The sequence below is a fragment of the Mesoplodon bidens genome, assembly GCF_964165515.1.
Source record: "Mesoplodon bidens genome assembly, chromosome: 18".
Taxonomy (NCBI): domain Eukaryota; kingdom Metazoa; phylum Chordata; class Mammalia; order Artiodactyla; family Ziphiidae; genus Mesoplodon; species Mesoplodon bidens.
Genome location: NC_138175.1, coordinates 13,161,149 through 13,233,237, shown reverse-complemented (window position 1 = coordinate 13,233,237; position 72,089 = coordinate 13,161,149). Strand labels below are relative to the sequence as shown.

The 72,089-nt window shown below is 41.0% G+C and overlaps 2 protein-coding genes across 4 annotated transcripts in view; one reads left to right on the top strand and one right to left on the bottom strand.

Annotated features, from left to right (window-relative positions):
* LDHD (lactate dehydrogenase D) overlaps nucleotides 1-1,201 on the bottom strand; it is a 4,032-nt gene extending 2,831 nt beyond the window's left edge. For both annotated transcript variants that reach the window (XM_081215980.1, XM_081215981.1), the window contains exons 1-3: nucleotides 988-1,201; nucleotides 365-477; nucleotides 1-117 (exon numbers count right to left, since the gene is read on the bottom strand). The exon at nucleotides 1-117 is cut by the window's left edge and continues 25 nt beyond it. In XM_081215980.1, coding sequence (XP_081072106.1) covers nucleotides 1-117; nucleotides 365-477; nucleotides 988-1,059 — 302 coding nt within the window. In that variant the 5' untranslated portion in view covers nucleotides 1,060-1,201. The remainder of the gene's footprint in view (nucleotides 118-364; nucleotides 478-987) is intronic.
* Nucleotides 1,202-27,243: 26,042 nt separating this feature from the next.
* On the top strand, nucleotides 27,244-62,384 carry ZFP1 (ZFP1 zinc finger protein). 2 transcript variants are annotated; one of them, XR_014013766.1, is made up of 5 exons: nucleotides 27,244-27,381; nucleotides 33,912-33,970; nucleotides 60,524-60,650; nucleotides 60,828-61,036; nucleotides 62,276-62,364. XR_014013766.1 is itself a non-coding variant. In XM_081216449.1 (4 exons), exons 2-4 carry the CDS (start codon nucleotides 33,956-33,958, stop codon nucleotides 62,289-62,291), a joined length of 156 nt encoding a protein of 51 aa, XP_081072575.1. In that variant the 5' UTR covers nucleotides 27,244-27,381; nucleotides 33,912-33,955; the 3' UTR covers nucleotides 62,292-62,384. The 2 variants fall into 2 exon arrangements, 1 of the variants encoding a protein (XP_081072575.1); XM_081216449.1 differs by lacking the exon at nucleotides 60,828-61,036 and having other exon boundaries at nucleotides 62,278-62,384.
* Nucleotides 62,385-72,089: the final 9,705 nt, after the last annotated feature.

Genomic DNA, 72,089 nt, shown 5'->3' with positions numbered 1-72,089 from the left:
AGCCCGGTGCCCGAGCCGAATGGGATGATGGGCACGCCTTGGCCATAGCACAGGGCTGCCAGCCGGCTGACCTGCTCCACATTCTGGGGCCACACCACGGCGTCCGGAGGTTGGCACCTGGAACCAGACCCTCAGCAATGTAAGGGTGTGTGGTACCCTCTGGTCCTGCTCAAGTTTGAAGGTATTGCAGGGCCTGAGGCTGCACAGTGGGCGAGGGGCAGAGAACACCCTTCTGGAGGCATAGAGGAGAGGTGGAGAATACCAGAGCACCCAAAAAACAGATGGCGGGGGTTGATGGGCAGAAGATAACCCAGGACCCTCACTCCCAGCCAGGGGTTTTGATGCAGGGGGTGGCGGAGCCCACCTGTGCATTGACTCATCATGCCCGTGCTGCTCTCGGACCGCAGCAGCAGTAGTCACATGGGGGCTCCCCACAACTGCCTTCAGAGCCTCCACAAAGCCCTTGCTGAGTTTGCCCTGCAGGGGAGAAACACATTGGCAGGGTCACTCAAAGATACCTGGAGCCACCTGGCCAGTGGGAGGGGTGGGAGTGGGGGTTCCATTGCCTGTGAACAGAGGCACCCACATCCCTACCCCGCCTCGGCTGGGGGCTCGTAGGGCTCTTGGAGCCCTTCTGGGGATTTCTTCCCATTTTACAGATGAGGAAAAGAGGCCAGCAAGTCCAGGACAGGGCCTGGCCTAGAATCCAGCTCCTTGCCTCCCAGGCATTCTTTCAAAATGTGTGTGTATTCCGGGGCCTCAAAGGGGTGCCCTAGAGTCCACAAATCTTTCAGTTGACACCCCCCAGCCCCACTCATGGCAGCTGTGAGGACTTCGGCCCAACTCACTGAACACCCACATTTGACCTGGGGTGAGCCCAGCGAGCCTCTGCTCAAGGTCTCCTGGTGCTGGGGCAGCACAGAGTCTGGCCAGAACTCGGCATCGGGGGCCCCCCACCCTCTAAGGGGCTCCTCCCCTCCCACCTACCTGCGTCCCCCTGGAGCAGCAGCCCCTCCAGGGAAACATCCCCCAAGTTGCAGCCCGGAGCAGGCTGGCCATAGCTGGGCAACAGCCGGTGACCACCCCAGCCTATTGGTTGTGCTGGGGGCAGGGCTGCTTAAGGTGGCACGGCCTTAAGGTGGCCCTGCCAGCCCTCGCTGAGTCAGTACTTCTTAAAGGAGAGGTGAGGCTTACTGAGCGCAAAGGGAAACACAACAGCCGCCACTTCCTGGCTTAAGACTCTGCAGTGGCTTCTTGTGGTCTGAATACCCAGAGCTCCACCAAGGCTCAGGGGCTTGGAACACACCCTTGACCTTTCTCACCCTGCAAGTCCCAGCTCCGGTGTCACAGTTAGGGTAGGCCTTGATCGGGGCTATGAGGAGAAAAGCACAGGGAGGCTCTTGGGGGTTAGGATGGGGTAGGGCAGTAAGGCAAGCCAGGAAGACTTCCTGGAAGAGGAGTGCTAAGCATGAGCAGCAGTTTGCCGTATAAGCGAAGGAAAATACCGTCGCATCCCTTTGTCTCCACTCTCCCACTGGGCATATCCCAGGATCAAGGGGAGTGATGTGGCTGCTGCTCTTGAAAGTATTCCAAGCTCCGTTTTCCTCCCACAGCAACTTTGAAGAAGCGTGTTGCTAACACTACTGAGATAAAGCTATTTCTGGCTTTGTTTTTCTTCCCAGTCAAACCAGGAATACAAACTCCTATTTGGGTCTCTCTCCCCAACCACATTTGAATGAGCCCACATTTCCATTCTCAGTGTGTTGCTTAACTGGCTTATCTCAAAAAACATCTCTTTTACAGTTGGTTAGTTCAAATCAAGATCCAGGGAAGGTCCACACAATGCATTTGGTTAATGTGTCTCATAAGCCTCTTAATCGACCACAGTTTCCCTCTCCCCCATTCTTCCATGACATTTATTTGTTAAAGAAACAGGGTCACTTGTTCTGTAGAATTTTCTGCATTCTGTTTTTGGATGATTGCATCCTTGTGAGATTGTTTAATATATTTCTCCAGCCTCTGTACTTCTTGTAAACTGTTAGATCTAGATGTGGTACTGTCTAATACACTTGCTGAACTGATAGAAATGTTCTGTATCTGTGCTTTCCAATATGGTAGCTGTTAGCCACATGTAGCTGTTGGTACTAGAGGTATCTATGGATGGAGGAGAGATGCCAGGTAGAGTTTTGTGGCAAACCCTAAAAAGAAGAGACATGATAGAGATTCCTAAGGTTCTGGAGCAGAGTCATGACATCTGCAACAGAGACCTACACACTATACAAAAAACTGCCCCGGCCTACTATTGGGTCCTGGTTAAGAGGGTGAGTGTGACCACAAGATATCATTGAGTGATCATGTGACCAGAGCTGGCTGTCATGAGCTGTCTTCTATTAGACCCACCAAGTCATAAAGTCAGGCAGGTCCAAAACAAAAAGGGGGACAAGAAAATTGGGCACAAGCAGGCCCAGAGGGCAAAGTGAGCTGCATGAGTAGGTGGCCCAGACCCCCATGGCACCCACCATTGCTTGGCCAGTACCTTTCCCTCAGCTCACACCTACAGCCGTATGGGGGAACTCTTATGGCCAGCTGATGGAGGAGGAAAAAGTTCAAGCTTGATTCATGAATGGATTGGCTCAACATGAGGGTTTGAGCTGAAGATGTACTGTTGTACTACAGCCCCACTTGGGGGTAACCCTGAGATCCTCCCGACTGGCAGAGCTCCAGGTCATGCATCTAGTCGTCCCCTTTTGTAGAAAGAAAAGGGGTCCAATAGAAGAATATATATGGGCCCATGGGCAATGGTGAATGGCTTGGCTGGTTGGTCAGGAGCCTATGAGGAGATTGGAACATCAGGGTCAAGGAGGTTTGGAGAAGAGGCACATAGATGGATCTTGAGGACTAGGCACAAAGTGAGGTCTTTATAGCACATGTATCATGTGTTAACGCCCACCAGAGAGCATCTACCATGGAAGAGACTAAACCAAGTAAACAGTGTGATTCAGCCAGCAGTCATCGGCCAGCCTCTGTCAAAGACCCCCCCAGCACTGGCACAATGGCAGTAGGGGAGAGGCTAGTAACAGGTCCACCGGCATGGACACCCACTCACTAAGGCTGACCTAGCTACTGCCACTGCTGAGTGTCCACCCTACAGCGACACTGAATCTGCCACATGGCACCATTCCTCAGGAAGACCAGCCAGCCACTTGGTAACAAGTTGACCACATCAGACCCTTTCCACTCAGGAAAGGGAGCGATTTATCTTGACTGAAATCAACGCAGTACATATTATGCGTATGGGTTAGCCTCTCCTGCCTGCATGGCCTCAGCCAGCACCAGCATCTGAAGGCTCACACGGTATTTGACCCACCGACATGGTATATCACATACCATCCCCTCAGGCCAAGTGATCCACTTTTTAGCAAAGGTGGGTGCAGTAATGGGCAGACGACCATGGGATCCACTAATCCTAATGTCTACCTCCCCATCCTGAGGCTGCCGACCTGACAGAGCAATAGAAGGAATGGCCTTCGGAAGGAACAGCTAACATTCCAGCTCGAAGATGCATCAACTCAACCAGAGTGCCGAAAGAGGAAGATATTTTCATATGATTAACGGATAAAGGGTGAGTATCCAAATTATTTTTGCCTTTTTATTTCAAAATAGTTTTATTTATTTATTTTTGTTAAAAATATTTATTTATTTTATTTTATTTATTTGACTGCACCAGGTCTTAGTTGTGGCATGTGGGATCTTGAGTTGAGGCGAACTCTTAGTTGCGGCGTGTGAGATCTAGTTCCCTGACCAGGGGTCGAACCCAGGTCCCCTGCATTGGGAGCACAAAGTCTTAGTCACTGGACCACCAGGGAAGTCCCTCGAAATAATTTTAGACTTACAGAAAAGCTGCAAAAATAGTACAGAAAGTTTCTGTATACACTTCACTTAGTTTTCACTAATGTTTACATTATACATAACCACAGTACAATTATCAAAACTAAGAATTAGTAAAAAAATACTAATTGATACAATTAGAGGATTGGTACATTACTAAACTGAAAATTTGATTTCACCCATTCTTCCACTAATGTCTTCTGGTTTTCTGGGGTGTTAGTTGTCTTGTCTCCTTCATCTCCTACAATCTGTGACAGTTCCTCAGTCTCTCCTTGTTTTTCTGACCTTGACATTTTGAGGAGTATGGATCAGTTACTGTATTGAACATTCCTCAGTGTGGGTTGTCTGATGTTCTCTCATGAGTCGATGGAGGCCATGCATTTTTGGCAAGAATACTACAGAAGTGATGTTCCCTTCTCAATATATCATATCAGCAGTGTAAGGGGTCAATATGTCTTATTACTGATGGCAATAGCCTGGATCATTTAGTTTAGTTCATGTCTGTGGTGTTTCTGCACTGTGAAGTTACTATTTTTCTCTTTGTAATTAATAAATATACCAGGGTAGAAAGTTTAAGGCTGCAAATATCCTGTTTCACCTCACTTTCACTCATTATTTTTAGCATCCATTGGTGGATCTTGCCTGCCTTCATTGTTATCATGGCATTCTAACAGTGATTTTCTATGTCTCTTATTTCTTCGATATTATTTAGTTAGAATTGTTCTCTAAGGAAGAGCCATCCCTTCTGCTTCATTTATTTGTTTACTGAATCATTTGTACATTACCAATATAGAATCATGGATTTTTTTTATTCCATAGGTTATAATCTAATACAATCATTATTTATTTTGTTGTTCAGATTATCCCAGCTTTGGTCACTGGGGGCCTCTGTCATATAGGCTTGTCTGCCCTTTAGACTGACCCTTACCTTTTTATGAGCACTGTCTTACATTCTAGTACCATAAGATGCTCCAGGCTCATCTTGTCTTTTCCCTGCCCAGATCAGTAATCAACTGCTTTTCCAAGGAGTTCTGTTCCTTTTAGTCAGGAATAGTTTTTAGAAACCAAGATTTGGATGCTAGATGTTCTCTTAAAACCCAACAGGAGGAGTCAAGATGGTGGTGTGGGAAGATGTGGAGTTAGCGTCTCCCCACAACTAGGGTGCCTGCTGGCTGCTGATGGGGACTCTAATCCCCAAGGAGACAGGAGGAACCCCAGAGTAAACCGGTAGGACGTAGGGGGACCGAGAGGGGAAGAGAACTGGAGGTCAGACCAGATCGGCACCCCTGAGGCCAGAGAGATCAGGAGAGGCAGGTGGTAGGGACTCTGTGGGAGGCACGGGAGAGGAGCGGAGGGCGATTGCCCTGCTCACTGGGGCCCGGGAAGCCTGCTGATCTCCCAAGCCGGTCCCCTGCAATCCAAAGCCCCCTCCAGGCCGTGTGGGTCCTGGGGGCATAGGAGGGAGGCCAGGGAGATCAGGAAAGACATGCGGGAGAGGAGTGGAGGGCGATTGCCCCACCCACTGGGGCATGGGGAGCCTGCTGAGCTCCCAGGCCGATCCCCTGCCCTCCAAGGTCCCTCCAGGCTGCGTGGGTCCTTGGAAGCATAGGAGGGAGGCCGGGGGGATCAGGAGAGGCAGGCAGGAGGGGCCCTCTGGGAGGAGCAGGAGAGGAGTGGAGGACGATTGCCCTGTCCACTCGAGCCCAGGAAGCCTGCTGGGCTCCCTGGTGAGGTGCCCTGCCCTCTGAGACCATGGGTGGGGGGCACGCCTGGGCCCCTTCTGTTCCTGGAGCCTAAGCCCCACCGCCCACAGCCCCCAAGGTTTTCCAGCCCTGTAGGTCCTGAGCATTGGCCCCGCCCACCGCCCAAACCTCGCCCTTTCTTTGTTTCTGTGCATGGGCTTTCTCCAGTTGTGGCGAGCGGGGGCCACTCTTCATCGCGGTGCGCGGGCCTCTCACTATCGTGGCCTCTCTTGTTGCGGAGCACAAGCTCCAGATGCACAGGCTTAGTAGTTGTGGCTCACGGGCTCTAGAGCTCAGGCTCAGTAGTTGTGGCGCACGGGCCTAGTTGCTCCACGGCATGTGGGAGCTTCCCAGACCAGGGCTCGAACCCGTGTCCCCTGCATTGGCAGGCAGACTCTCAACCACTGCGCCACCAGGGAAGCCCTAAACCTCGCCCTTTCTTAGGCCCCACTCTCCACAGCCAAGGCCTTTCCCCCCTCCTTTTTTTTTTCTTTTCCCTCCTCCTCCTCTTTTTTACTATCATGGTACTGACATACCTTGTGGTTGTTGATTCATCTATGTTTTTATTTTTACATTCTTTCTAACATATCTGTTAGTTTCCTAGTCGAATTTTATTTTTTACTTTGTTATTGTTCTCTCTTTTTTTCTTGGGGGGCCACCCCACGTGGCTTGTGGGATCTTGATTTGCCAACACGGAGTCGGGGGAAGCTCCTGTGGTGGGAGCTCTGAGTCCAAACCATTGCACTAACAGAGAGCCTCAGACCACTGGGAGTATTCACCGGAGTGAGGTCTCACAGAGTTCCTCATCTCAGCACCAAGACCCAGCTCTACCCAATAGCCTACAAACTCTAGTGTTGGAAGCCTCAGACCAAACAACCCGTAAAACAGGAACACAATCCCCCTCATAAAAAAAAAAAAATGGGACTGCAAAAAAATATTTCATAGATGAAGGAGCAAGATAAAAACCTAGAAGGCCAAATAAATGAAGAGGAAATAAGCAATCTACCTGAAAAAGAATTCAGAGTAATGATAGTAAAGATGATCCAGAATCTCGGAAATAGAATGGAAGCACGGATTGAGAAAATACAAGAAATGTTTAACAAAGATCTAGAAGAACTAAAGAACAAACAAACAGAGATGAACAACACAATAACTGAAATGAAAACTACACTGGAAGGAATCAATAACAGAATAACAAAGGTAGAAGAATGAATAAGTGAGCTGGAAGACAAAATGGTGGAAATAACTGCCGAGGAGCAGAATAAAGAAAAAAGAATGGAAGACAATCTCAGAGACCTCTGGGACAACACTAAACGCACCAACATTCGAATTATAGGGGTCCCAGAAGAAGAAGAGAACAAGAAAGGATCTGAGAAAATATTTGAAGAGATTATAGTGGAAAACTTCCCTTACTTGGGAAAGGAAATAGTCACCGAAGTCCAGGAAGCACAGAGAGTCCCATACAGGATAAACCCTAGGAAAAACACACCAAGACACATATATGTCAAACTAACAAAAATTAAATACAAAGAAAGATATTAAAAGCAGCAAGGGAAAAACAAAAAAATAACATACAAAGGAATCCCCATAATGTTATCAGCTGATTTTTCAGTGGAAGCTCTGCAGGCCAGAAGGGAGTGACAGGATATACTTAAAGTGCTGAAAGAGAAAAACCTACAACCAAGATTACTCTACCCAGCAAGGATCTCATTCAGATTCTATGGAGAAGTCAAAAGCTTTTCAGACAAACAAAAGCTAAGAGAATTCAGCACCACCAAACCAGCTTTACAACAAATGCTAAAGAAACTTCTCTAGGTGGGAAACAGAAGAGAAGAAAAAGACCCACAAAAACAAACCCAAAACAATTAAGAAAATGGTAATGGGAACATACATATCGATAATAACCTTGAATGTAAATGGATTAAATGCCCCAACCAAAACACACAGACTGGCTGAATACATACAAAAACAAGACTCATATATATGCTGTCTACAAGAGACCCACTTCAGACCTAGGGACACATACAGACTGAAAGTGAAGGGATGGAAAAAGATATTCCATGCAAATGGAAATCAAAAGAAAGCTGGAGTAGCAATTCTCATATCAGACAAAAGAGACTTTAAAATAAAGACTGTTGCAAGAGATAAGGAGGGACACTACATAATGATCAAAGGATCAGTCCAAGAAGAAGAGGTAACAATTATGTGTTTATGCACCCAACAGAGGATCACCTCAATACACAAAGCAAATGCTAACAACCATGAAAGGAGAAATCGACAGCAACACAATAATAGTAGGGGACTTTAACACCCCACTTACACCAATGGACAGATCATCCAAACAGAAAATAAGGAAACACAATCTTCAAATGACACAATAGACCAGATAGATCTAATTGATATTTATGGAACATTCCACCCAAAAGTGGCAGAATACACTTTCTTCTCAAGTGCACATGGAACATTCTCCAGGATAGATCACATCTTGTGTCACAAATCAAGCCTCGGAAAATTTAAGAAAATTAAAATTGTATCAAGCATCTTTTCTGACCACAACACTATGAGATTGGAAATCAATTACAGGAAAAAAAGCTAAAAAACACACATACATGGAGACTAAACAGTGCACTACTAAATAACCAAGAGATCACTGATGAAATCAAAGAAGAAAAAAAAAACATAGAAACAAATGACAATGAAAACACAATGACCCAAAACCTATGGGACACAGCAAAAGCAGTTCTAAGAGGGAAGTTCATAGCAATTCAATCTCACCTCAAGAAACAGGAGAAATCTCAAATAAATCTAACCCTGCACTTAAAACAACTAGAGAAAGATGAACAAAGAAACCCCAAAGTCAGTAAAAGGAAAGAAATCATAAAGATCAGAGCAGAAATAAATGAAATAGAAATGAAGAAATCAATAGCAAAGATCAATAAAACTAAAAGCTGGTTCTTTGAGAAGATAAACAAAATTGATAAACCCTTAGCCAAACTCATCTAGAAAAAAAGAGAGAGGACGCAAATCAATAAAATTAGAAATGAAAAAGTAGAAATCACAACTGACACTGCAGAAATACAAAGGATTATAAGAGACTACTACGAACAACCAAATGCCAATAAAATGGACAACCACAAAGAAATGGACAAATTCTTCTAAAGGTACAATTTTCCAAGACTGAACCAGGAAGAATTAGAAAATATAAACAGACCTATCACAAGTAATGAAATTGAAACCATAATTAAAAATTTTCCAACAAACAAAAGTCCAGGACCAGATGGCTTCACAGACGAATTCTATCAAACATTTAGAGAAGAGCTAACACCAATCCTTCTCAAACGCTTCCAAAATATTGCAAAGGGAGAAACACTCCCATATTCATTCTACAAAGCTACAATCACCCTGACACCAAAACCAGAAAAAGATATCACAAAAAAAGAAAATTATAGACCAATATCACTGATGAACAGAGATGCAAAATCCTGAACAAAATACTAGCAACAGAATCCAACAGCACATTAAAAGGATCATACACTGTGATCAAGTGGGATTTATCCCAGGGATGCAAGGATTCTTCAGTATATGCAAATCAATCAATGTGATACACCACATTAACAAATTAATGATAAAAACCATATGATCATCTCAATAGATGCAGAAAAAGCTTTTGACAAAATTCAATACCCATTTATGATAAAACCTCTCCAGAAAATGGGCATAGAGGGAACCTACCTCAACATAATAAAAGCCATATATGACAAACCCACAGCAAGCATCATACTCAATGGTGAAAAACTGAAAGCATTTCCACTAGGATTAGGAACAAGACAAGGATGTCCACTCTCGCCACTCTTATTCAACATAGTTTTGGAAGTCCTAGCCACAGCAGTCAGAGAAGAAAAGAAATAAAAGGAATACAAATTGGAAAAGAAGAAGTAAAACTGTCACTCTTTGCCGATGACATGATACTATACATAGAAAATCCTAAAGTTGCCACCAGAAAACTAGAACTAATCAGTGAATTTGATAAGGTTGCAGTATACAAAATTAATGCACAGAAATCTCTGGCATTCCTATACACCAACAACGAAAATCAGAAAGAGAAATTAAGGAAACACTCCCATTTACCATTGCAACAAAAAGAATAAAATACCTAGGAATAAACCTACCTAAGGAGGTGAAAGACTTGTATTCAGAAAACTATAAAACACTGAGGAAAGAAATCAAAGATGACATAAACAGATGGAGAAATATACCATGTTCTTGGATTGGAAGAATCAATATTATAAAAATGACTATACTACCCAAAGCAATCTACAGATTCAATGCAACCCCTATCAAACTACCAATGGCATTCTTCACAGAATTAGAACAAAAAATCTTACAATTCATATGGAAACACAAAGACCTGAATAGCCAAAACAATTTTGAGAAAGAAAAATGGAGTTTGAGGAATCAGGCTCCCTGACTTCCTTCAAACTATACCACAAAGCTACAGTAATCAAGAGAGTATGGTACTGGCAGAAAAACAGAAATATAGATCAATGGTACAGGATAGAATGCCCAGAGATAAACCCACGCACATATGGGCACCTAATTTATGACAAAGGAGGCAAGAACATACAGTGGAGAAAAGACAGCCTCTTCAATAAGTGGTGCTGGGAAAACTGGACAGCTACATGTAAAAGAATGAAATTAGAACACTACCTAACACCATACACAAAAATAAACTCCAAATGGATTAAAGACCTAAATGTAAGACCAGACACTATAAAACTTTTAGAGGAAAACATAGGAAAAACACTCTTTGACATAAACCACAGCAAGATCTTTTCTGACCCACCTCCTAGAGTAACAGAAATAAAAACACAAATAAAGAAGTGGGACTTAATTAAACTTAAAAGCTTTTGCACAGCAAAGGTAACTATAAACAAGACAAAAAGACAACCCTCAGAATGGGAGAAAATATTTGCAAATGAAACAACAGACAAAGGATTAATCTCCAAAATATACAAACAGCCCATGGAGCTCAATATCAAAAAAACAAACAATCCAGTTAAAAAATGGGCAGAAGACCCAAATAGACATTTCACCAAAGAAGACATACAGTTGGCCAAGAGGCACATGAAAAGATGCTCAACATTACTAATTATTAGAGAAATACAAATCAAAACTACAATGAGGTATAACCTCACACTGGGCAGAATGGCCATTATCAAAAAAGCTAGAAACAATAAATGCTGGAGAGGGTGTGGCGAAAAGGGAACCCTCCTACACTGTTGGTGGGAATGTAAATTGATACAACCACTATGGAAAATAGTATGGAGGTTCCTTAAAAAACTAAAAATTGAACTACCATATGACCCAGCAATCCCACTACTGGGCATATACCCTGAGAAAACCATAATTTAAAAAGAGACATGCACCACAATGTTCATTGCAGCACTATTTACATTAGCCAGGAAATGGAACCAACCTAAATGTCCATCGACAGATGAATGGATAAATAAGATGTGGCACATATATGCAATGGAATATTACTCAGCCATAAAAAGAAATGAAATTGAGTTATTTGTAGTGAGGTGAATGGACCTAGAGTCTGTCATTCCGAATGAAGTAAGTCAGAAAGAGAAAAACAAATACCGTATGCTAACGCATATATATGGAGTCTTAAAAAAAAAAAAAAAAGGTACCGATGAACCTAGTTGCAGGGCAGGAATAAAGAGGTAGACATAGAGAATGGACTTGATGACATGGGGTGGGAGGGTGAAGCTGGGGCCAAGTGAGAGTAGCATCGACATATATACACTACCAAATGTAAAATAATTGGCTGGTGAGAAGCAGCAGCATAGCACAGGGAGATCGGCTCAGTGCTTTGCGATGACCAAGAGGGGTGGGATAGGGAGGATGGGAGGGAGGCTCAAGAGAGAGGGGATATGGGGACATGCACATGCATATGGCTGATTCGCTTTGTTGTGCAACAGAAACTAACACGGTTTTGTGAAGCAATTATATACTCCAATAAAGATCTATTAAAAAAAAAAAAAACTCAACAATAAGAAAACAAACAACCTGATTTAAAAACGGGCAAAAGGTCTGGGCTTCCCTGGTGGCGCAGTGGTTGAGAGTCTGCCTGCCGATGCAGGGGACACGGGTTCGTGCCCCGGTCTGGGAAGATCCCACATGCCACGGAGTGGCTAGGCCCATGAGCCATGGCCGCTGAGCCTGCGCGTCCGGAGCCTGTGTTCCACAACGGGAGAGGCCACAACAGTGAGAGGCCCGCGTACCACAAAAAAATAAATAAATAAAAATAAAAACGGGCAAAAGGTCTGAACAGGCATTTCTCCAAAGAAGATATACTGTTAGCAAATAAGTATATGAAAAGGTGCTCAATATCATATGTCATCACAGAATTGCAAATTAAAACAAAACAGGATGACACTACACATCTATTAGGATGACTAAAATTTTAAAAACTGACATCGAATACTGATGAAGACACAGCAACAGGAATTCTCATTCATTGCTGGTGAGAATACAAAATGGTACAGTCACGTTGGAAGACAGTTTGGCAGTTTCTTACAAAGCTAAACATAATCCTACCATATGATCCAGCAATCACCTTTCTAGGTACTTACCCAATTGAGTTGAAAGCTTCTGTCCATACAAAGGCCTGTGCACAAATATTTATAGCACCTTTCATAATCTCCAAAAACTAAAATGTCAACAACCAAACAACCAAAATGTCCATCCAAAGGTGAATGGGTAAACCAATGGCAGTCCATTCATACAACGGAATATTTGTCAGCTAAAAATAGAAATAAGCTATCAAGTCACAAAAAGACATGGAGGAACCTTAAATATACATTGCTAAGTGAAAGAAGTCATTCTGAAAAAACTACACCCTGATTCCAACCATGTCACATTCTGAAAAGACAAAACTAGGGAGGCAGTAAAAAGACCAGTGGTTGCCAGGGGTTTGAGACCATGGGGGTGGTGATGAATAAATGAAGTACAAGGGATTTGTAGGGTGGTAAAGCTATTCTGTATGATACTGTAATGGTGGATACATGACATTATGCATTGTTCATAACCTATAGAACTTTACAACACCAAAAGTGAACCTTAGTGCAGGCAAATTTCTTTCTTTCTTTCTTTCTTTCTTTAAATATTTATTTATTTTGGCTGTGCCAGGTCTTAGTTGCAGCAGGCAGGATCTTCGTTGTGGCATGTGGGATCTTTAGTTGCAGCATGCAGGCTTCTTAGTTGTGGCATGCAGGCTTCTTAGTTGCAGCATGCGAACTCTTAGTTGTGGCATGCATGTGGGATCTAGTTCCCCCACCAGGGATCATACCTGGGCCCCCTGCATTGGGAACGCAGAGTCTTAGCCACTGGACCACCAGGGAAGTCCCCAGGCAAACTTCTAAAAAAATCATTTAGGAGATTGGCGGATCCCAGGAAAGAAAGCAGACTGTGACAAGACAGTCTAACTCTATCTTTCTAAATGTATGAAATGACTGAAGAGGATGGGGGAAACAGGTGCTGACCTAAATGAATGGAGTTTATTAGACTAAAGGCAAAAGGAATGACTCATAAGCACTGTACTTTAATCAGTCAAGTTGTTTCCCACAGGGGTACGAGTTAACACTTCTGATACAGCTTTATGTGTAACTGGATTGATTGAATAAAGTAGTAAATGGGGAAAAGAGACAAGTCTCCCATTCAGAAGAATTCCAAGTAATTATGTAGCTACACCACCCTCAAGGGAGGAAGCATAACTTCCCACTCCCTAAATGTGGGCTTTTCCAAGTGACTTCCTTCCAAAGTACAGTATGGAAAGGGGGAAAGAAAAAGGGTCACATTATAGTGGAGAGACCTGGCTAATGCTACTTCAGCCAGATGTTCAAGATCAACATCAACAGTCAAAAACCGCATTGATGGGCTTCCCTGGTGGTGCAGTGGTTGAGAGTCCGCCTGATGATGCAGGGGAAACGGGTTCGTGCCCCGGTTCGGGAAGATCCCACGTGCCGCGGAGTGGCTGGGCCCGTGAGCCATGGCCACTGAGCCTGTGCGTCCGGAGCCTGTGCTCCGCAACGGGAGAGGCCACAACAGTGAGAGGCCCGCGTACCGCAAAAAAAAAAAAAAAACAAACCGCATTGATGGTATGTACCTGTACCGAGTTGAATAGCATCCTCCCCAAATTCATATCCTTCTCAGGACCTCAGAATGGACTTTATTTGAAAATTGGGTCTTTGCAGATATAATTAGTTAAGACAGGGTCCTACTAGAGTAGGGTTGGCCATTAGTCCAATGTGACTGGTGTCCGTATAAGAAGAGGCGAAGAGACACAGACACATGAGGAGAGAAACGTCACGTGACCATAAAGGCAGCAGTTGAGGTGCGGCAGCTCAAGTGAGTCAAGGAAGCTGGGAAGAAGCAAGGAAGGATTCCCCACTATGGGTTTCAGATGCTGCATGTCCTTGCCAACACCTTGATTTCAGACTTCTAGCCTCCAGAACTGTGAAAAAACAAATTTGTGTTGTTTTAAGTCACTTGGTTTGTGATACTCCGTTACAACAGCCCTAGGAAACTAATATAATACCCTTGATATGGTATGATAAAAATGGTCCTCTCTACCTCTGCTGTCTTCCTCCCCAAAACCCATAACCTCAGTCTAACTATGACAGAAACACCAGACAGGTACCAATAGAGGAGCATCCTACAAAATGCCTGACTAGTACTCCTCAAAACCGTCAAAGTCATCGAAAACAAGGAAGTCTGAAAAAACCACAGCCAAGGAGAGCCCATCTTATCCATTCAGACCGCTGAATGGTGGATTTCAGCAACCCATGAACGATATTTACTGGCTTAAATAATATTTATTTCTCACAGTTCTGGAAGCCGGGACGTCCAAGATCAAGGCTTCGGCAGATCTGGTGTCTGATAAGAGCTGCTTCCTGGTTCCTAGAAAGCCGTCTTCTTGCTGAGTCCTCACATGGTGGAAGGGGCAAGAGAGATTTCTGGGGTCCGTTTTATAACACTAATCACATTCATGAGGGATCTGCCCTCCTGACCTGATCACCTCCCAAAGGCCCTACCTCCAAATGCCATCACATTGGGGATTAGGTTTCAACATATGAATTTTATGGGGACACAAACATTCAGTCTGTAGCAGAGCCCAAGGGGACATGAAGACTAAATGTAATGTAGCATCCTGGATGGAATCTGGGAACAGAAAAAGGACATTCAGTAAAATTAAGGAAATCTGAAAAAACTATGGACCTTAGTTAATAATATACTAATGTTGGCTCATTAATTATAACAAATGAACCATACTAGTTAATATAAAATGTTAATTAATAATAGATGGAGGGACTTCCCTGGAGGTGCAGTGGTTAAGACTTTGCCTTCCAGTGCAGGGGGTGTGGGTTTGATCCCTGGTCAGGGAGCTAAGATCCCACATGCCTCACGGCCAAAAAACCACAACATAACAGAAGCAATATTGTAACAAGTTCAATAAAGACTTTAAAAATGGTCCACATCAAAAAAATCTTAAAGAAAAAAAAATAGGGACTTCCCTGGTGGTGAAGTGGTTAAGAATCTGCCTGCCAATTTGGGGGACATGGATTCGATCCCTGGTCCAGGAAGATCCCACATGCTGCGGAGCAACTAAGCCCGTGTGCCACAACTGCTGAGCCCATGAGCCACAACTACTGAGCCCGTGCACCTAGAGCCCATGCTCCACAACAAGAGAAGCCACCGCAGTGAGAAGCCTGCACAACGCAACAAGGAGTAGCTCCTGCTTGCCACAACTAGAGAAAGCCCGTGCAGCAATGAAGACCCAACGCAGCCAAAAAAAAAAAAAAAAAGTAGATGGAAACTGTGCACTCTTGTGGGGGCATATTTGGAACTCCGCTATCTGCTCAGTATTTGGTAAATATAAAACTTTTCTGAAGAAATTAGGTCTATTAATAAAAATATAAATAAAAAAGGGGATTAATGAGGGGGGATTGGATCCTAGTACATAACTAAACATACCGTAAGACACAATAATGAAAAGTGTGGTATTGTTGCATGAATAGACAGAAAGACTAATGGAACAGAATAGAAAGTTCAGAAATATAACCAAATACACACAAATATTTTATGTATGATGAAGGTGGCGCCTGAAGTCTGTGTAGTAAAAATGGACTTATTAACACATGGTATCAGGGAGAAAAATAAAATTGGATCCGTATCCAAGGTAAATACCAAAGAGAGAAAATATTTAAATGTAAATAAATGAAATCATAAAAGTATTAGAAGAAAATGGCATTTTTTGAATTAATGTGTTGATCCAGTAGATTGCTAATCACAGTTATAAAATTTCTGTTAGGTGAACTGAATAAATTCTAGAAAGCTACTGTACAGCACTGCCCTTGTATATAACCCTACAGCCCAGTGCACTAAAAGATCTGTTAAGTGGGTAGATCTCATTTTAAGTGTTCTGACACTTAAAACAAGTTTTTAATAAAAAATTTTTAAAGATCTAGTAGACAAGTAAAATGATGAAAGACCCCTTTTTTTTAAAACTAAAGAACAAGTATTGCTGAGGCTTCATTGCCACATTCCTTAGAACCAGAAATGTTTGGTTGACAGTTGTCTGATTTGTGTTAATACACTTTAATTTCAAAAAGTACTTTTGTTCCTCCATTTACTACCCCACTGTATCAGTTAGCTATTGCTGTAGTTTAACAAGCACCTAAAACTCCGTGGCATAAAACAATAAACATTTATTCTTTTTTTATCTCTTTTTTTAAATTGAAGTATAGTTGATTTACAATGTTGCATTAATTACTGCTATACAGCAAAGTGATTCAGTTATACATATATATGCATTCTATTTTTAAACTCTTTTTTGGCTGCGTTGGGTCTTCGTTGCTGGGTGTGGACTTTCTCTAGTTGCGGTGAGCGGGGGCTACTCTTCGTTGTGGTGCGCGGGCTTCTCATTGCAGTGGCTTGTCTTGTTGCGGAGCATGGGCTCTAGGCACGCAGGCTCAGTAGTAGTGGCTCGCGGGCTCAGTAGTTGTGGCACACGGGCTTAGTTGCTCTGTGGCATGTGGGATCTTCCCGAACCAGGGCTCAAACCTGTGTCCCCTGCATTGGCAGGTGGATTCTTAACCACTGTACCACCAGGGAAACCCTCTATTTTTAAAACATTCTTTTCCATTATGGTTTATCACAGGATATTAAATATAGTTCTCTGTGCTATGCAGTAGGACCTTGTTATTTATCCATTCTATATATAAAAGTTCACATCTGCTAACCTCCCATTCCATCCTTCCCCCAACCCCCTTTTCCCTTGGCAACCACCAGTCTGTTTTCTATGTTTGTGATTCTGTTTCTGTTTCATAGATAGGTTCATTTGTGTCATATTTTAGATTCCACATATGTGACATCATATGGTATTTGTCTTTCTCTTTCTGACTTACTTCAGTTAGTATAATAGTCTCTAGGTAGGTCCATCCATGTTACTGCAAATGGAATTATTTCATTCTTTTTTATGGCTGAGTAGTATTCCATTCTAAATATGTACCACATCTTTTTTTCTTTAGATTTATTTATTTTTATTTTTATTTTTATTTTTATTTTTATTTTTATTTTTGGCTGTGTTGGGTCTTCGTTGCTGTGTGTGGCCTTCTCTAGTTGCGGTGAGTGGGGCTACTCTTTGTTGCGGTGCACAGGCTTCTCATTGCCATGGTTTCTCTTGTTATGGAGCACAGGCTCTAGGCGCATGGGCTTCAGTAGTTGTGGCAAGCGAGCTCTAGAGCACAGGCTCAGTAGTTGTGGTGCACGGGCTTAGTTGCTCTGCGGCGTGTGGGATCTTCCCGGACCAGGGCTCGAACCCATGTCCCTTGTAATGGTAGGCGGATTCTTCACCATTGAGCCACCAGGGAAGCCCCCCACATCTTCTTTATCCATCAATCTGTCAATGGACATTTAGGTTGTTTCCATGTCTTGGCTATTGTGAATAGTGCTGCTATGAACATAGTGGTGCATGCATCTTTTTGAATTATAGTTTTGTCTGGATATATGCCCAGGAGTGGGATTGCTGGATCATATGGCAACTCTATTTTTAGTTTTCTGAGGAATGTCCATACTGTTTTCCACAGTGGCTGCACCAATTTACATTCCCACTAACAGTGTAGGAGGGTTCCCTTTTCTCTACATCCTCTCCAGCATTTATTGTTTGTAGATCTTTTAATGATAGCCATGCTGACTGGTGTGAGGTGATACTTCATTGTAGTTTTAACTTGCATTTCTCTGATAATTAGTGATGTTGAGCATCTTTTCATGTGCTTTTTGGCCATCTGTATGTCTCCTTTGGAGAAATGTCTATTTAGATCTCCTGCCCATTCTTTGATTGGGTTGTTTGTTTTTTTGATATAGAGCTGCATGAGCTGTTTGTATATTTTGGAAAGTAATCCCACAGATAAAGAAGATGTGGTACATGTATACAATGAAATATTACTCAGCCATAAAAAGGAACGAAATTGGGTCATTTGTAGAGATGTGGATGGGCCTAGAGACTGTCATACAGAGTGAAGTAAGTCAGAAAGAGAAAAACAGATATCATATATTAATGCATATATGTGGAATCTAGAAAAATGGTACAGATGAACCAGTTTCCAAGGCAGAAATAGAGACACAGATGTAGTGAACAAACATATGGACACCAAGGGGGGAAAGAAGGGGGAGGGGGTGGTGGTGGTGGGATGAACTGGGAGACTGGGATTGACATATATACACTAATATGTATAAAATAGATAACTAATAAGAACCTGCTGTATAAAAAAAATAAAATTCAAAAAATAATAATAATAATTTAAAAAAAGAAAAAAAGAAAGTAGTACCTTGTCATGTCTGTCTCTTCCTTTGCAAATATTTTCTCCCATTCTGTAGGTTGTCTTTTTGTTTTGTTTAAGGTTTCCTTTGTTTTGCAAAGGCTTGTAAGTTTGATTAGGTCCCATTTGTTTATTTTTGTTTTTATTTCTATTGCCTTGGGAGACTGACCTAAGAAAACATTGATATTATTCATGTCATTTATTCTTTTTTTGTTTGTTTGTCTTGTTTTGTTTTTTCTTTGGCCGCATGGGGAATTCCCCCAACTAGGGATCAAACCTGGAAGCATGGAATCTTAACCCCCGGAAAACGAGCGAAGTCCAGTAAACATTTATTCTTGTTCATGAGTCTATAGGTCAGCTGAGTGATTCTTCTGGTCTTGGCTGGTCTCACTTGTGCATTTTTGGTTAATTTGGGGGGTTGGGTAGGCAGCTCTGCTGATCTCATTTGGAATTTCTCATATATCTGGGCGTCAGCTGGCTGTAGGCTGGTCTAGAAGGGACTCAGCAGTACAACTTGCTCTCTTCCACGTGGTCTCTCATGTTCCAACAGCATTCTAAGAGAAAGCAGGAACATGTGAGGGCCAATATATCATTATTTTCATAGCTTTGTAGCCAAGCAAGTCACAAAGCCAGCCTCAATTCAAGAGGCAGGGAAATAGACTGCACCTCCTGATAAGAAGACCTGCAAAGTCAAGTGGTAATTGAGGCCACTCCTTTTCCATAATGACCTCTAAATCCCACTGAGACATCAACTACTTCTGATACAGAAATAAACTTCCTTCAAGCTATTTAGCAAAATGTGACCCACGGCTGGACACAAAGAAATGATTGCTTGTGTATGAAGAACACCTCAGTGTTCTTCAGGATTGCTTTCCTGGAAAAACAAAATACAAAACCAATTTCCCATGGCATAAAAAAAGCACTGTAGGGCCTTATGCAGTAAAGGGTTAACTTAGCAAGTCTGGGTTGTCTAAACCTTGTACCTTCCAAAGGAAGGCTTGACTGTTACCCAGCCCTTGGGAGGTAACTTCTAACCTCTAAGCTGGTAGAATATCCTGTCTGATAAGAGGGTTGTTTTTTACCTGGAGACCTTGAACCAGCCAGATGCTTTATGCTGGGGCCCTCGGTCCACATGGTATCAGCTCGACCTGGGGAGGGGCTGGAGACTAAGGTCAGCCGTGTGGGCAGTCAGACATGCCCATAGCACCAATCTGCAATAAAGACCCTGGACACCAAGGCTTGGCTGAGCTTCTGGTTAGCAATACTCCATGTGTGATGTCACATACCATTGCTAGGAGAATCAAGTGCTGTCTGCATGACACCACTGTGGGAGGACAGATGGAATCTTGTGCCTGGTATCTCGAGGACCTTGGCCTTTGTGCATTTTTCCATTGCTGATTTTAATCTGTGTCCTTTCACTGCAGCAAACTGTAACCATGAGTGCAGCAGCTTGCTGAGTTCTGAGTCCTTCTAAGGAAAAATTGAACCTGAGCATGGTCTGTGGGACCCCCTAAAACAGTCATATCATCATTTTGAAGCCATAGACAGGTTATCTTTTTCAGAATTAAAACTTGTTGGCTTCTCCAGGCTTTTGTTTTTCCATTTGTAAACAGGTATTTGGACCAATAGACTCCTGATCTATTCTATTTATGGATCTACTCATAAAATAGGGGAAGCTTGGGCTTCCCTGGTGGCGCAGTGGTTGAGAGTCCGCCTGCCGATGCAGGGGACACGGGTTCGTGCCCCGGTCCGGGAAGATCCCACATGCCGCGGAGCGGCTGGGCCTGTGAGCCATGGCCACTGAGCCTGCGTGTCCGGAGCCTGTGCTCCTCAATGGGAGAGGCCACAACAGTGAGAGGCCCGCGTAACGCCAAAAAAAAAATATATATATATAGGGGAAGCTTTGATGCAGTTGCTTTATTTTGTAATAATATTTTGTCCAATAATACTCAAACCCACATCTTTCTGACTTGTAGGAAATTATCTCTAAATTCTCTATAAAAAACAATGCACCCAGTAATAAACCTGATTCCAAATGACTATTTTTTTTTCCCCAAGGTGGGATAAATAGGATATTCTTTAGGTGTCTCTCCACAAGGAGGAGATATAGCGAGGAACTAGCTGGAGTTCTTTGCAGTCCCAAGACCCGGCTAGCAGGAAAGAAGAACTGAAGGAGCAGATACCTACCCTGGTGTTATGCGGGGCCACCACCATTCCACTGAGGTGGGCAGCCCTGAAAAGTTGGATGATGCTGGAAGCTACCCACTCCAGCAGGATGCAGGATGCATAGGCAGCACTTGGTACACTCAGGTGGACGGGACTACAGAACTGCATGATACTGATAGTAGTTGGGTTTCAAGCGTTGTTACTACTTGCGCCAGTCATTCATTCATTCCTCATCTATACCAAGCACAGTGCTGGAGAGGCCTCAAATAAATGAGACAGACAGTCCTTATATGCCCAGAGGATCCTTGATGAGGACTTCTAAGCCATTAACCATGTAAGATCGCTTCATTCACTGAGGTGAAAGATGGCCTTGTCAAACACTCAGTTAAGTTAACTAAATTTTTCAAGGTTCAGGTTGGTTCCGTTCTCCAGAGTTAATTTATGTTAAAAACAAAGGAAAGATAGCATGAGATATTCACTTTGCTCCAAATAAGGAAAATTTTTACAGGCTCCCTACTTTGTAATTTTTTTTTGTTTTTAAATATTTTTGTAATTTTTTGTTTTTTAAATATTTATTTATTTATTTTTCTGCAGTACGCGGGCCTCTCACTGTTGTGGCCTCTCCCATTACGGAGCACAGGCTCCAGACGCGCAGGCTCAGCGGCCATGGCTCACGGGCCCAGCCGCTCCACGGCATGTGGGATCTTCCCACACCGGGGCACGAACCCGTGTCCCCTGCAGCAGTATTCCAGACAGTGGCACCAAGCTGCACTGGAAGTCACTACCTATTTTTTTTCTTTTGGCAGCGCAAGGCCTGCAAGATCTTAGTTCCCCAACCAGGGATCGAACCCATGTCCCCCTGCCGTGGAAGCACGGAGTCCTAACCACTGGACCATCAGGGAATTCCCTGGCAGTCACTGCTTTCTGCGCTCTCACGCAATTGCAGGAAAGAAGTGCCAGTTTCACTTAAGAATGACCTTAATGGAGCAGTAAAAATGATTAATTGTATTGTCTCAACCTTTGAGCGCATGTCTTTTTAATATTCTGTCTGATGAAACGGGAAGTACGTACAAAGTACTTCTGCTGTACACAGAAGCAAGATGTCTCCAGGAAAACCACTTGTGCGGTTGAGTCGTGAGCTGAACTAGCTGCTTTTCTCATGAAACATTTTTACTTGACTGGCTGGCAGTCAAACAAAGGCTGGGTGTTTGGCAGACATTTTCTCAAAAATGAATGAAGTGAGCTGTCATTTCAAGGAAAACAAGTGACTGTATTTCTTGCCCAGTGATAAAAGGAGCTTTCAAGTAAAAATTTGAATTTTGGCAAAAACCTGATTCTGCTTCCCAATACTTATTAAAGCTTTTCTGATGAGACCAGTGGTGATATTATTATGGTCATTTGCTACTATGTAATAAAATGTATCAACATTTCAAAGATCTTTATGACTCAGTAAGCCAGTGTTCTTCAAAGACCAGGGCATGATGTTACAAAATCATGCCTGGATAAATGATCCATTCAAAGTACAAGAAAGACCAATGGATTTTAATATAACAGAGTATACAAGTTCTTTGATAAAATCATATGATCTAGGGTCTATGCCCCATGGGAATGTCATTTGAGCACGTAAACAAAAATAAAAATTTTTGTCAATATCTATGAGCTAACCACACTGTTATTTATGAGCTTTGGGATATTTGCTCCACTTTAAACAGTCACTATTATAACAGTTAAAATCTCTTTACATCCAATAACAGTGCCATACAAGCATGTGCTTACTGTTGGTGCCAGTGCTTGTTGGAACGGAAGTGGATATTACAACATGCTCGGAAGATCAAACAACCACTAGGACATGCTGGGTAGTTGATTGAGAAGAGAGTGTGAAACCTTAGTGGAAGATCAAAAAAATTTAAAGCAACATTTAAATTAAAATATGCAATATGTTTTTTTAAAAAACATCCTCTATACTTTTTCTTTATTCCTGAGGAAATTAATAGAAAATAATGTGGTTTTGAACTTTGCAAGATCTTCAGAAACAGTCCATGCACATAGTACTCTATGTTGTTATGCATAAGGCAGTAGGGAGTTTATTTTGTGTGTGTTTATTGGGGGAAGAGTGTATATTTTGTTTTTGTATATTTCATTATTTAGTCTTTAAAATATGCATAATTTTTACAAAAATAGGATCACACTCTACATACTCTTGTGTGATCTACATTTTTTCATTTCTCAACTCATTAGATACTTCCCCCATGGAGTTAGTATACATTATCATTTTCAATGTCTCCCCAAATTCCATTTACATATCATAATTTAATTATATCTATTGAAAGATTTTTAGACTGTTTCCAGTGTTTTGCAGATATAAGCTGTAATGTGAGAACATTCATGTATATACATTATTGTACAAGATTAAAATCTATGATAATTTAAATTTTTTAACTTTTGATACAATGAGGACTTCAGAAAGATTTTATGTACCATAGTCCCACCAGAACTGTATAAAAATTTTTTCCAAGTTGTTCCAATCCTGGGTCTCATTACTCTTTTAAACATTGGCCAAACTTATAGGTCAAAATGATATTACATATGTTATCATATAGTTTTTCTTTGATTTTGAGTAGAGAGAAAACATTTTTGATAAATTTATTCTGTGTGTTTCATCTTTAATTGGTTCTTCATATACTGAGCTTATTTTTCTTAATGGGGTTAAATTAACATATAAAAGGAGTTCATAAATTAAGACTACCCTTTTTCTTCATTCACGTACCATGGATATTTTCCCAGCTTATTTGTCTTTCACTTTGTTTATAGCATTTTTTTCAAAATTTGTCTCTATAGTTGAATTTGTCAATTATTTCCTTGATGATTTCTGCCTTTGGTGTCATAGCTGCTCACCCAAAGAATATAAAAAACATTCCCTTATCATTTCTTTACAACTACTTTGATACTTTCACTTTAAAATTTAAATCATGAATCCGGCTTATACTTAATTGTCCTAATATGCAGTCTTAGGAATCTAACATTTTTTTCTCCAAATTGTTAATTAGTTGCCCAAGAATAATCATGGAAAATTCCAATCTTTCACAAGTGCTGTGAAAACAGACACTAAATTAGTATATACTCTTTTTTTTGTGTGTGTGTGTGTGTGTGTGTGTGTGTGTGTGTTATGCGGGCCTCTCACTGTTGTGGCCTCTCCCCTTGCGGAGCGCAGGCTCCGTACGCACAGGCTCAGCGGCCATGGCTCACGGGCCCAGCCGCTCCGCGGCATGTGGGATCCTCCCGGACCGGGGCACGAACCCGTGTCCCCTGCATCTGCAGGCGGACTCTCAACCACTGCGCCACCAGGGAAGCCCTAAATTAGTATATACTCTTGAGTCTTTTTTTTTTTTCTGGAGCCAATACTAAAAAGTTTTCATGTTTTAGCTTTGTAATACATTTTTATATCTAATAGTTATTAGTCTCTCTTTTAAAAAAATATCCTGAGTATTCTGTTTTTCTTTCTGATGAAGTATGGAATTATTCCGTCAAACAAAAAATAATCAAAAGGGTACAAACAATAAATAACAAAAATACCTTGCTGAGACTTTGAGTTTTAGTAATTTACAGAGTTATGCAACAATCACTTCAACCCAGCTTATTATTTTTTTAAATTCTGGTAAAATATACATAATATGAAATTTACCATTTTAAAGTATACAATTCAGTGGTGTTAAGCACATTCACAGTGTTGTTTATCCATCACCATTGTCTCTTTTCAGAACTTTTTCATCATCCCAAATAGAAACTCCCTACCCATTAAACAGTAACTCCCATGCCTTCCCCCACTCTTGTCCCCAGCAATCTCTACTTTCTCTCTATGAATTTGCCTATTCTAGATACTTTATGTAAGCAGAATCATACAATATTTGTCCTTTTGTATGTGGCTTATTTCATTTGTATTTTCAAGGTTCATCCATGTGGTAGCATGTACCAGAACTTCATTCTTTTTTTGGCTGAATAATATTCCACTATATGTATGTACCACATTTTATTTATCCATTCTTCTGTTGATGGGCACTAAGGTTTTTTCCATCTTTGTGCTGTTGTAAATAGTGCTGCTATGAACATTGATGTACAAGTAATATATCTGAGCAGAACCCTATGATAGGGTCTTCCAGGTGAGAACTGCCCACACCAGTGTCCTCTGCCTGCCTCTTGTTTGTAGAAAACTTTAGCCTTGTAGGCCTTCCCCAAGTTCCAAAGAGCAAATTTAATCAGAGAAGTGAGAAAATACAAAAACAAAGAAAAACAGTCAAGCAAGACAAAGTAATAATTGTTCGGCCGCTAAACGAACTCAAGGACCTTTAGTTCCTTCACAAAGGCTATAGATAACATTTTGAACCATATCCCTGAACTATTTTGCAAATCCTGAAACCTCCGCCAGGTGGAAGAAGTTAACTACATGTTGACCGCAAGCACATAGACCCCAAACTGGTTGAAACCAGCAGGTTGATGATGTTGACTCCTGATTACCTCGCCACCAATCAATCATCAAGATGTCCATGAGCTGATTACTCCACACCCCACAATCCTCTCCCTCAGCCTGTCTTTAAAAATCTTTCCCTAAAAGCCGTTGGGGAATTCCAGTGTTTTAAGCATTATTCGGCTGTATTCCTTGCTTGGCCTTGCAATAAACCCTGCACTTTCCTTCACCACAGCCTGGTATCAATAGACTGGCTTCACTGTTTGCCTACAGACCCAAGTTTGGTTCAGTAACAGTAGCTTTTTGAGACTATATGTTGTTTTAACTAAATACTAGTTGCTACCACTACACACCTATTAGAATGGCCAAAATCCACAACACTGACAACACCAAATGCTGACGGGGTGTGGAGCAACAGGAACTCTCATTCATTGCTGGTGGGAATGCAAAATGGTACAGCCATTTTGGAAGACAGTCTGGCAGTTTCTACAAAACTAAAATATATTCTCATCATAAAATCTGACAATTGTGTTCCTTGATATTTATACAAATGAGAAACTTATTTTATTTCCACACCAAACACTGCACAGGGATGCTTATAGCAGCTTTATTCATAATTGTCAAAACTTGGAAGCAACGAAGATGTCCTTCAATTGCTGAATGGATAAATAAGTGGTGGTACATGCGTACAATGGAATATTATTCAGTGCTAAAAAGAAATGAGCTATCAAGCCATGAAAAGACATGGAGGAACTTTAAGTGCATATTGCTAAGTGAAAGAAACCAATCTGAAAAGGCTACATACTGAATGATACCAACTATGTTACATTCTGGAAAAGACTAAAGTGTAATAGGGAAGAAATTTTGTATTCTATTACAAGTTAATCACTAAAGGGATGTTGCCTATAAGCTTAAATTATACATAATAGACCATCTCTGGGAACCCCTGCCACCCAGGTGATGTGTATTAAGCTAAAATACCTTTCTTCAGCTCACAGGAGACATCTTGACCAGGCCCACTCTTGACCAGGCCCACCTGTGAATGACTGCAGGAAGAAGAAATTAACATACCCCCTCCAGAGGCTGAGGGGAACCAGGAACTGTTTGACCCTACTCCCTCCCTTTTTAGTGTAAAAGAAGCCTGAGTTCTAACTCAGGCAAGATGGTTCTTTGGGACACACATTCATCTTCTTCTCCGTCTGCTGGTTTTCTGGGTTAAGTCGCTATTCCTTGCCCCAAGAACGTCTCTTGATTTATTGGCCTGCGGTGCAGCTTGGACTTGGTAACAATCCTAGGAGTACAGTAAAAAGGTCAGTGACTTTCAGGGACTCAGGGAGAAGGAGGGAAGGATGAATAGATGGAGCGCAGGGGATTTTGTGGGCAGTGAAACTATTCTGTATGATACTATGGTGGTGGATACATGTCATCATATATTTGTCAAAACCCTTAGAATGTTCAATACCCAGAGTGAACCCTAGTGTAAACTATGGACTTTGGGTGATTTGTCAGTGTACGTTCGATCGTAGCAAATGTACCACTGTGGTACTGGAGGTTGATAGTGGAGGAGGCCATGCATGTGTGGGTGCAGGTGGTATAGTGGAACTCTATGTTCCTCATAGACGAACATCTGCATCTCCTCATATTTTACTGTAAACCTAAAACATAAAAAAGTTGCAGCACATGGTATCTTTTGGCCGATTTTATTATTTAAAAATATCAGAAACGTGTGAACTTAATGTTACATACAAAGTTATCTTTGAGAAGTGAGATTATGGGTAATATTTGCTTTATTTTATACGTATTTTCTAATTTAAATGCTGTTACCATAGATTACCTGTGTAATCTTTAAAAGCCAGGATTTGTATTTTGGGGTAGGTAGTGGTTATAACTCATAAACCGCTCTGGTGGAAGTGAAGTCCAGGCCAAGGGATTATCTTGGTCAGAGCTCATCCGACAGCTAAACAAGGTGAAGACTTTCCTGAGAGTCCCTACGGTGAGGCCCTGCAGGCTTATGGGAAATGTAGTCCCGAAGTTCGATGGACCACCCCTCGGAGGACCCTGGGACGGCAAGCAGCCCCTACATCTGCGCATGTGCAATGCTGCAACCGCGCCGGTGGCCGCCCTTCCCCCACCTCCCGCCGCGAGTGGGTGACAGGGCTCCGGTCTCCACGCGTTTTAGCCGCCCCGCGCCGTGACCCGGCCTGGCACTTAGCCACGAGCGGAGGCTGTGCCCCTCCAGGTATGAGGGGGCCTGCCAGGCAGCTCCGCGGGGTCTGGGGGCCGAGGGGAAGGAGATGAGGGATGGGCTCGTGCCCGCGTGGGGTGGAAGCCCAAACTTCGGTGACTCGCAGGCGGCGGCGACCCTCGGGGTGGTTTCCGGGGCGGCCCGGCCCTCTCCTCGGCGCGGGACCGGCGGGGCCCGCCTGGCCGGACGTGCGGGGGCGGGAACGGCCGAAGGGGAGGGCGGCGGTGAGGGCCAGCCTTCCTCCCTTTGTCAGGCAAAGCGCCTCAGACCCGCCGCGAAGGTCTCCAGCCGCGCGGGAGCAGGTCCCGAAACCCGGCGGGCGGGCGGGCGGGCGGGCGCAGGGCGAGGCTGGGGGCGGGGCCGGGCGCACCTGGCAGCGCCCGGATGCCGCGTGCGGCTGCCCAGGGCCTCGCGGGGTGGAGGGAGGCTTGAAAGGTTTCGCAAGTTTCCTGATGCGCAAATTGCTGAATGAGTAAGACCTGTGACCTCTTTGCAAGAGGCTTTTCAGCTGAAGTGTTCGCCCAATCCTCACACCTACCCTGTGTCTTCGCTTAGTTCCTCAGTTTCAACAGAAGGAAAAGTGAAGTCTCTGGTGAAGTGATTTACCCAAGGTCACACAGCCAGCTGGTATTTTGTCATATGAATGGGGAATATTTTTTCATTTGCCTTTTAATTTTGCTTATTGGTGGTTTTTGCCATGGAGGCGTTTTGAATTTCTTTATGGTTGAATTTACTGCTCTTCCTTTTTATGACACCCAAAAGCCTTCACTACTTTGAGATTATACAAGTTTTACTAATGATTACCACTGGTACTTTAGAATAAGTTATATTTTAAAGAAATTTGTTGGTACTTTTATTATGACCCAGTTAATGATTACATTTAATTAGGGGGAATGGACACCTTTATGATGTTGGATTTTACTGTAGTCCTTCCCATTTGTTCCTCTTTCATTTTTCCGCCTTGCCAGCGCTTTATAAGTTTTTTCATAAAATATTTGCATTTTTATTAACTTTATTCTTATGTAGTAATTTATTGCTATTGAAGATGGAATTTTTTTTCCATTATTTCATCTTTTTTCTCTTGAGTTTGTTGATATTTCCCAGTTTTCTTATTTTGTGTATTTGGGATTGCTCCTTTTTCTCCTTAATTAACGTAGCTAATGTTTATCAATTTTTATTGTGAAAGAATAACTTTTTAATGTCTGTAGCATCTGTAGTAACATCTCGATTATTCTTGACATTGGTTTTTTTTTTTTCTGGCTGCGTTGGGTCTTCGTTGCTGTGTGTGGGCTTTCTCCAGTTGACGTGAGCGGGGGCTACTCTTCGTTGCGGTGCACAGGCCTCTCATTGCAGTGCCCCCCCTTGTTGCGGAGACTGGCTCCAGGCGTGCGGGCCTCAGCAGCTGTGGCACATGGGCTCAGCAGTCGTGGCTCGCAGGCTCTAGAGCGCAGGCTCAGCAATTGTGGCACACAGGCCCAGTTGCTCTGCGGCATGTGGGATCTTCCTGGACCAGGGCTCGAGCCTGTGTCCCCTGCATTGGCAGGCGGATTCCTAACCACTGCGCCACCAGGGAAGTCCCTTGACATTGGTTTTAATGCTATAAATGTCCTCTAAATACTGTTCTCTAAATACTGCTTTAGCTGCATTCCTCAAATTCTGGTATGTTTTGTTTTCATTTCCATTCAATTCTGTGTTGTTGTTGTTGTTGTTGTTGTTTTTTGCGGTACACGGGCCTCTCACTGTTGCGGCCTCTCCCGTTGCGGAGCACAGGCTCCAGACGCGCAGGCTCAGCGGCCGTGGCTCACGGGCCCAGCCGCTCCGCAGCATGTGGGATCCTCCCGGACCGGGGTACGAACCCGTGTCCCCTGCATTGGCAGGCGGACTCCCAACCACTGCGCCACCAGGGAAGCCCCTGTTGTTGTTTTTTTTAAACTTTCCTTGTTACTTCCTTTTTCACCCATTGGTTATTTAGAAATTTGTTATTTAATTTCCAAACATTAGGGGATTTTCTACATCTTTTTCTATTATTGATTTCTAATTTAATTCTGTTTTGGTCAAAAAATATACTTTGTTATGTATTTCAGTTCTTTAAAACTTGAGATTTGTTTCATGGGTAAGGATATGATCTACCTTGGGGATTTTTAAAAAATTAATTAATTTATTTATTTGGCTGTGCCGGGTCTTCGTTGCTGCATGCAGGATCTTTTTAGTTGCGGCATGTGGGCTCTTTCTTGTGCCATGCAGGGTCTAGTTCCCTGACCAGGAATTGAACCTGGGCTCCCTGCATTGGGAGTGTGGAGTCTTAACCACTGGACCACCAGGGAAGTCCCTGGGAATGTTTTTTATGTACTTTAATGACTATTGTGCTGTGTTGGTGGTAGAGTTTTCTGTCAATACTAAATGGGTCAGGGTGGTTGATAGTGTGGTTGAGTTCTTCTGTATCCTTACTGGTTTTTTATCTACCTCTGTTGTCACCTACTGAGAAAAGAATATTGAAGCCTCCAGCTATAATTGTGGTTTATCTATTTATTTTTTCAGTTTTATCAACTTTTGCTTCTTGTATTTTGAAGTTCTTTTGTGCATATACATTTAGGATTGTTATGTGTTCTGGTGATTTGATACATTAATCATGTGTCATTTATCACAGTGACATATAATATCACACTTTATCCCTGATAATATTTCTTATTAAGTCTACTTAGCTTGATATTAATCAGTCCTACTTTCTTTTGATTAGTATGTGCAAGGAATATCATTTTTTATTTTTTATTTCTTCTTATTTTGGCTGTGCCTTGTGGCATGCAGGATCTTAGTTCCCCAACGAGGGATCAAACCTGTGCCCCCTGCATTTGAAGCGTGGAGTCTTAACCCCTGGACTGCCAGGGAAGTCCCAAGGAATATCTTTTTTTATCCTTTTACTTTTGATCTAGCTATTATTGAAAATTCAATTAACAATCAAGAAGGAAGAGAATTTTATTTGAGCCAACCTGAGGATTGTAACCCAGGAGACAGACTCTAAGAAGCTCTGAGAATTGTCCTGCCTGTTAGAAGTTGAAGGCACAGTCATATACATTTTTTGAGACAAAGGATCATACATCAAAATGACGTACTGACATAAAGTTCACCAATATACAGTAGTCCAGGTAAGCACATACAAAGCAAGCAGCAAGTCATCATGACCCCCTTACAGAGTTGAGAAAGAATGTTAATCTTTTAAGAAGTTACATTGCTAGCATCAGAAGAAAGAAAAAAAGATCTTTATGGTTGAGTAGGCATTCCCATCTTTGAGAAGGTCTGGTTAATGTGTAATGGGGCTGGACATTGCACACTAAACAGAGAGGGAGGAGGCCCAAAGGACAGAATTTTATGTTTAAATTTCTTGTTCTGCCTTAAAATTTTATTTCGTCACTGTTTTTATATTTAAAACACATTGCTTTTATTTTATTTATTTTTAGCTGTGTTGGGTCTTCATTGCTGTGTGCAGGCTTTCTCTAATTGCAGCAGGCAGGGGCTACTCTTCATTGCAGTGTGTGGGCTTCTCATTGCGGTGGCTTCTCGTTGCAGGGCACGGGCTCTAGGCATGGGGGCTTCAGTAGTTGTGGCGTGCGGGCTCAATAGTTGTGGTGTGCGGACTCTAGAGCACAGGCTCAGTAGTTGTGGCACATGGGCTTAGTTGCTCCGGGACATGTGGGATCTTCCCGGACCAGGGATCGAACCCGTGTCCCCTGCATTGGCAGGCAGATTCTTAACTACTATGCCACCAGGGAAGTCCCAAACACATTGCTTTTAGACAGCACGTAGTTTGGTCTTTTTTATCCAGTTTGGCAACCTTTGTCATTTAATTGGTGTGTTTGTACAATGAATTATTGACATGGTTGGGTTAAAATCTACCATCTTGGTAGTTTTCTTGTACTTGGCCCATCTGGTCTTTGTTCCTATTTTCCTCTTTTTCTGACTGGTTTTGGATTTAGTGGTAGTTTTTCATGAATCCATATTTTTCCCCACTATTTGGTTATTGTTTATACCTCTTTAAATTTTTTTGTGGTTGCCCTAAGGTTTAAATAAACTTCTTGAGTGAATCACAGTGAACCTTTAAATATAGTCTATTGCTTTGTGTGTAATGTAAGATCCTTAATATACTGCCATCAACAATTTCATCATCTCATCTATGTGCTATTATTGTCATATATTTTACATATGCTATAAGTTCACAAAACTTTTTTACTCTTTTTGCTTTATACAGTCAAGTATCTTTTAGATTGATTAAAAGAAAAAAAAGTCTTTTATATTTCTCTTCATTTTAACCATTCCCAGAGATCTTTATTTCTTTGTGTAGATCCACATTTCTGTCTGTTATCATATTCCTTCTACCTGAAGAACTTCTTTAAATATTTCTTGTAGTACAGGTCTACTGTAATGAATTTTCTGTTTTTGTTTGTTTGAAAAGGTTTTTATTTTCACTTTTATTTTTTGAAAGATGTATTTGCTGGGTATAGAATACTGGATTGGTAGCTTTTTCTTTCCTTCTTTTTTTTTTTCTTTTTTAAAGTACTTTAAAGATGTCACTACATTGTCTTCCAGCTTGTATAGTTTCTGATGAGAAATTCTCTGTGGTTCTTTAATTCAGTTCCAGATCACTGCAATAAAGCAAGTCATATGAATATTTTGGTTTCGCAGTGCATATAAAAGTCATGTTTACCTTATACTGCAGTCTATTAAGTGTGCAATATCATTATGTCTAAAAAACAATGTGCATACCTTAATTTAAAAGTACTTTATTACTAAAAAATGCTGACCATCATCTGACAATGCAAAGTTACCACAAACCTTCAATTTGTTTAAAAAAAAAAAAAAAAAAAGGCTATCTGTGACAAGCAATAAAATGAGGTATGTCTGTATGTAACGTGTCAGGTTTTTCTTCTGGCTGCTTTCAAGAATTTCTCTCTAACTTTGGTTTCCATTGGTTTGAATATGGTATGTCCAGGTGTGTCCATTTTATTTTATTTTATTTATTTATTTTGCGGTACACGGGCCTCTGACTGTCGTGGCCTCCCCCGCTGTGGAGCACAGGCTCTGGATGCACAGGCTCAGCGGCCATGGCTCACAGGCCCAGCTGCTCTGCGGCATGTGGGATCTTCCTGGACCGGGGCATGATCCCGTGTCCCCTGCATCGGCAGGTGGACTCTCAACCACTGCGCCACCAGGGAAGCCCTTATTTTGTTTTTTGATATTTATCCTTTTTGGATAAATTATCTGAGTTTCTTGGATATGTGGTTTGATATCATTCTGTATTTTTGGAAAATCCTTGGTCATTATGTCTTCAATACTTCTTCTGTCCCATTTTCTCTTCTTTTGGGATCCCAATACATTTTTTAAAAGATTTATTGTTTATTTATTTTATTTTATTTATTTTTGGCTACATCAGGTTTTAGTTGCAGCAAGCAGGATTTTTTGTTGCAGCACTTGGGCACTTCGTTGCAGCACATGGGCTTCTCTCTAGCTGTGGCATGCGGGTTTTTCTCTCTCTAGTTGCGCATGTGCTGTGTAGTTTGCGGCACACGGGCTCTCTAGTTGAGGCTCATGAGGTCAGTAGTTGCGGTGCAAGGGCTTAATTGCCCTGCGGCATGTGGGATCTTGGCTCCCCAACCAGGGATCGAACCCGCGTTCCCTGCATTGGGAGAAAGATTCTTTACTACTGGACCACCAGGAAAGTCCCTGGGATCCCAATACATTTTTGTTAGGCCATTTGATATTGTACTACAGCCCTTGGATTCTCTGTCCTTTTTTTCCCCCTTTGCTTTCTCTTTGTGTATCAGTTTGGGTAATTTCTTTTGACCTATCTTCAGATTTACTGAAAAGTTCCTCAACTCTGTTGTAATACCTATTGAAGGTATTCTTTCAACTCTGTTACTGTGCTTTTCTTAGCATTTCCATTTTTCTCTTCAAGTTTCCATCTCTTGAAATTCTCTGTTCATTCATTTTGTAAATCTTTTCCTTTAAAGCTTTAATATATGAATCATAGTTTTAAATTCCCTGTCCAATAATTTAATCAGTCATGGTTTCTTTTGACTGTTTTGTCAGTTGATAGTGGGTTGTCTTAGTCTTACCTTTTTGGATATTTCATAATGTTTGATTGAACGTGAGTGCTGCCAGCATGATCCTTTTTGCCCCTTCTGAACAGGCAAAAGGACTAGCTCAGGAGGTGGTATTTTCTCAGGTGATGTGTAAGGATTTCCAAACAAGTCATTCTAGAAGTTCTGAGGCAGGGCTTCCCTGGTGGCGCAGTGGTTGAGAGTCTGCCTGCCGATGCAGGGGACACGGGTTCGTACCCCGGTCCAGGAAGATCCCACATGCCGCAGAGCGGCATGAGCCGTGGCCACTGAGCCTGCGCGTCCGGAGCCTGTGCTCCGCAGCGGGGGAGGCCACAACAGTGAGAGGCCCGCGTACTGCAAAAAAAAAAAAGAAGAAGTTCTGAGGCAGGTCAGATCTTTAATAACAATACCTTTCTTTTTCCTCTATTTCAGTTCTGCCTTCATAGTTCTCTGCCTTTACCCAAAAGCTGTAGAAAATGAACAAATGCCAGGTGAGTTGTTTGTTTATTCCCAATTTTATTTTTCTGTGCATTTGAGGAAGTTTATAAGGACCTAGAAAATGAAATAGAAAGGTATAAATGAGTAAAACTCAGGAAAACATAGTAAGAGTAATCAATACCAGCAGCCAAAAAGTAAATCAAGTTAATGAAGTGTCTTGCATTGATTATGAATACCATTTCCTCGGTTCCCTAATATTAGGTCTGAATAAATTTTATGGACTTTCATATAGATGGTGTTTTGAACAGCATCCCCAGGAAAAAAAATTAAACAGCTTATTATTTTGTCTCTGGTTATTTCATATAGCATTCTTCAGGGTACTATAGCGTGTATTTTATTTTTCTGGTCAGATTAGCATGATGCTAGAGAACTCACTAAATATCCGGATGTGTATTTAAATTCTCCCCCTAATTTCCATGAGTTCCATTGTCATTACTTTCTTGAATGGCATTGCAGAATGTATTTGTACATATTTACACATGTATAAGTATAGGTTATTATAAGATAGCATATTAATCATACTGTTCTGTTTATATGTGTTTTGTTTTACTTTTAATGAATAGACTTAACTTTTTAGAGCAGTTTTGGGCTTATGGAAAATTTAAGTGAAAAGTACAGTTCCCATATACTCCTTTTCTCCCTCTGAACAGTTTCCCCTGTTACTAACATCTTGCATTAATGTGGTATACCTGTTACAGTTGATGAGCCAATATTGATACTTTAAGTAAAGTTCATAGTTTACATTAGGATTTGCTTTTGGTGTTGTGCATTCTGTGCGTTTTGACAAATACATAATGATGTGTATCCACCATTATCGTATCTTACAGAATAGTTTCACTGCCCACAAAATCCCCTGTGTTCCATCTATTCATCCCTCCCCACCTTTCCTTGAGCACCTGGAAACCACTGGTTTTTTTTTTTTTTTTTTTTACTGTCCCCCTAGTTTTGCCTTTTCTAGAACATCATACAGTTGGAATCAGTCAGTATGTAGCCTTTTCAAATTGGTTTCTTTCACTTAGTAATACGCATTTAAAGTTCCTCCATGTGTTTTCATGGCTTGATAGCTCATTTCTTTTTATCACTGAATAATATTCCATTGTCTGGATGTACTACCATTTATTTACCCATTCAGCAATTGAAGGACATCTTGGTTGCTGCCAAGTTTTGACAATTATGAATTAAGCTGCTATAAACATCTCTGTGCAGTGTTTTGTGTGGATATAAGTTAATCATTTGGGTAAATGCTAAGGAACACAATTGCCAGTGTGTACAGCAAGAATATGTGTAGTTTTGTGAGAAACTGCCAGACTGTCTTCCAGAGTAGCTCTAACATTTGCATTCCCACCAGCAGTGAGTGAGAGTTCCTGTTGCTCCACATCCTCGTCAACATTTGGTGTCGTCAGTGTTGTGAACTTTGGCCACTTTTTAAAAAAAATTATTATTATTATTATTATTTATTTTTGCGATACACGGGCCTCTCACTGTTGTGGCCTCTCCCGCTGCGGAGCACAGGCTCCGGACGCGCAGGCGCAGCAGCCATGGCTCACGGGCCCAGCCGCTCCGCGGCATGTGGGAACTTCCCGGACCAGGGCATGAACCCATGTCCCCTGCATCAGCAGGCGGACTCTCAACCACTGTGCCACCAGGGAAGCCCCTTTTTAATTATTTTATATTCATTTATTTATTATTTATTTATTTATTTAGGCTGCGCCGGGTCTTAGTTGTGACATGCGGGCTTCTTAGTTGCGGCATGTGTGCGGGATCTAGTTCCCCAACTGGGGATCAAACCTGGGCCCCCTGCATTGTGAGCGTGGAGTCTTACCCACTGGACCACCAGGGAAGTCCGGAACTTTGGCTCTTTAATAGGCATTTAACAGTGTTTTATTGTTGTTGTAATTTATAATTCTCTGATGATATGACATGATGTTGAGTATCTTCACATGTGTTTATTTGCCACCTGTATATCTTCTTTAGTGAGGTGTCTGTTAAGGTCTTTGGCCCTTTTAAAAAATTTATTTTATTGAAGTACAGTTGATTTACAATATTGTGTTAATTTCTGCTGTACAGCAAAGTAATTCAGTTATATATACATTGTTTTTTTAAATATTCTTTTCCATTATGGTTTATCATAGGATATTGAATATAGTTTCCTGTTCCATACAGTAGGACCTTGTTGTTTACCTAATAGCTTACATCTGCTAACCCCAACCTCCCACTGCATCTCTCTCCCAACCCGTGATTCTGTTTCTGTTTCACAGAAAGGTTCATTTGTGTCATATCTTAGATTCCACATATAAGTGATATCATATGATACTTGTCTTTCTCTGAGTTATTTCACTTAGTATTGTAATCTCTAGGTCCATCCATGTTGCTGCAAATGGCATTTTTTCGTTCTTTTTTATGGCTGAATAGTATTCCATTGTATATATGTACTATATCTTTATCCATTCCTCTGTCAATGGACAGTTAGGTTGCTTCCATGTCTTGGCTATTGTGAATAGTGCTGCTATGAACATAGGGGTGCATGTATCTTTTTGAATTATAGTTTTGTCTGGTGATATATGCCCAGGAGTGGGATTGCTGGATCATATGGTAATTCTATTTTTAGTTTTCTGAGGGACCTCCATACTGTTTTCCATACTGGCTGCACTTTGGCCCATTTTTAAATCAGGTTGTTTGTTTTCATATTGTTGAGTTTTGAGAGTTCTTTATATATTTCAGATATCAATCTTTTATCAGGTATGTGTTTCGCAAAGATGTCTTTGTCTTTTCATTCTCTTGGTTATGTGTGTTTTTATCACTCAATAACATATTTTTGAAGTCTTTCCATATCAGAGCATAGAGTTTCCTCATTTTTTTCTGATTTTTTTTATTGTGTAATGTAATATGTATACAGATGAGTGTATAAAGCATTATAATACTCTTTATACATGTTATAACATGTATAAAAATATGTATACATTAAAGAATAAATGGGCACTCACATTAAGAAATAGAACATTATCTGTTCTTTTTAAAAAGTATTTATTTATTTGGTCGTGCTAGGTCTTAGTGTGGGCTCCTTAGTTGTAGCAGGTGGGCTTCTTAGTTGTGGCTCTCCAGCTCCTTAGTTGTGGCATGCAAACTCTTAGTTGTGGCATGCATGTGGGATTTAGTTCCCTGACCAGGGATCGAACCCGGGCCCCCTGCATATTGGGAGCGTGGAGTCTTAACCACTGTGCCACCAGGGAAGTCCTTATCTGTTCTTTATGATACATTCTCTGATTGAATCCTGCTAGTAGGTAGCCACTATCTTGACATTTTTGTTATTTATTCCCTTGCTTTCCTCAAAGATTTTACCATGTATGTATATATCCCTAATCAATACAAAATTCAGTTTTGAAAAACTATGACTGTGATTTATATTGCATAATTTTTTGTCTGATTGGTGGAGTTTTTTTTCTTTTTCTAGATGTATACAGTCTAAAAGATGTCCTTTTATGTACCCATGTTTCCTTTAGCAAGACTTAAGATTTTTGTCATTGTTTTTTCAAGATATATTAGCCAGTGTTAGCTATAGAGAGGTGAAACCACTCATGCATTGTTTGTGGTAGTAAAAAGTGGTACAGACTTACTGGGGAGCAATGTGGCAAAACTTATCAAGCAAGCACAAATCTAATTGTGTGTAGAAATTCTGCTACTATTGAATAAAGGCGCCTAGGAGATGAGCTGAATAGAGTCCCTGAGTCATAGTCTGGCTTCAGTTTTTCTGAGAGTTTACAAAAATCTCATTTGGAGAAGTCATTGGCAAGGTCATGAAAGACATAGGAAAACATAGGGCTCACATGGTTGGACCATCTGGCAGGGTCAGAGTGTGAATCAGGTATTGAATGTCTGACAAGAATATAATTAGAGTGAGTGGGCTGCTCAGTGTTCTCTGCTTCTTAGCTCACTAGTCAACTGCCAACTCTCAGGAGTAGATCAAAGCAGAGTACTTCTGTGAGACGAAATGAGTGTCCTCATGTGATCCAAGGCAGCCTGGTGTGGAGGGGAGAGATAGATGTCATCAGGACTTGTTCAAGACAAGCCAAACCAAAGTTAAACCAACCCCAACAGATAAGAAGCTGGGCCAGGATCACCAAGGTATTCTGCCCTCCGGTTAACAAGGTGATCCAATGTCACTAGACATCTTAAGACAGCCCTCAAAATACCTGCTTTTGAATCACACTATTCCAATCTGTATGACAAACAATTTAGTATTAATGGAGAATCACTACCATTCTGCAATCTCCTTCAGACTCCTCCTAGGGATTTCCTTCACCTTTCCTATTGATCTTTTGTTTGCCTTTTCCCCTGTGTTTGTCTTTTTTGAATTACTATTTTATTGGAGTAGATTCTTCAGTAGCTTCTTGAGAAAGGGTATGTGAGAAATAATATTTTTTTAAACTTTGCTTTTCTGAAAGTGTCTTCATTCTGATCTGATACTTGGTTGATAGATAATATGAAGGTGGATTTGTCCATTCTTCACTTTAGTTCTGTCCGTTTTTGCTTGATGTAATTTGAAGCAGTATTGAGTTCATGTGCATTTATTGAGTGCATGCACACTTACGATTTTTCTACCTTCCAGATGGATTTACCATTCTATCATTTTGGGATGTCCCTCTTTATCTCTGGTCATACCCCTTGTCTGATTTAAATATAGCCATACCTACCTTTTTTTATATATATATATTGGAGTATATTTGACTTACAATGTTGTGTTTCAGGTGTACAGCAAAGTGATTTAGTTAAACATACATATATCTATTCTTTTTCAGATTCTATTCCCATATAGGTTATTAGAGTACACTGTGCTATACAGTAGATCCTTGTTGATTATCTTTTTTTAAAATTATTGATTGATTGATTGATTGATTGATTTTGGTTGCGCCTGGTCTTAGTTGCAGCATGCAGGATCCTCGTTGCAGCACACAGGATCTTTAGTTGCGGCATGCGGACTTCTTAGTTGCAGCATGCATGTGGAATCTAGTTCCCCGACCAGGGATCGAACCCAGGCCCCCTGCATTGGGAGCGCGGAGTCTTACCCACTGGACCACCAGGGAAGTCCCTGATTATCCACTTGATTTTATTTTGTTTACTTTTTTAAAATACATCTTTATTGGAGTATAATTGCTTCACAATACTGTGTTAGTTTCTGTTGTACAACAAAGTTTATCAGCCATATGCATACATATATCCCCATATCCCCTCCCTCTTGAGCCTCCCTCCCACCCTCCCTATCCCACCCCTCTAGGTCGTCACATAGCACCGAGCTGATCTCCCTGTGCTATGCAGCTGCTTCCCAGTAGCTCTCTGCTTCACATCTGGTCGTGTATGTATGTTGATGCTGCTCTCATTTCGCCCTAGCTTCCCTCTCCCCTCCCCATGTCCTCAACTCCATTCTCTGTGTCTATGTTTATTCCTGCCCTGCCACTAGGTTCATGAGTACCTTTTTTTTTTTTTTTTTTTTTTAGATTCCGTATATATGTGTTAGCGTATGGTATTTGTTTTTCTCCTTCTGACTTACTTCACTCTGTATGACAGACTCTAGGTCTATCCACCTCACTACAAGTAACTCAATTTCGTTTCTTTTTATGGCTGAGTAATATTCCATTGTATATACGTGCCACATCTTCTTTATCCATTCATCTGTTGATGGACATTTAGGTTGCTTCCATGTCCTGGCTAATGTAAATAGTGCTGCAATAAACATTGTGGTACATGTCTCTTTTTGAATTATGGTTTTCTCAGGGTATATACCCAGTAGTGCGATAGCTGGGTCATATGGTAGTTCAATTTTTAGTTTTTTAAGGAACCTCCATACTGTTCTCCCTAGTAGTTGTATCAGTTTACATTCTCACGAACAATACAGCAGGGTTCCCTTTTCACCACACCCTTTCCAGCATTTACTGTGTCTAGATTTTTTGATAATGGCCATTCTGACCAGTGTAAGGTGATACCTCATTGTAGTTTTAATTGCATTTCTCTAATAATTAGTGATGTTGACCATCTTTTCATGTGCCTCTTGGCCATCTCTGTGTCTTCTTTGGTGAAATGTCTATTTAGGTCTTCCGCCCCTTTTTTAATTGGGTTGTTTGTTTTTTTTGATATTGAGCTCCATGAGTGGTTTGTATATTTTAGAGATTAATCCTCTGTCTGTTGTTTCACTTGCAGATATTTTCTCCCATTCTGAGGGTTGTCTTTCATCTTCTTTATGGTTTCCTTTGCTGTGCAAAAGGTTTTAAGTTTAATTAGGCCTCATTTGTTTATTTTTGTTTTTATTTTTATTACTCCAGGAGGTGGGTCAAAAAAGATCTTGCTGTGGTTTATGTCAAAAAGTGTTTTTCCTATGTTTTTCTCTAAGAGTTTTATAGTGTCTGATCTTACATTTAGGTCTTTAATCCATTTTGAGTTTATTTTTGTGTATGGTGTTAGGTAGTGTTCTAATTTCACTCTTGTACATGTAGCTGTCCAGTTTTCCCAGCACCACTTATTGAAGAGGCTGTCTTTTCTCCATTGTATGTTTTTGCCTCCTTTGTCATAAATTAGGTGACTATATGTGATTGGGTTTATTGCTGGGCATTCTATCCTGTACCATTGATCTATATTTCTCTTTTTGTGCCAGTACCATTCTCTCTTGATTACTTTAGCTTTGTAGTATAGTTTGAAGTTGGGGAGCCTGATTTCTCCAGCTCCGTTTTTCTTTCTCAAGATTGCTTTAGCTATTCGGGGTCTTTTGTGTTTCCATACGAATTATAAGATTTTTTGTTCTAATTCTGTGAAGAATGCCATTGGTAGTTTGATAGGGGTTGCATTGAATCTGTAGATTGCTTTTGGTAGTGTAGTCATTTTCACAATATTGATTCTTCCAGTCCAAGAACATGCTATATTTCTCCATCTGTTTATGTTGTCTTTGGTTTCTTTCATCAGTGTATTTCAGTTTTCAAAGTACAAGTCTTTCCCCTCCTTAGGTAAGTTTATTCCTAGGTATTTTACTCTTTTTGTTGCAGTGGTAAATGGGAGTGTTTCCTTAATATCTCTTTCTGATTTTTCAATGTTAGGGTATAAGAATACCAGAGATTTCTGTGCATTAATTTTGTATCCTTACCAAATTCATTGATTAGTTCTAGTAATTTTCTGGTAGCATCTTTAGGATTTTCTGTGTATGTATCATGTCATCTGCAAACAGTGACAGTTTTACTTTTTATTTTCCAATTTGTATTCCTTTTATTTCTTCTTCTCTGATTGCCATGGCTGTGACTTCCAAAACTATGTTGAATAAGAGTGGTGAGTGTGGACATCCTTGTCTTGTTCCTGATCTTAGTGAAAATGCTTTCAGTTTTTCACATTGAGTATGATGTTTGCTGTGGGTTTGTCATATATGGCCCTTATTATGTTGAGGTAGGTTTGCTCTATGCCCATTTTCTGGACAGTTTTTATTATAAATGGGTATTGAATTTTGTGACAAGGTTTTTCTGCATCTATTGAGATGATCCTATGGTTTTTATTCCTTAATTTGTTAATATGGTGTATCATATTGATTGATTTCTGTATATTGTAGAATCCTTGCATCCCTGGAATAAATCCCATTTGATCATGGTGTATGATCCTTTTAATATGTACTTGGATTCTGTTTGCTAGTATTTTCTTCAGGATTTTTGCATCTGTGTTCATCAGTGATATTAGTCTATAATTTTCTTTTTTTTGTGATACCTTTTTCTGGTTTTGCTTTCAGCGTAAATGTGGCTTGTAGAATGAATTTGGGAGTGTTCTTCCCTCTGCAATTTTTTGGAAGAGTATGAGAAAGATTGGTGTTAGCTCTTCTCTAAATGTTTGATAGAAATCGTCTGTGAAGCCATCTGGTCCAGGACTTTTGTTTGTTGGAAGATTTTTAATTACGGTTTCAATTTCATTACTTGTGGTAGGTTTGTTTATATTTTCTAATTCTTCCTGGTTCAGTCTTGGAAAATTGTACCTTTACAAGAATTTGTCCATTTCTTCGTGGTTGTCCATTTTATTGGCATATAGCTGCTTGTAGTAGTCTCTTACAATCCTTTGTATTTCTGTGGTGTCAGTTGTGATTTCTCCTTTATCATTTCTAATTTTATTGATTTGCATCCTCTCCCTTTTTGTTTTTGGTGGGTCTGGCTAAGGGTTTATCAATTTTGTTTATCTTCTCAAAGAATCAGCTTTTAGTTTTATTGAATTTTGCTATTGTTTTCTGTGTTTCTGTTTCATTAATTTCTGCTCTTTATGATTTTTTTTCCTTCTACTGACTTGGGGTTTTCTTTGTTCTTTTTTCCCTAGTTGTTTTAAGTGTAGGGTCAGATTATTTATTTGAGATTTTTCTTGTTTCTTGAGGTGAGATTGAATTGCTATAAACTTCCTTCTTACAACCGCTTTTGCTGCATCCCATAGGTTTTGGGTCGTCGTGTCTTCATTGTTATTTGTTTCTGTGTATTTTTTTATTTTTTCTTTGATTTCTTCAGTGATCTCTTGGTTATATAGTAGCACACTCTTTAGCCTCCATGTATTGTGGTTTTTACAGTTTTTTTCTGGTAATTGATTTCCAGTCTCATAGCATTGTGGTCAGAAAAGATACTTGATACGATTTCAATTTTCTTAAATTTTCCAAGGCTTGATTTGTGATCCAAGATGTGATCTATCCTGGAGAATGTTCCGTGTGCACTTGAGAAAAAGTGTATTCTGCCACTTTTGGGTGGAATGTTAAATCTGTCTCATCTATTGTGTCATTTAAAGCTTGTGTTCCCTTATTTATTTTCTGTTTGGATGATCTGTCTATTGTTATAAGCGGGGTGTTAAAGTCCACTACTATTATATTGTGTTACTGTCGATTTTCCCTTTCATGGTTGTTAACATTTGCTTTATGTATTGAGGTGCTCCTATGTTGGGTGCATAAATACTTATAATTGTTATATCTTCTTCTTGGATTGATCCCTTGATCATTATGTAGTGTCCTTCCTTGTCTCTTTTATCTGATATGACTATTGCTATTCCAGCTTTCTTTTGATTTCCATTTGCATTGGATATCTTTTTCATCCCTTCACTTTCAGTCTGTATGTTTCCCTGGGTCTGAAGTGGGTCTCTTGTAGACAGCATATATATGAGTCTTGTTTTTGTATGTACTCAGCCAGTGTGTGTCTTCTGGTTGGGGCATTTAGTCCATTTACATTCAAGGTTATTATCAATATGTATGTTCCTATTACCATTTTCTTAATTGTTGTGGGTTTGTTTTTGTGGGTCTTTTTCTTCTCTTGTGTTTCGTGCCTAGAGAAGTTTTTTAGCATTTGCTGTAAAGCTGGTTTGGTGGTGCTGAATTCCTTTAACTTTTGCTTGTCTGAAAAGCTTTTGATCTCCATCTAATCTGAATGAGATTCTTGCTGCGTAGAGTAATCTTGGTTGTAGGTTTTTTCTTTCATTACTTTAAGTATATTCTACCACTCCCTTCTGGCCTGCAGAGTTTTTGCTGAAAAATCAGCTGATAACCTTATGGGGATTCCTTGGTATGTTACTTTTTGTTTTGCCCTTGCTTTTAATATTTTTTTAATTAAATTTTGTTAGTTTGATTAACGTGTCTTGGTGTGTTTCTCCTAGGGTTTATCCTGTATGGGACTCTCTGTGCTTCCTGGACTTCGGTGACTATTCCTTTCCCATATTAGGGAAGTTTTCCAGTATAAATCTCTTCAAATATTTTCTCAGACCCTTTCTTTTTCTCTTCTTCTTTTGGGACCCCTATAATTCGAATGTTGGTGCGTTTAGTGTTGTCCCTGAGGTGTCTGATAATTGTCTTCAGTTATTTTCATTCTTTTTTCTTTATTCTGTTCCTTGGCAGTTATTCCCACCATTTTGTCTTCCAGCTCACTTACTCTTTCTTCTGCCTCTTTTATTCTGTTGATTCCTTTTTTTAAAAAACTGTGATTAGCATTTAATAATTCAGAGAAAGCCTGAGGCCTTCCTGAAGAATCACCTGGAGATTGAACTTGAACAGCCATAATGAAGAGATAACTACACCACAACCAGTGGTGATAATTAAATATGTAAAATTTTCGTAGAATTGAGATAAATGAGAAATACAAGGTAAACAGTAGAGTGTATAATGACTATGTGATCTTGTTATGGATTCCTTCTACTGTAGTTTTCATTTCAGTTATTGTGTTGTTCATCTGTGTTTGTTTGTTCTTTAGTTCTTCTAGATCTTTGTTAAACATTTCCTGTATTTTCTCAGTCCATGCCTCCATTCTATTTCTGAGATTCTGAATCATCTTTACTTTCATTACTCTGATTTCTTTTTCAGGTAGATTGCCTATTTCCTCTTCATTTATTTGATCTTGTAGGTTTTTACCTTGCTTCATTTGTGACATATTTTTTTGCTCTCTTTTTTTTTTTTTTTTTCTGATTGGTGGGATTGTGTTCCTGTCTTACTGTTTGTTTGGCCTGAAGCTTCCAACACTATAGTTTGTAGGCTGTTGGGTAGGGCTGGGTCTTGGTGCCGATATGATGACCTCCGGGCGACTTCAATGAATATTCCTTGGGGTCTGACGTTCTCTGTCAGTACAGTGGTTCAGATTCAGAGCTCCCACCGCTGGAGCTTCGGCCCAGCCCCCAGCTAATGACTCAAGATCCTGCAAGCCGTGCATGGTGGGAAAAAAAGAAAAGAACAGTAACAAAGAGTTCAAAAATAAATTTAGGCTAGGAAATTAATAGATATGTTAGAAAGAATATAAAAGTAAAAATGTAACAACAACTGGAAGGTAAAACAACCTCAATAGTAAAAAAGAGAAGAAAAAAAAAGTGGAAAAGGCCTTGGCTGTGGAGGGTGGGGCCTATGCAGGGGCGGGGTTTGTGTGGTAGGTGGGGCCTATGGTTAGGACCTACAGGGCTGGAAAAGGCCCTGGGCGGTGTGGGGGGTGGAGCTTAAGCTCAACGGAACAGAAGGGGCCAAGGCATGCCTCTCGTCTCAGAGAGCGGGGGACCCCACCTGGGAGTCCAGCAGGCTTCCTGGGCCTGAGTGGGCGGGTCTGTGCTTTCCACTCTTCTCCTGCTCCTCTGGTCCTGGAGGGCCTCTCCCACCTGCGTTCTCCCCCCGACCTCCTGTTCTCCCCCAGCTTTCTTTCTATGCCCCCAGGACCCACGCGGCCTGGAGGGGTCTTTGGAGGGTGGGGGACCCGGTATGGGAGCTCAGCAGGCTTCCTGGACCAGAGCTGGTGGGGCCAATGCCTTCCGCTCCTCTCCCGCTCCTCTGGTCCTGGAGGGCCCCTCCTTCCTGCTTCTCCTGTTCTCCCCTGACCTGCCTCCTTGCCCCTAGGACCAACGCGGCCCAGAGGGGGCCTCTGAAGGCATAGGACCTAGCCCGAGATCCGGGCAGACTTCTCCGGCCGATTGGGCAGGGGAAATGCTGGGCGCACTCCCCCCTGCTCTGAGCCCCCAAGGGTCCTTCCAGGCACGCGAACCCCTCCCCCACTCTCAGCCACCCCTCAGGGTGCTGGTCCTGTCTGGCCTCCACTTCTCCTCCCCGCTCAGTCCCCCCATGTCCTACCGGTTTGCTTGGGCATTCCTCCCGTCTCCTTGGGCGTCAAGGTCCCCCACCAGTGTCTGGCAGGTGCCCTAGTTGTGGGGAGATGTGAACTCTGCGTCGTCCCACACCACCATCTTGACTCCGCCCCCCTGTTATAGAGTAGTGTGTATATGTTAATCCCAGCCTCCTAATTTATCCCTCTCCCCACCTTTCCACTTTGGTAACCATAAATTTGTTTTCTAAGTCTGTGAGTCTTTCTGTTTTGTAAATAAGTTCATTTGTATCATTTTTTTAGATTTCACATGTGTGATTTCATATATTTTTCTTTCTCTGACTTACTTCACTTAGTATGATCATCTCTGGATCCATCTGTGTTGCTTCAAATGGCATTATATCATTCTTTTTTTGGCTGAGTAATATTCCTCTGTGTGTGTGTGTGTGTGTGTGTGTGTGTACCACGTCGTCTTTATCCGTTCCTCTGTTGATGGATACTTAGGTTGCTTCCACGTCTTGGCTTTTGTAAGTAGTGCTGCAGTGAACATTGGGGTGCATGTATCTTTTTGAAGTATGCTTTTCTTTGGATATATGCCAAGGAGTGGGATTGCTGGGTCATGTGGTAGCTCTATTTTTAGTTTTTTAAGGAACCTCTGTGCTGTTCTCCATAGTGGCAGTACCAATTTAAAATTCCCACCAGCAGTGTAGGAGGGTTCTCTTTTCTCCACAGACTCTCCAGCATTTGTTGTTTGTAGACTTTTTGACGATGGCCATTCTGACTGTTCTGAGGTGATGCCTCGTTGTAGATTTGATTTGCACTTCTTTAATAATTAGCAATGTTGAGCATTTTTTCACGTGCTTTTTGGCATTTTATGTGTCTTCTTCGGAAAAATGTCTATTTCGATCTTCTGCCCATTCTTTGATTGGGTGGTGTTTTTGCTCTTGAGCTGCATGAGCTGTTTGTATATTTTGGAGATTAATCCCTTGTTGGTTGCTTTGTTTGCAAGTATTTTCTCCCATTCTGTGGGTTGCCTTTTTGTTTATGGTTTCCTTGGCTGTGCAAAAGCTTTTAACTTTAATTAGGTCCCATTTGTTTATTGTTTTATTTTCATTCCTCTAGGAAGTGGATCAAAAAAGGTACTGCTGCCATTTATGTCCGAGTGTTCTGCCTGTTTTCCTCCAAGAGTTTTATGGTATCTGGCCTTACATTTAGCTCTTCAATCTACTTTGAGTTTGTTTTTGTGTATGGTGTTAGAGAATGTTCTAATGTCATTCTTTGACGTGTAGCTGTCCAGTTTTCCCAGCACCATTTTTTTTTTTTTTTTTCTGTACACGGGCCTCTCACTGTTGTGGCCTCTCCCGTTGCAGAGCACAGGCTCCGGACGCTCAGGCTTAGCGGCCATGGCTCACAGGCCTAGCCGCTCCGCAGCATGTGGGATCTTCCTGGACCGGGGCACGAACCTGTGTCCCCTGCATCGGCAGGTGGACTCTCAACCACTGCACCATCAGGGAAACCCCCAGCACCATTTATTGAAGAGACTGTCTTTTCTCCTTTGTATGTTTTTGCCTCCTTTGTCAGATTAATTGACCATAGGTGCATGGGTTTATCTCTGGGTTTTGTATCCTGTTGCACTGATCTATATTTCTGTTTTTGTGCCAGTACCATACTGGTTTGATTACTGTATCTTTGTAGTATAGTCTGAAGTCAGGGAGCCTGATTCCTCTAGCTCTGTTTTTCTTTATCCAGATTGTTTTGGCTATTCTGCATCTTTTTGTGTTTCCATACAAATTAAAAAAATTTTTTCCTACTTCTGTGAAAAAATGCCATTGGTAATTTGATAAGGATTGCATTGAATCTGTAGATTGCTTTAGGTAGTATGGTCATTTTGACAGTATTGATTCTTCCACTCCAAGACCATGGTATAGCTCTCCATCTGTGTCATCTTTGATTTCTTTCATCAGTATCTTATAGTTTTCTCAATACAGGTCTTTTGCCTCCTTAGGTAGGTTTATTCCTAGGTATTTTATTCTTTTTGATGAGATGGTAAATGGAATTGTTTCCTTAATTTCTTTGTGATCTTTCGTTTTTAGTGTATAGGAATGCAATAAATTTCTGTGTATCAATTTTGTATCCTGCAACTTTACCAGATTCATTGATGAGCTCTAGTAGTTTTCTGGTAGGATTTTCTGAGTATAGTATCATGTCATCTGCAAACAGTGACAGTTTTACTTCTTGTTTTCCAATGTGGATTCCTTTTATTTCTTTTTATTCTCCTATTGCTGGGACTAGGACTTCCAAAACTATGTTGAATAATAGTGGCGAGAGTGGACATCCTTGTCTTGTTCCTGATCTTAGAGGAAATGCTTTCAGTTTTTCACCATTGAGAATGATGTTAGCTGTGGGTTTGTCGTATATGGCCTTTATTATGTTGAGGTAGGTTCCCTCTATGCCCATTTTCTGGAGAGATTTTTATCATAAATGGGTGTTGAATTTTGTCAAAAGCATTTTCTGCATCTATCTTTTTTCAGTTTGTTTTTTGTTTGGTTTTTTTAATGTGGACCATTTTTAAAGTCTTCATTGAATTTGTTACAGTATTGCTTCTGTTTTTTATGTTTTTTTTGTTTTGTTTTGTGGCCACGAAGCATGTAGGATCTTAGCTCCCCAACCAGGGATTGAACCTGCACCCCCTGCATTGGAAGGCAAAGTCTTAACCTCTACACCACCAGGGAAATCCCTTTTTCTGCATCTATTGAGATCATGCGGTTTTTATTCTTCAAGTTGTTAATGTGGCATATTCTTCAGGTTGTTAATTCGGTGATTTGCAGATATTGAAAAATCCTTGCATCCCTGGGATAAATCCCACTTGATCATGATCCTTTTAATGTATTGTTGGATTTGGTTTGCTACTATTTTGTTGAATTTTTGCATCTATGTTCATGAGTGATATTGGCCTGTAGTTTTCTTTTTTTTTTGTGGTATCTTTGTCTGGTTTTGGTATCAGGGTGATGGTGGCCTTGTAGAATGAGCTTGGGAGTGTTTCTTCCTCTGCAATTTTTTGGAAGAGTTTCAGAAGGATAGATGTTAACTCTTAATGTTTGATAGAATTTGCCTGTGCAGCCATCTGGTTCTGAACTTTTGTTTATTGGAATTTTTTAAATCACAGTTTCAATTTCAGTACTTGTGATTGGTCTGTTCATGTTTTGTATTTCTTCCTGGTTCAGTCTCGAAGGTTGTACCTTTCTAAGAGTTTGTCCATTTCTTCTAGGTTGTCCATTTAATTGGCGTGTAGTTGCTTGCAATAGTCTCTTATGATCCTTTGTATTTTTGTGGGGTCTGTTGTAACTTTTTCATTTCTAATTTTATTGATTTGAGCACTCTCCCTTTTTTTTCTTGATGAATCTGGCTAAAGGTTTATCAATTTTGTTTACCTTTTCAGAGAAAGTTTTTAGTTTCATTGATCTTTAATTTTCTTTGTCTCTATTGCATTTATTTTGCTCTGATCTTTATGATTTCTTTCCTTCTGCTAATTCTGTGTTTTGTTTGTTGTTTTTTCTCTAGTTGCTTTAGGTGTAAGGTTAGGTTGTTTTTGTGAGATTTCTCTTGTTTCTTGAGGTAAGAATGTTTTGCTGTAAACTTCCTTCTTAGAACTGCTTTTGTTGTGTCCCATAGGTTTTGGATTGTCATGCTTTTGTCTTCATTTGTCTCTAGGTTTTTCTTGATTTCCTCTTTGATTTCTTCAGTGATCAATTTGTTGTTTAGTAACATATTGTTTAGCCTCCACGTGTTTGTGTTTTTTACAGTTTTTTTCTTGTAGTTGATTTCTAATCTCATAGTGTTGTGTTCAGAAAAGATGTTTGATATGATTTCAATTTTCTTAAATTTACTGAGGCTCGCTTTGCCTCCCAGCATGTGATCTATCCTGGAGAATGTTCCATGTGTCCTTGAGAAGAAAGTGTATTCTGCTACTTTTGGATGGAATGCTCTATAAATACCAATAAGTCCATGTGGTCTAATGTGTCATTTAAGGTCTGTGTTTCCTTATGGATTTTGTCTGGATGATCTGTCTGTTGATGTAAGTGGGGTGTTCAGGTCCTTCACTATTACTGTGTAACTGTCGATTTCTCCTTTTATGGCTCTTAGTAATTTGCTGTATATATTGAGGTGCTTCTAGGTTGGATGCATATGTGCTTGCAATTGTTATATCTTCTTTTTGGATTGATCTCTTGATCATTATGTACGTCCTTCTTTGTCTCTTGTAACAGTCTTTATTTTAAAGTCTAGTTTGTCTGATATAAGTATTGCTACTCCAGCTTTCCTTTGATTTCCATTTGCATGGAATACCTTTTTGCATCCCCTCACTTATAGTCTGTATGTGTCCCTACATCTGAAGTGGGTCTCTTGTAGACAGCATATATACATGTCTTGTTTTTGTAGCTATTCAGCCAGTCTGTGTCTTTTGGTTGGAGCATTTAATTCATTTAAATTTAAGGTAATTACCAATATGTATGTCCTTATTGCCTTTTTGTTGTTTTGGGGTTGTTTTCTTAGGTCTTTTTTCTTCCCTTCCTCTTTTCTGCTCTTCTCTTGTGATTTGGTGACTATTTTTAGTGTTGTGTTTGGATTCTTTTGTGTGTGTGTATATCTATTGTAGATTTTTGGTTTGTGGGTACAAAAGATTTTGATATATCAGTCTATATGTATACAAAATTGTTTTTAACTTGCTGGTCTTTTAATTTCAAGTCTATTCCCAATACACTGCATTTGTACTCCTCTTCTCACTGTTGCTGGTTTTGATAGCATATTTTTGTGTGGATGATTTCCTACGTTTATGTTTGCCTTTACTGGTGAGCTTTGCCATTTGTAATTTTCTGCTTTCTAGGTGTGGGTTTTTCTTTCCCGCCTAGAGAAGTTCCTTTAGCATTTGTTGTAAAGATTTTTTGGTGGTGCTGAATTCTCTTAGCTTTTGCCTGCTGTAAAGCTTTCAATTTCTCCATTGAATCTGAATGAGATCCTTACTGGGTATAGTATTCCTGGTTGTAGGTTTTTCCCTTTCATCACTTTAAATGTATCATGCCACTCCCTTCTGTGCTGCAGCTGAAAAATCAGCTGATAACTTTATGGGGATTCCCTTGTATGTAATTTGTTACTTTTCCCTTGTTGCTTTTAATATTTTCTCTTTGCCTTCAATTTTTGCCAGTTCGATTAGTATGTGTCTTGGCATGTTCCTCCTTGGGTTTATCCTACCTGGGACTCTCTGTGCTTCCTAGACTTGGGTGACTGCTTCCTCTCCCATGTAAGGGAAGTTTTCAGCTATTATCTCTTCAAATACTTTCTAGGCCCTTTCTCTCCTCTCCTTCTGGAACCCCTAATGTGAATGTTGGTGCATTTAATGTTGTCCCTAGATGTGTCTTAAACTGTTCTCAGTATTTTTCATTTTTTTCTTTATTGTGTTCCATGACAGTGATTTCCACTATTCTGTCTTCCAGGTTACTTATCCGTTCTTCTGCCTCATTTATTCTGCTGTTGATTCCTTCTAGTGTGTTTTTCATTTCTCTTATTGTATTGTTCATCTCTGTTTTTTAAATTTTCTAGCTCTTTGTTAAGCATTTCTTGTATCTTTTCAGTCTGTGTCTCAATTCTCTTTCCCATATCTTGGATCATCTGTACTATCATTACCCTGAATTCTTTTTCATGTAGATTGCCTGTCTCCACTTCACTTAGTTGTTCTTTTTTATCTTGTTCCTTCTTCTGGAACATATTTCTCTGCCATCTTATTTTCTTTAACTTTCTATTTTTGCATTGCACAGCCTGCAGGATTGTAGCTCCTCTTGTTTCTGATGTCTGCCCCCTGGTGGATGCAGCTGGTCTAAGAGGCTTGTGCAAGCTTCCTGTTGGGAGGGTCTGGTGCCTTCCCACTGGTGGGTGGGGCTGGGTCTTATATATCTGGTGGGCAGGGCCGTGTCAAGGGGCATGTCTATAGGTGGCTGTGGGTTTAGAAGACTTTAAGCAGCCTGACTGCTGATGGATGGGGCTGTGTTCCCACCCTGTTGGTTGTTTGTCCTGTGGTGTCCCAGCACTGGAGCTTTTGAGCTATCTGGTGGGGCCAGGTCTTGGTGTCAAAATGGTGGCCTCCAAGACAGCTCACGCCAATGAATACTCCCCAGTTTCTCCACCACCAGTGTTCTTGTCCCTGCAGTGAGCCACAGCTGCCCCCCACCTCCCCAGGAGACCCTCCAGGACCAGCAACTAGGTCTCTGAGGCTCTTATGAAGTCACTGCTTTTTCCCCAGGTCCTGGTGTGCACACGAGACCTTGTGTGTGCCCTCCAAGAGTGATATTTCTGCTTCCCCCAGTCCTATGGATTTCCAGCAATCAAGCCCCACTGGCCTTCAAAGCCAGATGCTCTCAGGGCTCCTCCTCCCAATCCAGACCCCCAGACTGGGGACCCTGTCATGGGGCTCAGAACTCTCACTCCTGTGGGAGAATCTTTATGAATATATTTTCCAGTTTGTGGGTCGCCCACCTGGCAGCTATGGGATTTGATTGTATCAGGAATGCACCCCCCCCCCCACTGTCTCGTTGAAGCTTCTTCTTTGTCTTTGGAAGTAGAATATCTTTTTTGGTAGGTTCCAGTCCTTTTTTGTCCGTGGTTGTTCAGCAGTTAGTTGTGATTTTGGTGTTTTCGTGAAAGGAGGTGAAGTCAGGTCCTTCTGCTCCACCATCTTGTCCAGGCATCCCTGCCTCTAGAGTCACAGGCTGTATATCTACCTTTTTATGATTAGCATTTTCATGGTATATCTTTTCCATTTTTTTGCTTCAACCTATTTGTGTTCTTATTTATATTTATAGTGTGTTTCCTACCTCTAAATAACATATAGTTGGGTCATAGTTTTTATCCAGCCTGTCTTTTAATTGACTTATTGTCTGTAATTAAGTTCATTATATGCACAGTTGGATTTAAGTCTGTCATCTTGCTGTTTGTTTTTCATCTGTCCTATATGTGTCTTTTTTCCTTTGTATCTTTCTTTTTTTAAGAAAATGGTTTCTCTAGGGATTATAGTTTCTGTACTGTAGTAATCACCTCAAATTAGGATTATACCACCTCACTACAATCCAAGAGCAGAAATCAGTATACTGCAGTGAATTCTTAAAGCTTTTGTTTATCTGTATATGCCTTTATTTTGCCTTCATTTTGAAAAGTATTTTCCCTGGGCATAGAATTCTAGGGTTAATTTTTGTTTCAGTACTTTAAACATGGAATTCCATTTCTGTCTCACATCTGTGGTTTCTGTTAAGAAATAATTCTTCATTTTTATTGTTCTTCCCTAAAGGAAGTGCGTCTTTTTTTTTCTTCTTTCTTTTGGCCATGCTGTGCAGCATGCAGGATGTTAGTTCCCTGGCCAGGGATCAAACCTGCACCCCCCTGCAGTGGAAGCACAGAGTCTTAACCACTGGACTGCCAGGGAAGTCCCCCCTCTGGCTTCTTTTAAGATATTCTCTCTTTCTCTGACACTCAGCAGTTTGAATGTGATGTATTTAGGTATAATTTTCTTTGTATTTATTCTGCTTGGGCTTTACTGAGTTTCTTAGATTGGTGGTCATTGCCTTTTATCAAATTTGGAATATTCTCAGCTATTATTTCTTCAAATATTGTTTCTGTCCCATTCTTTTTTCCTCTTCTTCTGGGACTACACATTATCCTTTTGTGTTTTTCCTTTTAGCATTTTAAGGAATGGTGCATTAGACTTTTTTGGCCATGCTTCACATCTTGTTAGTGCTTTGTCTTTTCCCCCATTTTTTTCTCTTCTGCTTCAGTTTGAATATCTTCTATTTACCTGTCTTCAAATTCACAATTCTAATCTTCTGCTGGGTCTAGTCTACTCTTAAGACTATACAATGAGTTTTTAATTTCAGTTAAAAACTACATTTCACAGTTCTACAATGTCTATTTGCTTTCTTTTTGTAGATTCCAGTTTTTTGTTGAAATATTTCCATATTTTCACTGCATTATCTTTTTTCTATATTTTTAACATATTACTGTACAGTTAATCTGAACTCTTTGTATGCTAACTCTAATACATGAATTATCGCTATGTCTGTTCTTGACTATTTCTTGGTTTTTTGTCTTTTAATTGCTTTTCGGTTTTTTGGCATGTCTAGTAATTTTTGTGTGTTGGACATGTTGTATGGTGCATAATTCCCTCTAAAGAATGTAAAGTTTTATTCTGCCAATAACTTAACTATCTGGTGGAACAAAACTGCTATACTCTGCTAGTTCTCCTGGAGGCTTGCCTTCCACCTGCACATGTTAGGAGCCAGCCAAAGATCTGAGGTGAATTTTTTTTTTTCTTTTGCGGTACGCCTCTCATTGTTGTGGCCTTTCCCGTTGCGGAGCACAGATTCCAGACGCACAGGCTCTGCGGCCTTGGCTCACGGGCCCAGCCACTCCGCGGCATATGGGATCTTCCCAGATCGGGGCACGAACCCTTTTCGCCTGCATCGGCAGGCAGACTCTCAACCACTGCGCCACCAGGGAAGCCCTGAGGTGAATTTTTATGCAGAATTTTAGAGCCCCTTCTCTATGGCTTCCTTATCTCCATTACTCTGCCCCCAAATCCCAGTTGTTTTGCAGACCCAAATCCAATTTGTATTTAAGTCTATGTAGCAATACTGTCCCTTTCTGCTTGATTTCTATTTCTCTGTGCCACAGTCTAGAAAATATCTTTAGGGACATTTTGCTGGATATAAAACTCAAGATTGATCATTTTTTCCTTTAGCACTTTTATCATCGGTGTGAATGTGGAGTTCCCTCATGTTCACCCGTCTTTTCAATAATTGTAGCCCTGCAGTGGTTGCTTTCCAGTACCTGCAAACTGTTTTATTTATTTGCACAGCTTTTGTTGTTTTCTTCTTTCAGAATTTTGAAGTCATTGGTTTTTGGTGTTGTATTTCAACAAGTACAGAGTCCTGTCTATTTATCAGACTGTGACCTGTTCAGTTCTCTCCTGAAACTTATAGGCTTTTCTCCTTTTTCTTAGGGTTCTAAATTTTTCTGATTTCTCTTCCTTTTTGCTTAGTAATTCATAAGATATTTTTATTTTTTCTTTCTTTTTATTATTTTTTCTTACCATTTTCTTCGGGTTGAGCTCCAAGGAAGTTTGTCACTTACCTGTGTTTGGTTTGATTCTGTGAAGTATGAAAATGCACAGAAATACAGATAAAAGCATATTAGGTTGAGCTGTATGAAATTGCCATTTTTGTATGTCCAAATAGTTGAATGTCATCACTTGCAATACAGTTCAGTCTAATAACTATCAACCAGTTACACCATCCAGTAGTCAATATTTATCATCTTGGCATATTTGCCTCCACACATAATACATGTTTTTTCCTTTCTGTTACACAATTCATACATGAATTCTGTCTCTTACTCTCTCTCACTGTATCATGGTTCTGCCTTCCTAGCATGCTGTCACTGCTGGTATTAGGTCACCTCACTCAATGCTAAAATCTTTTTGACTATTAAAGCCAGTCTCCTCACTTTAGAGGTAGCCAGTTCTCCTTTCTGATATTTTTATATTCATTAAGTAGAATTTGAGGATCATGGGATATACATATTTTTAGAATTTTGTTTTAACTAATTAGTGGTGTTCCTGGGCTAGCCATTACAATGCCTTTTATTTTCAAGCTTTGTGTTATTTAAGTTTGTCTCTTGTAAAAAGTATGTTGTGGTTTTTGTTGTTGTTTCTAAACTTCTCTGAAGGTCTTAATCTTTTATGAAATGTTTTCAAATCTCAGTGTCCCTCGATCAAGTTTTATTGGAACACAGCCATGTCCATTTGTTTACATATCGTCTGTGCCTGCTTTCGTGGTAAAACAGCCAACTTGATTAGTTGTAGTTGAGGCTACATATGGTCTACAAAACCTAAAATATTTACTAATTGGCCCTTTATAGAAAAAATTTGCCAACTCACATTCTAGTATTATCAGCACTTTGAGGGTATTCTGTTACTTTCTGGCTTCCAGTGTTTGTATTGAAACAACAGAAAACAGTGTATTTTTTTTCTTCTGAGATTGTTAGTTTTTTATGATGTGCCTAAATGTGGTTTTCTTTATATTTATTCCTGGGGTTAGAGGTATTCTATAGTCTGATGTGAGCTGTTCCAGAAAATTCTCAGCCATTATCTCTTCAAATATCTTTCTGTTGCATCTTGCTTCTCTTACTGGGGCTCCAGTTGCAAGTATATTAGACCTTTACTTTGTGCCACGTATCTCTTAGGCATTTTGGTGTGTTTTCCATCCTTTGTTCTTTTTCTATTTCAGTCTGGACATTTCTCACTGACCTATCTTCAGGTTTACTAATCATCTCTTCAGTTGAATCTAACCTGCTGTTAAATCCAATTATATATATTTTCTAAGATTTTTTTTCTACTCAGTTTTACGGCTGAGCTGTTCCTTTCTTTTGTGAAAGGTTATTTAGCCTGACTTATGCCTCTGTGATGATGAGTCACATTGTGTCTCTACTTACGTTGTATTGACAATGTAGTGATGATTTTACTTATACTTACTCCATGAATAGAGTGACCATATCCTGGATGCTGAAGAGCTAAATTACCACTAATAAGACCAATACCAAAATGCAAATAAATTGTCAGGAACAAGTTCAGCCAGAATTGATCTGGGAATCATGTAGATTACAAACAATAAAAAGCATTTTTAATGAAGAGACAAGCATACTAGGGCATGCATGACATCTCAGGAAAATAAGCCACATTTTAGGATTTACCAGATATTACCAAATTTTTTTGTGTAATGTGAGTACAGTTCAGATGCTATATTATTTTAGCTAGCTACTTAGGATGTTGCTATAGGAATTATGTGGCATGGCTCTTCAGGAAGCAAGAAAATAGTGGGAGAAAAATTTGAATACTGAGCACCATTCAGTTAGCATTGTTTTTTGGTTTTTATAAATTTATTTATTTATTTATTTATTTTTGGCTGTGTTGGGTCTTTGTTGCTGCATGCAGGCTTTCTCTAGTTGCGGTGAGCGGGGGCTGCTCTTTGTTGTGGTATGTGGGCTTCTCATTGCGGTGGCTTCTCTTGTTGCAGAGCACAGGCTCTAGGTGCGCGGGCTTCAGTAGTTGTGACACACGGGCTCAGTATTTGTGGCTCACGGGCTCTAGAGCGCAGGCTCAGTAGTTATGGTACTCAGGCTTAGTTGTTGCATGGCATGTGGGATCTTCCCGGACCAGGGCTCGAACCCGTGTCCCCTGCACTGGCAGGCGGATTCTTAACCACTGTGCCAACAGGGAAGTCCCCAATTAGAATTGTTTTTATTTTATTTTATTTTATTTGAGTCCCTAACTTGTACTCATGTATTTTGTGCTAACAGAAATACAGAGATACAATTTCTGGTCTAAAAAATCATAACATCTAATGGGGAGAGTAAAAGAAATAGGGCACATTTTTTTTAAAAAGGAAAGAAAAAAGAAAGCAGAGTGAAATATATGCCACGAGAAATACAAATGAAGTACTCCAGGTTTAAGAGTAGGGACTCAAATTATGAAAGATCACATCTAAGTGATCTGTGATGTGACCTAAGTGGGAGGATCTGTACATAGAGAGGGGAGTCAGGGGAGAGAGGGATGGAAGAGGAATTTGAATGGTGTTGAATGCATAGTTTATTTCAAGATAATGGATGATGTTTCTAATCAAGGTAATTGTACGAGTAGAGCTATACTTTGGAAAAATCACGTTAGCTTTATAATGTGGAGTAGATGGGAATGAGAGGAGACAGGAAATAAGAGGAAGCTTTTGTAATAGCTGGGGTGGCAGTGGAAAGAGGAAGCAAAGGGAAGACTTGAGGGGTTCTGTAGCTTGCCTATAAGGGTGAAGAATGGTCTTGGGTCTTGTGCCCTTAGTACTTAATTTAGTCCCTGGGAAATTTCCTAGTGTTCCTATTTTTAAAGCTATAATTTCAGAAGTGATCTGAAAGTGGGAATAAATATTTACTACTGGGAAAATCTTGACTCCATGATTGTTGACCTCAATATCACTGATCTCAGGCATAGATGACCCCACCACTGGCATTCTCTGTTCCCATGCCATGTGGCTAAAGATTCCTATAAGATGTCATAAAATAATACTATTGGGTTACCTGAAAATTTGTGCAATATAACTAGGTCATTTGTAGTGCTCAGACCTTTATCCCATTTTTTTCTTACTTTCTGTGACTTTTCCTGAGGCTACGAGTTATGAGTGGGAGATGGTGGGAAGTCACTGGGGCATGTATTTTAAAGATGGTGACAAGTGTAATGTAGATTTGGGAGGTATTTGGAAAAAGGAGCGGTTAAGGAACCTGGAGGTCATAACTGAAGAGGACAGTTACATGGATTCAGTAGACAGGGAATGTGAATAGGTTAAAGAGGATTCTTGTACTCAGAAGTAAATTTGTAGGTGAAGATTTTAAACATTTAACAGTTTGAAGTGTTGAGGTCTGCTCTGGGTGTCAAATACACTAAATACACCTCTACTCGTGGCCATAGGATTTGTGCTCCGAACACCAAATTGATTCCACATCAAAACTGCATCGGTCATTGACAAAAGTAATTCTTTGAGGACAGTCATGTTTGACATGCTTTTAGTCCTATACTATCAGAATTGTGTTTTATCTCTAATTTTTGGAGTTTTTTTGTTTGTATAGAGTATGGAAAACAGCATTGTGAGAAAAAATACAGAATATTTTCATATTTGATGGTAGAGTCATTTCTAAATCATTGTAACTTGAGCCACAGGTTTAGTAACCCTTGTTGGTCTGGCAGCGATACGAAAGTTCTTATTATACTTATCCTGTGGCCAAGTGAATGTAGGTGATTTTTGAACCAAACCATTACAGTCTTGGTTTTCTAGCTCATGACTCTTCATATTTATATGCTTCAGCATGTCTTTTGTTCCATGCAGATTGTTTACTGTAGTAAAAAGTGTCATATATATAGTCAGACCAAGAAATAAAAATTAGCCAGCATTCTTGAAACCCTTGTGAAATCCTCCCTCTGTAGCTGGAATTAGTTCCTTTTCATTGCTTTATAGTACTAATTGTTTTAATGTACCATGAGAAATTAATCTACTATTGATGAATGTTTGTTTTTCCAGTTTAGGGCTCTTATGTAAAATGCTGCTTAGGATATTTTTTTTATTAAAAGTAATAGACTTAACTTTTAATTATTTTTTATTGAGGTATAATTGACATAACATTTTTAGTTTCAGTTGTACATTATTTGATATTTGTGTGTATTGTGATCACCACAATAAGTCTAGTTAACATCCATCATCACCATACAGTTATAATTTTTTTTTATGATAAGAACTTTCAAGATCTGTTAGCAACTTTCAAATCTGCAATACAGTACTATTAACTACAGTCCTCATACTGTACATTACATGACTTACTTTGTAACTGAAAGTTTGTACCTTATGGCCCCTTTCATGCGTTTCTCCTACCTCCACTCTCCAGCCTCTGGCAACCACCAATCTGTTCTCTGTATCTATGTACTTGTTTTTCTTTTTTTTAGATTCTACACAGAATTGAGATCATATGGTTTTTGTCTTTCTCTGTCTGACTTATTTCACATAGCATAATGCCCTTCAAGGTCCATCCATGTTGTCACAAATAGCAAGACTCCCTTCTTTTTTATGGCTGAATATTCCATCCGTGGATACTTAGGTTGTTTCCATATGTGGCTTTTGTAAATAATGCTGAAATGAACATGGGGATAGTCATTCTTCAGTATCCTAGGGGAGTTGGTTCCAGGGTCCCCCTTGGATACCAAAATATGCAGATACTCAAGTCCCTTATATAAAAGGCATAGTATTTGCATATAACCCATATACATCCTCCCTTATACTTTAAATTATCTCTAGATTACTTAAAGTACCTAGTACAATATAAGTGATGTGTAAATAATTGTAAATGTCTTTTTTTATAATAGCCTTTCTTACAGGTGTGGTGATATTATTTCACTGTGGTTTTGATTTGTATTTCCCTGGTAATTAGTCATTTTGAACACCTCCTGTACCTGTTGGCCATTTGTATGTCTTCTTGGGGAAAATGTCTATTTATCTCCTCTGCCCTTTTTTTTTTTTTTCAGTATGCGGGCCTCTCACTGTTGTGGCCTCTCCCGTTGTGGAGCACAGGCTCCGGACACACAGGCTCAGCAGCCATGGCTCACGGGCCTAGCTGCTCCGCGGCATGTGGGATCTTCCCAGACTGGGGCACGAACCCGTGTCCCCTGCATCAGCAGGCGGACTCTCAACCACTGCACCACCAGGGAAGCCCTCCTCTGCCCATTTTTTAATCGGATTGGATTTTTTTCTTTGCTATATATTAACCCCTTAGCAGATATATGATTTGCAAATATTTTCTCCCAGTTGGTAGGTTGCCTTTTTCATTGTGTTGATTGTTTCCTTTGCTGTGCAAAAGCTTTTTAGTTTGATGCAGTCTCACTTGTTTTTGCTTTTCTACCCTTTTTATGGCTTGGATATGGTAGAGAGATCTTTATTTATGCCTGATATTTTATCTTATAATTGGAATTTCATCTTCTGCCTTTAAATATTCAAAGCTTTAATTAACTCTTTAATATTGTCTAGTTTGAGACCACAAAAATAATACCTATATGAGCATCATCACTAACTGGTAACATTAAATACTGCATAATAATGTTTATGTAACTGTCTTCATATGTACATCTTCAGAGGAGAAACAATGTTTTAGTAATCTTAAATACCTGCTTAATATGACAGCACCAGAGATATAGGAGAATCTGAATAAATGCTTTAACTATAAAAATATTTTTGGAGACATGACAAAACAGTTGGTGTCACATGTAAGTTTTTTAAATGAATGATTCTTTTACAACATGGTAAGAGTAAGTTTTCATATGTCCTTCCCACATCACCAAATGCTGATCATTTCAGAATGAATAGCAATATGCCATTTCAGGGATCAGTGTCATTCACGGATGTGACTGTGGACTTCACCCAGGAGGAATGGGAGCAACTGGACCCCTCTCAGAGGATCCTCTACATGGACGTGATGCTGGAGAATTACAGCAACTTACTATCAGTGGGTAAGGACAGCTTTCAGGTGTGGTTCATAGTTCAATGTTGCCTAGTAGTGTTTAGGTCCTTTCTCAGTTACCAAAAATTATAAGCTTCTGAATTACTAAATGGTTTTGGTGTCAAGCTTCATGTATTAAAGCTGAGAGAGAGTACAGACTCTGAAGTTCTACCTTCTTTATTTTCAGGCTTTCTGAAGTCCAAGCAGTTAGGAGCTGTGTTCCATTATCAAGTTCTCTGATATTATCAAACCAGATTTTCATGTTGGATCAGTGAGAAGAGTTATGGATACCAGAGTTAGAATTTCCAGTTCACAACTTTCTAGGGAAGATGTGGAAGGTCGGAAGGAGAATCAGATAGAAGCCAGTGGAAGTAATATCCTAGAGATTATGAATGGGTTGGTATCTTTGAAATATTTTTTAGGAATCTATTTTTCAAATCCCTAAACCTTTAGAGGTAGCTGAGAACAGATGACTTGTGCACCTCATGTCCTGAGCCATACCTCCAAATATCAATCTCTTGCTGCTTAACGTTTTTCCTGTTTAATTTCTATGGCTATTCACCTCTCACACTCAAGCCTTGATTCTTGCCTAACATGTTTTAAACCTTTGTTCTGTGATTAGTTCCTCTTTCATTAGTATTCTCACTTAGCCAGAATGGTGACTTCTGTATTTTAGGTCACGGGAATTGGTTTAGTAGCCTTAAGGAAAATACAAACTTTTCAGTACAAGAGTGACACAAATGGCAGTAGGATCACAAGAGTCAGGAATAACCAGTAATACAGAGATCAGAGTAAAGGTTCTTAAAGCATAGCTTGAGGCCGGGTAAATTTGATCCTTAAGATTCCTTCAAATAAAAGCAGGGACGAGGTTGGTTTGAGGAAGAAATTAAACACATGAAAAGGAGAAATACAGGATACAATGATGGAAACACTTTCTCTCTGCAACAACTTCGATAGAAAAAGTAGTGCAACCCGCAGTAGCAGTGAGCAATTCTGTCAAAAATATCTTAGATCCATTTTATATTTCCTACAGAATCTATGAATTTCTGGATTTTGCCTTCCACTTGGAAAAGTCCTACCTGGGAGATTTGGAGCTCTGCATAGGGTTCTCTCTGCAAACCTGTGAGAAAGGTTGCCTTTAGGACGTTATTGGTGCAGATGAAAAAGGAGAGAAAAGGGGAAGGAGCCTCGAGCATGTAGGTGAGGTGGCCATCCGACCACAGTAATTCAGAGTCTCAGTGTTGGCTGCTCAACTTAGATCTGCCTGGGTTTTTCCCTTAACATCTCCTTATTTTCTTGGTCTGTACCAACTGGTGTCCTTGAGGACACCAAATAGCCTTTGTCTCTGGAATTGCCAGCCTTCTTACATCATTTGTTTTTATTTATTTCCCTTCACCCACTTTTAAGGCCGTTTTGTAATCTGGCAGTGCTATTTGTGTCCATTTTGCCACAGGCTTTGTCTTTTTCTTTCAGAGTTTAAGAGCTAGGAACACTTGGAACTGGGGACTTTTTTATACTGGAAGACTGGGTCCCAAACTAAAGAGGTAGCCCTACAATGGAACATTTGTGGAGTCTTCACATTCCATAACATTGTGGTGAAAGGATTGACAGAGTATTTCATGTGCTCTTTCTTAGAGGTATGGAAGGCTGATGACCAGATGGAGAGGGACCACGGAAACCCAGATGAGCAGGCAAGGCCATTTATAATCTTTAAGAACCAAACCCCAATTGAAGAAAGAGATAATCTCTTCGGAAAAACATTTAATCTTAGCACAGACTTTGTTTCTTTAAGACAAGTACCCTATAAATATGACTTATATGAAAAAACTTTGAGATATAATTCAGACTTACTTACTGGCGATAGAAGCTATATAAGAAAGAAAGATGATGACTGTAATGGATTTGGGAAAGCACTCCTCTATCTGAAGCAAGAGAAAACCCATACTGGAGTGGAATACTCTGAATATAATAGAAGTGGAAAAGCCTTCAGCCATAAAGAAGGCATTTTTAAACACCAGAAAATCAGAAATTTGGTGCAACCTTTTATCTGTAATTATTGTGACAAGGCGTTCTCATTTAAATCACTCCTTATTAGTCATAAGAGAATACATACTGGAGAAAAACCTTATGAATGTAATGTGTGTAAGAAAACCTTCTCCCATAAGGCAAACCTCATTAAACATCAGAGAATCCATACTGGGGAGAAACCCTTTGAATGTCTTGAATGTGGAAAAGCTTTCACCCACCAGTCAAACCTCATTGTACACCAGAGAGCACATATGGAGAAGAAGCCCTATGAATGCGGTGAATGTGGCAAGACCTTTGCCCAGAAATTTGAACTTACTACACACCAGAGAATTCATACCGGAGAACGACCCTATGAGTGTAATGAATGCGCCAAAACCTTCTTCAAGAAATCAAACCTCATTATACACCAGAAAATTCACACAGGGGAGAAACGCTATGAGTGCAGTGAATGTGGAAAATCCTTTATCCAGAACTCACAACTCATTATACACATGAGAACTCATACCGGAGAAAAACCCTATGAATGTACTGAATGCGGCAAAACATTCAGCCAGAGGTCAACTCTTAGATTACATTTGCGAATCCACACAGGAGAGAAACCATATGAGTGTTCTGAATGTGGGAAGGCCTTCAGCAGGAAGTCCCGACTCAGTGTTCATCAGAGGGTTCATACCGGGGATAAACCCTGAGACTGCAGCCAGGTTGTACTGTGAGAACCCTTCCAGTAGGGAGAAACCTTACGAAGGTGCTGAAGGAACATGAGAACTCACACTGAGATACCATCTGTCAGCTCAAAAATGTGTAAAAATGAGGCCCCCTAAGAACAGTATTGTGCTGATAGTTAGGTATATGATACCCAACTAAAGAATACATATCAGAACATATCCAATTGTAAATAGATGTACTTAGCTGTATTACAGTGAGTTTTTTAAAATCTTGAATAATTCATTCAATAATGAAATATTTGGGGCAGCAAGCAGCATAAAGGAGCTAGAGACAGTACCCTAGGAATTCAGTGGTTATGTGCAAGAATATGCCACAAAAAAAACCGCTATATTTTAGATCTGCACATGTAAATTTAACAGACACTAAGAATTTAGAATTCTTGTCTTGATAATCAAATTAGGACACATCAAACATGATTTTCCATACTGAACATGTGTTTTTCAGTACCTTTACAATCCTGTCTGCATTCCAAATGAAACACATAACAGATTTTCATAGCATGTAGCGTATGTTTTCTCCTCCTCCTTGCTGGCATATGTAAGTTGGTATGACCATTGTTATTGAGCTGCCTCTTCAGTCAACAGAAGACAATGTTGTTGAAGTTTTAACCTTCTGGGTTTGCTGAAGATTTCCTAGAAGTATTATTGACATAAATATGCAAGTGTGAGATAATTAAGAGAGACTGAAGAGAGTGAAAGGCGGCAGATGTGGGTTCTGTCACTCAGAGTGCACCACGGAATAAATGGGCTGTGTAAAGAGTAGCCACACCCATCATGCTCTTGTTATTTTCCACTGGGATATTTACATACAAATGCAAATGCATGTCTTTTACCAAAATATTGTATAACCCAGAAACTACATGTATTTTGGGGTGTTTCCCTATTTCTCTTAATATTTTATAAATTGTCTTGCAAAAAATAGGATGCATATGTAGTTCAAGTGTTACATTTCAGATACCTTAGAGGAAAAATAATTTAAGAAACTGTCAATAAATGTCTTATATTGCTTTTTAAATTTTCCATGTGCTTAGTCCACTTTAGAAATAAATTTTTGCAGAATTCTGTTTAAAGGAGGCATTTCTTCCATGAGTTTCACTACCATCAACTTTCAAAAGCCCTTTGGAACCTGACTTAGTGTAAGTTACAAGTTTGCTTTAAAGGCTCACAAACACTTCATAAATTAGACTTTAGTGATCTCCCCATATATTGATTATTAACCTTAAAAAATTTCTTATTTTTGCATAACTCAAAGATTCCATTTTAGGCTTGATTTCAAATTCACCAGTTCCTTTCCCTATCCATCACAAATCATGCATTAGAATTGTAAATGGCCACAGTAACTGGCCTTTTTTTTTTTGAAGATTATTGATGTGCTGTGACTGTATATGAACATGAATGATTTTTCTGAACAAATTTATCAGAATATCCGTAGTCCAGTAAGTCTTTGTCTTTCTAAATTGTCATCTTATCTATACTAATGGCAAGGAAGCAAGGGAAGAGGTTAACTTCCTACACTGCTGTTAGAAATACAAATTGTGACAGCCTCCTTGGAAATAATTGTGACTCTGTCTTTTAACGTTAAGACATGCAGTTGACTCTTGAACAGCACCAGTTTAATATGTGCAGGTCTGCTTATACACGGATTTTTTTCAGTAAGTGCTACAGTCCTGCACAATCCACAGTTTGTTGAATCTGTAGATGCAGAACCTTGGATACGGAGAACTGACTTTATACTTGGGTTTTCGACTACACTGAAGATCCGTGCCTTTAACCCCTATGTTATTCAAGGGCCAACTGTACTCTTCAACCCAGCAGACTCACTTCTGGGAATCCATCCCTAAGAAAATAAAGTGCCAGTACCTAAGACTATGTGTTTATCAATGTATATTGTATTTTTTGGTAAGGACAAAAAAGGAAACAATGTGAATTGACCATCAGTAAGGGAATGATTGAATAAACTGTGGTAAAGATGTACCACAGCTGGACAGTATTCCATAGGAAAGAGCATTTAGGGGCAAATGCCACCAAGACAGATGGGGGGGCGGGGGGAGAGAAAAAGTGTGTGTGCGTGCCTGTGTGTGTGTGTGCCTGTGTGTGCGTGTGTGTGTACACCAAATTTTGTAAAATAAAATCTAAAAATGTTGTGTTTATGTGTATTTGTATACGATTTTATGGGCCTGGAGAGTAGAATTCTCCAAAGTCAAAAATATAATTAACATTAATTTCAATGGAAAATTTTTCATGCATTCCTTAGTCTCCTAACATTTGTTTATTCTGGAATACCAACATAACCCATTTAAGTGGACACAGTTAACTAACATGAGTTAACATAGCATGACATAAGGCAGTTCCCTTACTCTGTACGGTGGCCGGCTGCTGTGTTCTGCTCCAGCTTTCATGGCTGTGTTGTAGTCTTGAGCCTGTGTTCTCAACTAAAACACGTATTTGACATTCCTTGTTGACATGATGGAACCTTTAATACAAAAAAAAAAAAAGACTAAAGACAGAAAAACCAATGAAAAAAATGCAGGGAATGCCAAGGTTATCATTACTCTAAATTAGCAAGTAACAACTGCTTTGAGAAAATTCAGCATAAACACCTTTACAAATAAACAAATGACCACAAGGGTGACTGTCCTTTCATGAGCTGTTTGCTCCCAAGGCCTTAGAAATCCAGATCAGAACTCATAATTTTTTTAAAAAGTGCCTTGTAATCCTCATATACAGAAGTGGTCTTAGAGGAGGAAACTCCTGAAGACGAGTTCTTATACCCTGGACATACGACTTTATTTCTTCAACCTTACAGCAAGCTAGAAGGCAAGTTGTCATTTCACTGGTGAGGTGCAGGCCAAGAGGCGGGACAGTTTGCACAACAAATTCTACCTGTCTGACTCCAAAACCCATGCTCACTGTACTTGACCCCGTGACATCTTCACTCCACTGATTTTTTTTTATTTATATATTTTTGGCTGTGTTGGGTCTTCATTGCTGCACACAGGCTTGCTCTAGTTGCTGTGAGTGGGGGCTACTCTTTGTTGTGGTGCACGGGCTTCTCATTGCAGTGGCTTCTCGTTGTGGAGCGTGGGCTCTAGGTGCGCGGGCTTCAGTCGTTGTGGCACGTGGGCTCAGTAGTTGTGGCTCGTGGGCTCTAGAGCGCAGGCTCAGTGGTTGTGGCGCACGGGCTTAGTTGCTCCGTGGCATGTGGGATCTTCCCGGCCCAGGGCTTGAACCCGCGTCCCCTGCGTTGGCAGGCGGATTCTTAACCACCGCGCCAGCAGGGAAGTCCCCACTCCACTGATTTTAATTAGACGTTTTCTTTCCATTTCCAGATATCTTCTTCATAACTAGAGTGCTTAAGTGTTTTAACTTCTCCACATTGTTTTATGCTCTATAAATCTAAAGTTGGGAACATCTTCTTGGCGTAAAGCCAGCGTGGCTACATGGCATTGGTGCCGCTCTACCGTTGCTAAGTCTCAGGGCTAGTCAGGTGGGGCGTGAGGTGGCAGCAGTGTAGGCAGGAGGCACAGAGCTCGCGAAGGCGTGGAGATGCGCGACCCTGGGCCCCCTCATCTGGGGGCTGCTGCTGGAGGTTCAGTCCCAGCCACCCCTGCTGTATCCCGGCACAGTCACTACGCTCGCCCACAGTCCATCTTCATCTCTTCAGCTGAGTGACCTACACAGGGCCCTGTGCCAACCCCAGGCCCTGTGTGACTCAGCCCCTTACCTGATGGTCACACAAATCCTGCTGGCCAAAGTACAGTGGACTCTTGGGACCTGGTCTCCGCTCGACAGTCTTGCGACTTCATCCGGTCTGTTCTCTGGTGTTTTGGAGAAGGAAACTCCCATAGCTTGTCCTGGGTTGCACAGTCAGGGGACCACAGCTGGGATCCCTCGGCTTTATTTTCCAGACCTCAGCTGGATGTTAGGGACCTCCTCAGGTCTTAGCTCTCCTCCTGCCCCCAGAGAGAGGCTGCGCTTCTGCCTCCGACACGCACACTGAATCATTTCATGTGTGACACGTGTTTTAGTAAATGTAGAACCCACCTGTCTCGGTTTTATAAGGACTGTCAGAATGTTAAACAAAATGCAACTAACAAGCCAGAACATATAAAAATGTTAGGGACTCATGTGAAAGAACCCCGAGATGGGTACTGAAGAACTTAAGGGAGCATAAAACCCCAGTGAGACATCTGGACCGTGGCTACTGACACTAATCATCGCAGCAGATGAGGGACATTCATTCATTCCAAAAAGACATTGTAAGCCCCAACCAGGGAGCAGGCACTGTGGGCCTCTGGGGATACTCTGGTGAACAAGTTATACTATGATAGAGGGCTCCTGCCCTTGGGGCATTTACATATTAGCAGTGCATCCCAGGAGCAGACAGACAACCCAGGCAGAGGATAGATTCCCTGAAGCTGGAAATGCAGGTATGGGCTGGGCCTGTCCCTGTGAGAAAAATGAGGAGCCATAGTAGGGTCTTAAATAAGGAGTAGCATCATCTGCTTTTTAAAAAGTAAATGAGCTTGATACGAACTGGGAGGAGAATTTGGGTAGAGCTGCCCAGAAGCAGAAACCCCCTCTCAGGAAGAGAAGCCTAAGAGATGGCGTTCTGCCCATTGATAGCTCCCATCTGACTGCTTTCAACAAAACTCCAGCAGAGAGTAAGCAGTGTTTCCTCCTGTTACTCATTGTTGGCAATTAGTGAGAAACCATCTTGCAAGGATCCAGGTTCACTTCCTTCTGCCTTCCTAGATCTGTTCCTAGTGTCTTGTGGTGTTTGCCCTATTCCTCCTGCCTCCAGCCTATCCAGACCCCTGAGGATTACCTATGCCCACCTCAGAACTGGAATTCCATGCCCTGAAAAACATTTACAGTAGTTCATGCAGGTTGTTTGGGGGTGGAGCTGACATTAGCACTTTTCCTTTGTCTGGTTGATGCTGAATGTGGGAGGAGGAAGTTATTCTGTGTCCCTGCAGGTCGCTGAGGCCATTACTGAAAGAGAAAACTTGGGGCAGGAGGTGGGGCTTGATACCTCTTAGGGAGATGAAGAGACACCAGGGCTGAGCAGAGGCTGCCCCCTGAGATACGGGGAGTCCTGTCATGCGGGAAGGATGCATTTGAAGATAGCGGGAGGCCTGTGGGACTGTGGCCTCAGATTATTTTGCTCAGAGCAAGAGACGGTGTAATGTTGAAAAGAAGCCAGGCTTTGTCTGTGATGAGGACCAGCCTACGGGCGGGCCTGGCTCTGAGCAGCTGATTTGGCTCTCCTGGGTCCAAGAGCAGCCTGAAGAGTAGGCACAGGATGGCTGAGCCTGAGTAAGGAAGAGGCAGCTGAGGGTTGCCCTGCTGAGACAAAAACTGTCATCGATGGAGCAGGCCACCTAGAGGAGTGGGTGGAAAAACGTGACCTCAAGGGGGTCAAGCTGGTGAGGATGTCACCTGTGGCCTCAGGAGGTCAAACAACAACAATAGCAACAGCAACTGCCACCAGACCAGTAGCAGTAGTGGTGATAATAGTGAGACAAGCTGGGACCTGGGACCCTTTGCTGCACTGCTTACACCTGGACAAATGTCTCCCGGAGCAACAAAATACAAAGAAATTATAAGGGACTAAAAACTGTGTGTATGCACAGTTGGGGCAAATTATGGACAGCAAGACACAAAAAGACAAAACCCAACCCAACCCAACTGCCACTTCTGAAGAGCTGGGAGCAAAAACAGGGTGTCGGGAGCAAAAGCAGGGTCCTGCACATGCCCCCTGCACTCACCACCACCAGAGCGGGGTGCAGACCACCTAAGCCACCCCTCCGGTGTGACCCCTGGACACACCCCTACCCTCACCTCATATAAGGAACCAGCTCACCACCACCCCCGCTGCTTTATGGAGCGAGAAGGGGAACCTGTTACTTGTTCTCGCTCCCTCCTGCTGCAGCAGGGGCCCCAGTAAAGCCTTGCCTGAATTTCTTGTCTTGCCCCTATTGATTGGGGGAAGGCCAAGAACCCTGTTCTGTATCAGACTTAGTGGCACCCAACGTGGGGCACTTGCCCCACGTTGTTCCAGGGAGAGGATCTGGGCACCTCCAGGACCACCGAATGCAGCTTCCCTGTGGGTGGCAAGTGGCCACCTAAACCTCTTGTTTCAGCATCACCACATTTGGTAAGTCTGCCTTCCTGGCCCCTGGGGGCGTCGGTACCCTCATTCAGGCAACGCTTTCCCCTCCCCTTTGGCCCTTTCCCTCTCCTGAAATCTCTCTACTTCTCCTTTCTCCGTCCTCTCCTACTTCTGTCCTGTGCTTCCAAGAGAGTGGATGTTGGGCAGCTACAGCATCGCTCCTCCCAGCTTCTGGGACCTGCTCCCTCTGGCTGGCAGTGGCTCAAGCCACTGAGCAGGGGTGGGAGAGGCTCGCCTCACACCGTGCCGACGCTGGCCCAGCAGGCTCTTCTTGATGGTAGATTTATGAACGATAGAGGTTCAAACCTCATACTGTGTGCTGGCTGGAAGTCCTATCGTCCCAGTATTCCCACCTTTCTTTTCTTGCTGTCTCTTTCTCTTTTTCAGTCTTTTCTGTTCCTCCTCCCTTTACTTCTCCATTGATCCTTATACCTGCATTCCCGTCCCCTTTATCCTGAAAACTTCTTGTTTGTGTCGTTAAGTTTTTGTCATTGGTGTCTTTGTTTCATGTAGTTTTTTGTCTGTCCAGCTGCTCCTGCAAGTCTCTGCTGGAACTGTGGGCACGATGGAGCATTTAAGCCTTGAAATACAAATATAGCCCACATTACCTGAGACTCCAGCCTTGGGTTACTTGGTGGGATTTTAAAGAGCGAAAAAGAAAAGAGGGGCGCTTGCATTTCTCTCCTCTGCCTTTGCAATGTCGCTCTTCTGCCTGGGCTCTCAGGAGCTACCTGATCCGTCTGTGGTCCCCCAGACTGAGGGAAAAAAGAGAGGCCTTTTTAAATTCAAGCGGGAAATCCATGAGGTCTCTGGTTCTGTCTGTCTTTATGTAAAAACTAACTTGTAAATGAGTTGTATTTGATTGGCTTAACAGAAAGTAAGCACTTAAATAAATACATTCTCAGAAATAATTTTTTAAAAACTCACCAGAATACTTTTCAGGTTCATGTGATCTGGGAAATACTCAATATTGAATTAATACCTGGTATTAAAGCTAGCTTAAGTTTGTGGGTTTAATTAATACAGACCTGTCTTTAGAGTCATCAACATTACATATAATACTTCTATTGTACCTAGGGTTACTGGAAGTCAATAAGTGCACATTGTTATGAAATTTGCCAACAGGGAAAGTAACCTGATATGATTAAACTTTTAAGTAAATGTAACAGATAAGAGCTTTTTGGTAAACTCTATAGGAATAATTATGTTTTGGAAATGTCCATCTAAAATAGTCCCCCCAGATTTTGGTAACTTGAAACTAACTTAAGTTAAATGATAGGAATTCATTGAATATCCAGGCCGTTTCAAATAAGAAAAGGAAAAAAACTTAAACTCTACCATAACACTGCCTGGCCTTTATTTAAGTTGGGGGGATGGAGAAAAATGGTCTGAAATGGGTCTCTAAATTATAATACCATCTTGCAATTGGATTTTTACTGTCACAAGATGGGAAAATGGACTGAGGTTCCCTACGTTCAAGCCTTCGTGATCCTTTACCAAAACCCTGCTCTGTGCAGCTCCTATAATCAAAAGCCTGTGGAATCAGAAAGCACTCCTGACATTTCAGACGATCCCCTTTAAACCTTCCCCAGCTCTCAGGGGGGAACCAAGTCTCCCTTTCTTTTCCGGAGCCACCTACTTCCCCAGATCCCTCTGACTGGTCCCAACCTCCACCTCCCTGTGTCCCTTTATACCCTCCGTTACCCCAGAAAGAAGAGACTAGTCCCTCTGGGGTAACTTTTAGTGGAACTTCCTATCACCCAGGATCTGGAAAATATGCCCTCTTAGGGAAGTGGCAAACGGTGAAGGGACAATCAGAGTACATGTGCCCTTCTCTATAACCAATTTAGCCCAATGCAAACAGAGACTGGGCCGATTTTCTGAAGACCCTAGTAAGTTTGCTGGAGGGTTTCAGGCCCTAACTCTGACCTTTGATTTAACGTGGAAGGATGTCCAGATAGTCGTATCCAGCTTGCCAGGGACCAACCCAAACATTTTGGTATGGGTGGGGAGACGGTCCCAAATCAGGAGCCCTGCTGGAATTATAATTCCCAGGACGGAACAGAAACCAGGAAGCAAATGATCCAATGTGTATTAGAAGGGATGAGAAAGTATATCAAAAAGCCAGTTAACTATGAAAAGGTTAAAGGAGTGACCCAAGAAGGAAAGGAAAATCCAGCTCTCTTTCGAGGATTGCTTGTGGAGGCTTTTAGAAAATTTACTGATATTGATCCATTTACTCCCGAGGGCCAATCCCTACTTGGACAACATTTTATCAGCCAGTCTGCCCCTGGCAAAAGCTCCAAAAGTTACAATTAGGCACACAAACCCTGATGCCCAATTCCTAGAGGTGGCCTTCGGGGTATTTAATAATTGAGACCAAGCTGAGGAGGAATAGAGAACTCAGTGTGAAAACAGGCAGACCAGGGCTCCTGCTAAACCAATGGCCATAGCTGTCAGCCACGCCTTATGACCTCAGGGCAACCCAAGGGGGCCAAGGAAGTTTAACCATCCACCTGGA